Consider the following 72,089-nt stretch of genomic DNA (forward strand, 5'->3'; position numbering starts at 1 on the left):
AGTTAAAGTCTTTCCTAAATCTAAACTTATCCAGTATTAACCAGTAGAGTCACCCAGAGGTGACTCGAACCCATACTCCCAGAAGCAACGCAACTGGTAACTACAGGGCGCCTTAATCCGCAAATCTGTAAATCTTAATCTTAATCTGTAAATGGGGATTTCGATGTGGATATTTCTCGGTAATGAAGTTCGAATTCTTGTTTAAATTTCGTCTGAACATTTGCCATTCAGAGAGGACTCTTCTCTCCCCAAGACTCTTCTACTCCCCAAGCCCGGCCCGAGGCCAGACTTGACTTGTGAGAGTTTGGTCCACCAGGCTGTTGCTTGGAGCGGCCCGCAGGCCCACATACCCACCACAGCCCGGTGGGTCCGGCACTCCTTGAATAAAACAATCTAATTTTCTCTTGAAGATGTCCACGGTTGTTCCTGCAATATTTCTGATGCTCGCTGGGAGGACGTTGAACAACCGCGGACCTCTGATGTTCATCCAGTGTTCTCTGATTGTGCCCATGACACCTCTGCTCTTCACTGGTTCTATACTGCATTTTCTTCCATATCGTTTACTCCAGTACGTTGTTATTTTACCGTGTAGATTTGGGACCTGTCCCTCCAGTATTTTCCAGTGTATATTATTTGATATCTCTCTCGTCTCCTTTCTAGTGAGTACATTTGGAGAGCTTTGAGACGATCCCAATAATTTAGGTGCTTTATTGCGTCTATGCGTGCCATATATGTTCTCTGTATTCCCTCTATTTCAGCAATCTCTCCTGCTCTGAAGGGTGAAGTGAGTACTGAGCAGTACTCAAGACGGGACAACACAAGTGATTTGAAGAGTACAACCATTGTGATGGGATCTCTGGACTTGAAGGTTCTCGTAATCCATCCTATCATTTTTCTGGCTGACGCAATACTTGCTTGGTTATGCTCCCTAAACGTTAGGTCGTCGGACATCATTATTCCCAAATCCTTGACATGCTGTTTTCCTACTATGGGCAGATTCGATTGTGTTTTGTACCCTATATTATGTTTAAGATCCTCATTTTTGCCGTATCTAAGTACCTGGAATTTATCACCGTTAAACATCATGTTATTTTCTGCTGCCCAATCGAAAACTTTGTTAATATCTGTTTGTAGTTTATCAATGTCTTCAGCAGAGGTAATTTTCATGCTGATTTTTGTATCATCTGCAAAGGATGACACGAAGCTGTGACTTGTGTTTTTGTCTATATCTGATATGAGAATAAGGAACAGCAGGTTATCTTGAGGTTATCTTGAGATGATTTCGGGGATTTTAGTGTCCCCGCGGCCCGGTCCTTGACCAGGCCTCCACTCCCAGGAAGCAGCCCGTGACAGCTGACTAACACCCAGGTACTTATTTTACTGCTAGGTAACAGGGGCAAAGGGTGAAAGAAACTCAGCCCATTGTTTCTCGCCGGCGCCTGGGATCGAACCCAGGACCACATGATCACAAGTCCAGCGTGCTATCCGCTCGGCCGACCGGCTCCCTAGGGTTACCTGGTTGATACCTGGTTGATGGGGTTCTGGAAAATTTTGAAAATTTCAAATTTTGAAAATTTCAAAGCAATCGGTGAAGAACTTTCGGAGATTATCGATTATTAACAAACGAACATTTCCATTTTGATTTATATATATATATATATATATATATATATATATATATATATATATATATATATATATATATATATATATATATATATATATATATATATATATATATATATATAAAACAGAAAACTCACACCCCAGAAGTGACTCGAACCCAAACTGCCAGGAGCAACGCAACTGGTATGTACAGGGCGTTGCTCCTGGCAGTATGGGTCACTTCTTGAGTCGTCCGTGTTTCTAACCTTTTATGTTTTGTGGGTAATTATATCAGGTTCGAATGGTAAGATTTATAGTCCCTGACTCCATGGTGGTGGGGGATTATAAAGTTTCCTCTATTTAGATGTGTATGGTGTGTGTGTGTGTGTGACTGTGTGTGCGTGTGTGTGTGTGTGTGTGTGTGTGTGTGTGTGTGTGTGTGTGTGTGTGTGTGTGTGTGTGTGTGTGTGTGTGTGTGTGTGTGTGTGTGTGTGTGTGTGTGTGAGTCGTGACTGCCAAGGTTTGCGTGTTTATGGCATCTCTATATACATATTTGTGAGTACCCTTAAATAGCAAAAGTCTGCCAATAACGCGCGTCCTCTCAAAATAAAATTGTAAACAGCAAAAAATAAAATCCGTGACAGGCAATAAAACAAAAACCAATCAGATTCGCCTGACTTTATAAACCAGCTTAATGATGATACGGAAGCAAATGACTCCAGTTAACGAGCACAGTAATTGCTTCTGACTGCCTTGAGCGGGTCGTTAAGAACCACAAGTGTACCGTGATCATTGATTTCTTGGTCCCTGACTCAACTGGTCAATCTGGGTGGAGTCGCCCGCAAGCCATAAATAAAAGGATACCGGTATAGCAAATCAACACTCAGAAAAACCTTTCATTTACATGTAATAAGTGATAAAATGCTTCTAGTGTAATTTTATTTTACAAATCATGAAATGAAAATATTATTTGTGAATTCGAACAATATGTGAGGTTGTTAAGTTCTTTTCCTATATCTTATAATTCGATGTATTTCTGAAGTTACTCAATTGATTTTATTATAAATCTTGAAGTTTATATGAACTAAGGTAAACTCTCAGTGTAGGTACACTGAGAAGTGGGAGTGGGGGGGGGGGAAGGGGTAGGCTTCTCGGTGTATATATCGTCCATAGGTCAGTTAAGGTTCCCATGATAATACTTGAGAAGATAACTGAAGTGACTTTATTACAGTGGCTGATTTTTAGATCATTTGTCACATCTGATTTGTCATTATTAACTTTAAGTAATAGAGAAGGGATTACAGGAGTCATAGACAGAGAAGTATACCTCGCGCCTCTGTGGGGTATTAACAGGGAGATTACATTAATTCTGAATTATGTCCAGAATAAAGGTGTACATGTTGGTTGGCCAGTAAGCTATTGTGATTGCCTTAGCCCAACTACTTGGGCTCGACGGTGGAGTGACGGACTCGCTTCTTGTGGGGCGGCGTTCAATTCCCGACCATCAAAGTGGTTGGGCGCCATTCCTTCCCTCCGTCCTGATCTAAATCCATATCCTTATTACCCTTTCAAGTCCTATATAGTCTTAATGGATAAGTCTTCTCTTCACATAATTACCTACAAGGTAAGGCAATCTCCTTATTATCAACCTCCTTATTATCAGCCTCCTTATTATCAACCTCCTTATTATCAATCTCCTTATTATCAACCTCCTTATTATCAACCTCCTTATTATCAACCTCCTTATTATCAACCTCCTTATTATCAATATCCTTATTATCAACCTCCTTATTATCAATCTCCTCATTATCAACCTCCTTATTATCAACCTCCTTATTAATAACCCTCCGAAGGTCAATAGGTATTCAGCCCAACAGCAAGAGAAGGCTCGTTTAGTGTAAACTAGTGACCTCAGTGAGAGAGGTCACAGCTGTCCTGGCCTCACTGAACCCACATAACGAGTTCTCCTGAACTTGACCATCCAGCTCTATTACAGGTACTCACCTACTTATGCTTTAGGGGGCTGGGCTTCGGCTCTTTGGTCCCGCCTCTCACCTGTCGAGGCACCAGTTGTGATGAGGTGTGATAATGGGAAGAGTGTGATGAGGCGGGCAGCGTCGAGGTGTGATGAGCTCGATGAAAGCAGTCATTGTACTATGTTAGCATAAGGAAAAACCACTCGCCTTTGTTAGGGCAAGATTCTGTAATGTTTCGCAAGAACTTAAGATTGAGTGAACCCAATCGTGGACTTGTAGTCTCGTAGACTTGTTCTAGAACTGTAAGAAACATCTCTGGTTTTATTAATACATTTCAATCCCAAATAAAAATATATAAACATTAGTATTAAGGAAATTGCTTGAGGCCTATTAGCCCAAACGATATATATATTAATGTATATGGGTGGATAGAAATAGTAGCTATGACTAACCTACGCTTGAAAAAATCAAGTGATTCCAAAACTATTGTTACCTGGCAATTTCTTTTATAGATTATCCACCAGTATTTATCAAAATCTTTCATGAGTCTAAACTTACAAAATTTCTATCCATTATTTCGGATTTATTTTGTGTTGATATAAATACCTTAATATTTCCTTTGTCGTTCCCTTTCATCAATTTGTACACCTGAATCACGTCACCCCTTACTACTCGCTGGCTCTATAGAGAATGTAAACTAAGCTATTTCATTCTCTACATTTGAAGGGTTTCTAATTCCTGGGATTAATGTTGTCATCCTTCTCTGATCTCGTTCAGAGAAACTGATGCCAATTCTATTCTATTGTGACAAATTAATGTGATTGTCTCTAATTATATGTGGATATTCTGGTCCGTCGTTGGTGCGGTTATTAATAGCATTTTCACAATTAACATCGATTTTTTTGTCAATTATCAGGGGAAATCGCCAAGCCATTACCACTTTATAGCACTTGGAAAGGGTCAGAATAAGGATTTGGGATGGGACAGGGGAAAGGAATGGAATAATGTGTTCAATGGAAATTAATATACCACTTTGAATTGTTTTAGTTTTATTAGAAGTAATGTATTCCATAGCCAGGCGCTAAATTGACACTTATCTAGGGTTTTCAAATATATCAAATTTCATAATTTTTTTTTTACAGATATAATGTTTGACTATAAAGATACAAGTTTGAGAGTTTCAGGTTATTTACAGTTTCTGCTTCAATTTAAACACAAAATGACGTTATATATCTACAGGAAACTTTAATCTAAATGCTAATGCTGAGCGTTTATCATCAAAAGAATTAAAGTGAATATTCTGGCAGGATCTTACACCAGCTTTCATTAAATACATGACTCCGGTGGCGACGCTAAACCGGCCGGCGACGCTAAACCGGCCGGCGACGCTAAACCGGCCGGCGACGCTAAACCGGCCGGCGACGCTAAACCGGCGACGCTAAACCGGCGACGCTAAACCGGCGACACTCAACCGGCGACACTCAACCGGCGACACTCAACCGGCGACACTCAACCGGCGACACTCAACCGGCGACACTCAACCGGCGACACTCAACCGGCGACACTCAACCGGCGACACTCAACCGGCGACACTCAACCGGCGACACTCAACCGGCGACACTCAACCGGCGACACTCAACCGGCGACACTCAACCGGCGACACTCAACCGGCGACACTCAACCGGCGACACTCAACCGGCGACACTCAACCGGCGACACTCAACCGGCGACACTCAACCGGCGACACTCAACCGGCGACACTCAACCGGCGACACTCAACCGGCGACACTCAACCGGCGACACTCAACCGGCGACACTCAACCGGCGACACTCAACCGGCGACACTCAACCGGCGACACTCAACCGGCGACACTCAACCGGCGACACTCAACCGGCGACGCTCAACCGGCGACACTCAACCGGCGACACTCAACCGGCGACGCTCAACCGGCGACACTCAACCGGCGACGCTCAACCGGCGACACTCAACCGGCGACGCTCAACCGGCGACACTCAACCGGCGACGCTCAACCGGCGACGCTCAACCGGCGAAGCTCAACCAGCGACGCTCAACCGGCGAAGCTCAACCAGCGACGCTCAACCGGCGACACTCAACCGGCGACGCTCAACCGGCGACACTCAACCGGCGACACTCAACCGGCGACACTCAACCGGCGACACTCAACCGGCGACACTCAACCGGCGACACTCAACCGGCGACGCTCAACCGGCGAAGCTCAACCAGCGACGCTCAACCGGCGAAGCTCAACCAGCGACGCTCAACCGGCGACACTCAACCGGCGACGCTCAACCGGCGACACTCAACCGGCGACACTCAACCGGCGACACTCAACCAGCGACGCTCAACCGGCGACGCTCAACCGGCGACACTCAACCGGCGACACTCAACCGGCGACGCTCAACCGGCGACACTCAACCGGCGACGCTCAACCGGCGACGCTCAACCAGCGACGCTCAACCAGCGACGCTCAACCAGCGACGCTCAACCGGCGACACTCAACCGGCGACACTCAACCGGCGACACTCAACCGGCGACACTCAACCGGCGACGCTCAACCGGCGACGCTCAACCAGCGACGCTCAACCAGCGACGCTCAACCAGCGACGCTCAACCGGCGACGCTCAACCGGCGGCGCTTAACCATTGATGCTCTCTAGGTTTAGAAGTCACGAGTCACAAGTGAACTACTAATATTGGTGGTAGTGCTCACTTAATTGTCCTTGCCGGGGTTGAGCTCTGGCTCTTTGGTCCCGTCTCTAAACTGTCAATTAACTGGTGTACAGATTCCTGAGCCTACTGGGCTCTATAAAATCGTGAAGATGCATATATCTGAAACTGTGTATGGGGGCTGCGTCCACTACATCACTGCTTAATGCATTCCATTTGTTAACTACTCTGACACTGAAGAAATTTGTTCTAATGTCTCCGAGGTTCATTTGGTTACTAAGTTTCCACCTGTGTCCCTTTGTTCATGTTCCACCAGTGCTAAAGAGTTTGTCTTTGTCCACCCTGTCAATTTCCCTGAGAATTTTGTAGGTGGTTATCATGTCTCCCCCTTACTCTTCTGTCTTCTATGGACGTGAGGTTTAGCTCCCTTAGCCTTTCCTCGTAGCTCAGAGCTTTCAGTTCTGGGACTACTCTGGTGGCATACCGCTGAATCTTCTCTAACTTTGTCTTGCGTTTAACTAGGTATGGATTCCAGGCTTGAGCTGCATATTCCAGGATTGGTCTGACATAAGTGGTATACAGGGTCCTGAATGATTCCTTGCACAAGTTTCTTAAGGCAGTTCTTATGTTGGCCAATCTTGCATTTGCCGCTGATGATATCCTTTTAAGTTGACCACTGGGGACAGGTACGGTGATATCAACCCACAGATCTTTCTCTCTGTTTTACTTTTGTAGGTTTTTCACCTCATATATGGTACCTTGTCTTCAGCCCCCTGCTCCCCTTCGCCAAAATTCATTACTTTACACTTTTCTAAGTTAAACTTTAGTTGCCATTTTCTAGACCATTCCTCCAAGTAAGTAATTATCAAATGAAGGAGCCAAGCTGGAAAGGCTATGTAACACCATCAAATATGCAGAATAATCAGAGGGTGCTAAAAATCACTAAGTATGCCAATATGAGAACAAAAACGCATAAGGCGAACGATATCAAAAGTATCTGATTCACCAAGAATTCTATCGAGGGAAAAGTGACCGCGAGGGACGGTCGGAAAGCAAGACACACGCTCGTCCTGGAAGTCAGGACATTCAACAAGAATATGCACGACTGTAAGAGGGACAATGCAGTTTGGACAATAAGGATTAGGGCAACACTCCATTAAGAGTCCGTGAGTAAAGAGTGCATGGTCAATATGCAACCTTGCCAGAGCCGTTTCCCACCACCGGCTGTGGTGGTAGGAGGAAGGCCACAGGAACTCACTACTCTTAAGAGTACACAGTTTGTTACCAGTAACAAAAGACCAACAACCCTGCCAACGGGCAAGGATGGAGGAATGAATAACTGGTAAAAGTCGGAGTAAGGAATAACTTTATGGGAGATGGGACAGGTGCGGATAGCTTCCTTAGTGGCAGCGTCTGCACACTCATTTAAAAAGACACCAATATGGCTGGGAACCCAGCAAAACTCTACTGTCTTAAATCTACTGAAGATAAGAAACAGCCAATGTTGAATCTTGACTACCACAGGATAGAATGGAATAAAGGATTCCAGAGACACGAGGGCACTGCGAGAGTTAACTATAATCACAAAGGAGGATTGACAGCAAGAAAGCAGTAGACAAAGAGCATAGAGAATAGCATAAAGTTCTGCCGTGAAGATGTTAGTCTCCGGAGGCAGACGACACATATAGGTGTGGTCAGGAAAATCAACAGAGTAGACTACATCGTCTGGAGACTTAGACCAATCGGTGAAGATGGAGTATTATAGAGTATAGAGTATGCAGCGGGAGTATTAAGAAAAGTGTTCAAGGAAAAGGCGTTTCAGAACTGTAGGAGAGGTAAGGGCTTTAGTGATGTGGGTCAGGGATTTACAAAATTTAGGAAGGGGGACCCTTCACGGGGGCAAGAATGGAACAACACGAGGAGAAATATCGGTAATACTAACAAAAAAAAATTGTAGGCGAGACAACCGGGACAGAAAGAGGGAGGTGGTGAAGGGAACAGGACCTACAGGAGAAGTAAAAGTCAATGTATGACATAGGCAAGAGTGAGGGTGTTGTAAGAACTGCGCAAGGAAGAGAAGACAGTAGCGATCACGGCGGTCCTGGAGAGACAGGAAGCCAGTGTCAACATACAAGCTGAAGGCGGGAGTCGAACGAAAGGCACCAGAGCTGAGGCGTAACCCAGTATGGTGCAAAACATTAAGACGGCGAAGAGTAGTAGGAGAAGCTCACGAATAAGCAGGGCAACCATAATCGAGTTTAGATAGTATGAGAGAGGAATGTAAAGAGAATTGCATGCGCCTATCCGCTCCCCAAGAAGTATGCGACAAATCTTTAAGGAGGTTAAGGGCTTTAGAGGATTCAACTCAGAGGTAAGAGATATGAGGTGACCAAGACAAACGAGTGTCAAAGATTATCCCCAAAAGCTTAGCGAAATCCTTGAACACAAGGGAATGACCGTAAAGTGTCAAAGATAGACGAAGAACGACATGCTTCCAAGTAAAACTCATAGCACAAGTCTTACTTGTAGAGAACTTGAGGCCATTATCGATGGCCCAAGACGACACGGCATCAATCGCAAGTTGAAGCCACCGTTGAAGGAGAGGCGAATCATCACCCCGACAACAAAGCGTAAGATCGTCTACACGGAGAGCGGAGAAGATACCAGAAGGAAGGGAGGAAAGAAGACCATTGAGGGCAACCAGAAAATGTGTAGTGCTCAGAACACTACCTTGGGGTGCACCTTCCTATTGCCGAAAAGAGGCAGAGAGGGTGGCAACGACGACAACGAGCATGAAAGGGAGGATGTAGACTGTTCCTCTAGTTTGTCCAGGTCGTCCTGTAGTCTCTGTCTATCTTCGTCTGTCTTAAGTCATCTCATAATTTTTGCATCATCAGCAAACATTGAGAGGAATGATGACCAGACCACACACTAGAAGGTGAAGGGACGACGACGTTTCGGTCCGTCCTGGACCATTCTCAAGTCGATTGTTCTTACAATCAACTTGAGAATGGTCCAGGACGGACCGAAACGTCGTCATCCCTTCACTTTCTAGTGTGTGGTCTGGTCAACATACCTCAGCCACGTTATTGTGACTCATCGTCTGCACTGAGAGGAATGAGTGTATACACTCTTGATGATCGTTTACATGTATTGAAAATAGGATGGATCCAAGTAAAAAGCTGTGCTGGTCTCCACTGGTGACATCTCGCCACTCTGATGTCTCCCTCCGTCTCAGTTACTCGCTTTTTCCCTGTTGCTTAGATGTTCTCCTATCCACTAGAGAACCTTACCTTTTACTCCTGCCAGTTGCTCCAACTTTTGTAGCAGCCTTTTATAGGGGACTGTGTCTGAGGCTTTTTGACAGTCCAAGAAAATGCAGTCTGCCAATTCTTCTATTTCTTGTCTAATTTTTGCTGCCTGGTCATACAATATTATTAAGCCTGTGAGGCCCGATTTACCATCTCTTAAACCCATGCTGGTAGTGTGTTACAAAGCTATTTCCATCCAGATGCTCTATGAGCCTCTTCCTCACGATCTTCTCCATCACCTTGCATGGTATACAATTTAGGGAAACTAGTCTGTAGTTCACTGCCTCTTGCCTGTCACCCTTTTTGTATATTGGGACTATATTAGCTGTCTTCCAACTTTCTGGCTTGTCTCCTGTTTCCAGTGACCTGTTATAAACCATAGACAGCAACACACGTAGTGGCTCTGCACCCATTTTTAGTATCCGTAGTGAGATTCTGTCAGGCCCAACAGCCTTTGTCAATCAGATCCAACACATTCCTTTTGACCTCATCACTGGTGAGGTCAAACTTCTCCAAGGTTGCCTGGTTTGCCGCCTCCTCATTTAGTGTAGGGGCTTCTCCTTGTTTCATTGTGAAGATCTCCTGGAATATCTTGTTGAGTTCTTCACACACCTCTATGTCATTTTCTGTGTATCTGTTCTCCCCCCTCCCTTTTCTGAGTTTCATCACTTGTTCCCTCTCTGTTGTTTTCCTCCTAATGTGGCTGTGGAGATGTTTTTGCTCCGTCTCTCTTTTGTTTTGTGTCTCAGCTTCTCTTCTCACTCTGAGGTATTTATTTCTGGCCCTAAGGTATTTCTCCCTGTTATCCGGTGTTCTGCTGTCCCTGTATTTTCTCCATGTTCTTGTACTCAATTGCTTCGCTACTTTACATTCAGATTCAGATTCAGATTCAGATGTTTATTCAGGTAAGGTATATACATACAAGTGATGTTACATTAATGGATTGATATATAGATAGAGCTAGTACATACAATGCCTAAAGCCACTATTACGCAATGCGTTTCGGGCAATTCCTGATTGAACCATGGATTCTTTTGTTATTTTTCATTTACTCCTTTTGGGCTGGGATAATCCTGTCTGCAGCTTCCTGGCACTTGTGGGTGAAGTAGTCCATCATATTCTGTTCAGTCCTTTCTTCGAATTCTGTTTCCCATGGTATTCCCATTAGGAAGTTCCTCGCTTCGTCATATTTTCCTCTCTGGTATTTTAGCCTTTTCCCTCCCGATCCCATATTTGGATAGGTTATCCCTGCCTCCACCAGATACTCAAATATCAATACACTGTGGTCACTCATTTTCCTGGGAGGTTCAAATTTGACTTCCCTTTTTTTCTGACTCATTCAAGGTGAATATCAGGTCGAATCTAGCTTGTACGTCATTGCCTCTCATTCTTGTGGGTCCCTTGACATGTTGGCTCAGATAGTTTCTTGTTGACACTTCCAAGAGTTTAGTTCTCCATGTATCTGTACCTCAATGTGGGTCCCAATTCTCCCAGTCTATCTTTTCATTGTTGAACTCGTTCATGATTAAGTTTCTGGATTCATTCTTGCAGGCAGCTGATGCAGCTCTCTCTACTATATTATTGGTTGCCATGTTTTTCTTATCGATCTCCTGTCTGGGTCTTCTGTCATTCAGTGGAGGGTTGTAAATTACTGCTATTATTATCTTAGGGCCACCTATAGTCGCAGATCCTATTATGCAGTCTCTGAATCCTTCACATCCCAGAATTTCCATCTCTTCAAAACTCCAGTCTTTCATTATCAGCAAAGCCACTCCTTTTCTTCCTCTTCCTTCCCACTATTTCCTTACTGTATAGTAGTTCTGTGGAAACACTGCGTTTGTTATGACACCTGACAAATTTGTTTCTGTGAGTCCTGTTACTTCTGGGTTTTCTTCCTGCAGCCTTTCCACTTGCTTTGTTAGTAAACCCATCAATGTTTGAGTACATAACCTTGAAGCTAACTTTCCTCTATCTATCTATTTTCTCATACCCTCTGCACTGGTGTAGGAATCCGTTTCATGGCCAGGGAAACTTGGGTTGGCTCTTCCTGCTGAGAGGTAGTTACCAGGGGTTTGGAGGGAGGTGGGGTGGGGGATGGAGGGCTTAGATCTTGCCCGGCCTGTGTGGGAGAGGAAGAAGAATAAGGGGTGGGGGAGGGGAGGATCAGGGAGTTCTCAGGGTTTGGGTGGGGGCAGGGACTGCTCGGGGTGGGGGAGAAAGGGAGTGCTCAGGGTGAGGGTTCGTCCTCCTGTGGAGTAGTTAACAGGGGTTTGAGGGGAGGTGTGGTGGGGGATGCATGGTTTAATGGTTTAAATATTGCCTGGGCCTGCTTGAGGCAGGAAGAAGACCAGGGGATAGGGAGGCAGAGGGTACTCTAGGTAAGAGGGGAGGGTGGATTTGGATGGTATGGTGGGCTTTGTGTAGGGGGAAGGGAGAGTTTGTGCTTGAGGTGGGGGAGGGGGGGGGGGCTCATATGGGGTGACATGTTGGGGTGTTGCGGTCCTCTCTGGGGTTCCTGAATTGCTGGATTGGGGCTTCCCACTTCACTCTGGGATTGTTGGGTTTGAGTCTGAGGTTCCCTGGCTCCCTCTCCTTGCACCTTTCTCTTGCATCTGCTGCCTGTATTATCTCGTCCCTGGACATGTCCCTCTGAAGGAATACCTGTATGTAATTTCCTTACATATTTCAGTTTGCTCTTCTTTACTAGGATGTCTTCTTTGGTGGCCTCGTTCCTGAATACTACCTTGATTAATCGATTTTTTATCTTCGTTGTCCTGGCCAATCCAGAAAAACTTTTATATGCATTGTTCAACCCGTTCCATTTGTATTTCCTTCAGTATCCCTAACACTGTAGCTTTGTCCTTAGCCCTCCACTTTTCCTTCCTGGAACCTTCTTGTTCCATAATACCTGCCACGACTATAACTCTTTTCCTTTCCATTAATGGGCTCGTGCATCTAGCTGCCTCCCGTGAAGTTGCTGCTTTCATTGCAACTTCCTTGACTGTGGACATGGATTCTGGGCTCTTCCTTAGCATTTCAGCAAAGGTGGCACCCATTGTATGGGTCCCTGCCATTGCTATATCTCCTGCTTCCTAGGGGGTTGGTTGCCTGGGCCTAAGTCTGAGAAGGGCTTGTTTTATTTTGTATTCTTCCTGTGCTGCACCTAGTTCCATCTGTAGTTTAGTTATGGTTTCCCTCATGTTTTTCAATTCCCATCTGATTTCCCTCTATGCCTGAGCAATCATCTCCATGTATGACTCACCCTACCCCTTTCCCCCACCTGTGTTCTATTATCCTTCCATCATACTTGGACCTTTTTGTTTCATAGTGTTAGTGTTAGACAACAAGGATCAGAAAAATGACGAGAGAGAGGAAGGAGATAGAGAGTGAGATGGTAAAGGGGGAGACAGAAGGTGAGGAGGCTAAAGGGGGGAGGTGGAGGGAGATGAGATGAGAGATATTAGGGAAAGGGGGATTGTGGGTGTACTTACCTAGTTGTGTTTGTGGGGGTTGAGCTCTTGCTCTTTGGTCCCGCCTCTCAACGGTCAGTCAACTAATGTACAGGTTCCTAAGCCTACTAGGCTCTATCGTATCTACACTTGAAACTGTGTATGGAGTCAGCCTCCAACACATCACTTCCTAATGCATTCCATTTGTCTAGTACTCTGACACTGAAAAAATTCTTTCTAACTTCTCTATGGCTCATTTGGGCCCTCAATTTCCACCTGTCCCCTAGTGCATGTGCCCCCTTGTGGTAAATAGCCTGTCTTTATCTACCCTATCAATTCCTCTGAGAATATTGTATGTGGTGATCATGTCCCTTCTAACTCTTCTGTCTCCCAGTGACGTGAGGTTTAACTCCCGTAGTCTCTCCTCGTAGCTCATACCCCTCAGTTCGGGTACTAGTCTGGTGGCAAACCTTTGAATCTTTTCCAGTTTAGTCTTATGTTTGACTAGATATGGACTCCATACTGGAGCCGCATACTCCAGGATTGGTCTGACATATGTGGTATACAAAGTTCTGAAAGATTCCTTACATAGGTTTTTAAAGGCCGTTCTTATGTTAGCCAACCTGGCATATGCCGCTGATGTTATCCTCTTGATATGAGCTTCAGGGGACAGATCTGGCGTGATATCAACCCCCAGGTCTTTCTCTCTCTCAGTCTCTTGAAGGATTTCATCTTCCAAATGATACCTTGTATCATCATACACCAGATACACCAATCTTCATTACATTGCATTTGCTTGGGTTAAACTCTAACAACCATTTGTTCGACCATTGTTCGAGTGTGTGTGTGATGGTTGTGTGCTAGTAGTGATGCTACTGATGGTGGGGGCCTGGTGATGATGCTGGACATGATGTTTCTGATGGTACTTCTGGTGTGGTTTACAGCTGACATTAATACTTATCAACATCTGGAGGGTTATTAAGGCAACCACAAATACTGATTGACTCAGCAGCAACCAAAGTAAGCTCTCAGGGTACACACACCATGAAGCGAGGTACACATCTCTGTGTACATGTTGATACACATCCCTGTGTACATGTGGATACACATCTCTGTGTACATATGGTTACACATCTCTGTGTACATGTTGATACACATCTCTGTGTACATGTAGATACACATCTCTGTGTACATATGGTTACACATCTCTGTGTACATGTTGATACACATCTCTGTGTACATGTAGATACACATCTCTGTGTACATATGGTTACACATCTGTGTGTACATGTTCTACTAGTCGGCCGCAAGGTCACCCTTGTAGCAGCATGTTGGATGGTTTGAAGAATGACACTTGATCCTGTTGATAGGTGATCTCTCCGGACATATATCATTATTCAGCCAACTCATCAACATTCGCCCAAGACGGTGAGTCTTGGGCGAATGCTGATGAGTTAATAATGAGTAACTTGAGAGTTACGAACACAACTAAAGGCGGATCTGGATAAAGGATGAATCCGGATTCACGCCTTTAACTCCGGTTAGTTATGTTAACGTGGAGATTATTGACCGGATTAATAACCCACAATATGACATACTTGAAGACCTTGTGAGCGACATACCGAAAGGTTTGGTGACCTTAACAATCACACATAATGATTCCTGGGACTTTGTCGCCACATTATTGATAGTAATATCTAGAGACCATTACAGATTCACATAGTAAGACATGATGGTTCATATTATAATGAGATCTGATTGCTTTCAATACACCATAGTCTTAACTGGTGACCTTGAAGACATCGTAGTGATCTTGATGACCCCATATTGTGGAAACTGGTGACCTTAAAGAACTTCAGTAGTACAGTGACCTTGAGCATCTCCCTCCCACCCCCTCTCTCCACCAGGGGCGGAGAACTGGAGACTCACAGTAACCTGGTGACCTTAAAGTTCACTTATAGTAAGACCTGGTAACCTTGAACATCTCCCCCCCCCCACCCAGAGGCGCAGACCTGGAGACTCACAGTAACCTGGTGACCTTTGCAGGAGGAGAGAGTGAGGAGAACGCCCCGGAGATCACGTGGGGTCAGGCCAACACCCACACGGCCTACTTCGGCGACCTCTCCTCCACCAACGTGACGGCCGTGGTGGGTCACAAGGCCTCGCTGCCCTGTCGCGTCCTCAACCTTGGCAACAAGGATGTGAGTTCCTCCTTCGTCGTGTGTTTTAACGTTGTATCTGACTGGATCCTGGTGGACCATCCCCTTGGGCTCATCGGTAGAGTGCAACGGCTGAGCTTTTTGCAGGGGTCGATGTTCGACACCCGATGGCCCCCCTAGGGATTGGGCACTATTAATCCAGAAGGTCCTCATATCCCAGCTCCTTGTCCTTATATCGCAGCTCCTTGTCCTCATATCCCAGTTCCTTGTCCTCATATCCCAGCTCCCTGTTCTCATATGCCAGCTCCTTCTCATATCCCAGCTTCTTGTCCACATATCCCTCCCAATTGCTCTCAAATCATTGGGATTTTTTTACATAATTACTTATCTAATCTTGATAATTAGGCTTGTGATCTCTCTGTACACATCATCTACATATTTGTGTTAACCTATATGTAATTTAATTGGTTTCCATGTAATACAAAAATGAATAATTTGCCAAACAAGGCGAGATAAAATGTATTATTTTCGTCTTGCTTTCTTGTGTGTGTGGCGGCGCCAGGTGTCCTGGATCAGGCAGCGAGACCTGCACATCCTGACGGTGGGAATCTTCACTTACACCACAGACGACAGGTTCAAGGTACTTATACCCCATCACTGTCTTATAGGTACCCATCACTGTCTTATAGGTACCCCATCACTGTCTTAAAAGGTTCCCATCACTGTCTTATATGGTACCCCATCACTGTCTTATAAGGTACCCCATCATTGTCTTATAAGGTACCCATCACTGTCTTATAAGATACCCATCACTGTCTTAAAAGGTTCCCATCACTGTCTTATATGGTACCCCATCACTGTCGTATAGGTGCCCATCACTGTCTTATAGTTACCCCATCACTGTCTTAAAAGGTTCCCATCACTGTCTTATATGGTACCCCATCACTGTCTTATAAGGTACCCCATCATTGTCTTATAAGGTACCCATCACTGTCTTAAAAGGTTCCCATCACTGTCTTATATGGTACCCCATCACTGTCGTATAGGTGCCCATCACTGTCTTATAGGTACCCATCACTGTTTTATAAGGTACTCATCACTGTCTTATAGGTACCCATCACTGTTTTATAAGGTACCCCATCACTGTCTTATAGGTACCCCATCACTGTCTTATAGGTACCCCATCACTGTCTTATAGGTACCCCATCACTGTCTTATAAGGTACCCCATCACTGTCTTATAAGGTACCCATCACTGTCTTATAAGGTACCCATCACTGTCTTATAAGGTACCCATCATTGTCTTATAAGGTACCCCCATCACTGTCTTATAAGGTACCCATCACTGGCTTATAAGGTACCCATCACTGGCTTATAAGGTACCCATCACTGGTTTATAACGTACCCCATCATTGTCTTATAAGGTACCCATCATTGTCTTATAAGGTACCCATCACTGGCTTATAAGGTACCCCATCATTGTCTTATAAGGTACCCATCACTGTCTTATAAGGTACCCATCACTGTCTTATAAGGTACCCATCACTGTCTTAAAAGGTTCCCATCACTGTCTTATATGGTACCCCATCACTGTCGTATAGGTGCCCATCACTGTCTTATAAGGTACCCATCACTGTCTTATAAGGTACCCATCACTGTCTTAAAAGGTTCCCATCACTGTCTTATATGGTACCCCATCATTGTCTTATAAGGTACCCATCACTGGCTTATAAGGTACCCCATCATTGTCTTATAAGGTACCCATCATTGTCTTATAAGGTACCCATCACTGGCTTATAAGGTACCCATCACTGTCTTATAAGGTACCCATCACTGGCTTATAAGGTACCCCATCATTGTCTTATAAGGTACCCATCACTGTCTTATAAGGTGCCCATCACTGTCTTATAGGTACACCATCACTGTCTTATAAGGTACCCATCACTGTCTTATAGGTACCCCATCACTGTCTTATAAGGTACCCATCACTGTCTTATAAGGTACCCATCACTGTCTTATAGGTACACCATCACTGTCTTATAGGTACCATATCACTGTCTTATAAGGTGCCCATCATTGTCTTATAGGTACACCATCACTGTCTTATAAGGTACCCATCACTGTCTTATAAGGTTCCCATCATTGTCTCATAAGGTACCCCCATCACTGTCTTATAAGGTACCCATCACTGGCTTATAAGGTACCCATCACTGGCTTATAAGGTACCCCATCATTGTCTTATAAGGTACCCATCATTGTCTTATAAGGTACCCCATCACTGTCTTATAAGGTACCCATCATTGTCTTATAAGGTACCCCCATCACTGTCTTATAAGGTACCCATCACTGGCTTATAAGGTACCCATCGCTGGCTTATAAGGTACCTATCATTGTCTTATAAGGTACCCATCACTGTCTTATAAGGTACCCATCATTGTCTTATAAGGTACCCATCACTGGCATATAAGGTACCCATCACTGTCTTATAAGATACCCATCACTGGCTTATAAGGTACCCATCACTGTCTTATAAGGTACCCATCACTGGCTTATAAGGTACCCATCACTGTCTTATAAGGTACCCATCACTGGCTTATAAGGTACCCCATCATTGTCTTATAAGGTACCCATCACTGTCTTATAAGGTACCCCATCACTGTCTTATAAGGTACCCCATCACTGTCTTATAAGGTACCCCATCACTGTCTTATAAGGTACCCCATCACTGTCTTATAAGGTACCCCATCACTGTCTTATAAGGTACCCATCATTGTCTTATAAGGTACCCCATCACTGTCTTATAAGGTACCCATCACTGGCTTATAAGGTACCCATCACTGGCTTATAAGGTACCCATCACTGGCTTATAAGGTACCCATCATTGTCTTATAAGGTACCCCATCACTGTCTTATAAGGTACCCATCACTGGTGCCTTCTGTAAGCGGCTCTCCCGCTTAATACAACATTTGATGATACAATACGTGTATGCTGTTTGTAAATTGCTGTTAGGTTAATTTCTTTTGCGTATTGTCTGTTTACAGTGATGACAGGGTCATGTGGTGAAGGTATTGTCCGCTATGTCTTGAGAAGTTTTGTGACCTGCTGAGTAAATAACATTGAATTTAGAAGTTCTTGACTATCGTTTTGGTTTAATATATTATCCTCCAATACAACCGTGACCTCCCACGCCCACCTCCCACATAACCGTGACCTCCCACACAACCGTGACCTCCCACACAACAGTGACCTCCTACGCCCACCTCACACACTCCGTGACATCCTACGCCCACCTCCCACACAACCATGACCTCCCACGCTAATCTCCCACACAGTCTTCCCTAATCTCAGTACTTTACCCTGGGCCCATCTCAGGCGTTCCACCCACCAGAGAGCGAGCAGTGGTACTTGGAGATCAACCCCGTCACCTTCAGAGACGCGGGCGTGTACGAGTGCCAGGTCTCCACCAGCCCCAAGATCTCCCTGCCCATCATGCTGGGTGTTGAAGGTAAGTGGGCAAGCTATGCAGTGGTAGGTAAATCAATTAGATCTTTGCCTATTGTGATGCCAGTGTAACGTATGAAGGAGAGCCCTAGACCCTTCTGCTACCTTGGAACTGTGAGGAGAGAAGTGCGTGTCTGTGCCACATTGCCGTGTGTGGACAGTACAGTGAAGCTGCCACTTCTGTGGCTTTGTGGGATGCGGCCGTCCCCGTCCATGTATTAGCTTTAAACAAGCTAGACAGTTTTTTCATCATATGAAGTGCTACCGATTTTAGATTCGTAAGTGCATATATGAAGGACATTCAATAGATTTAACACGCACATGCTCCACAAACCATATATTTTTCCTGTCTCGATCTATTAGGGTCTATAATCTTTTTTTGTCCTTAGCTTGATAGCAATTTCATTATCAGTCAATAAACATCCTCGTTGGCATTTAGACATTGACATTTTTCAGTGGATTGGACCCACATTAGTAATATATAAATTCAATTTTTGTTTTGAGTCATGCGATATTTACAGGTCTGTGGAACAAGTCTCTGACAGTATTATTGCTCATATCGGAACCTTCATTCTATGTTTGTCTCAAAATCTACCTCTTTCAAAGTCTTACTCAATGTCAATTCTGGGAAGGAATCCATCCAAAATTCCTTAATGAAAAACTTCTTAAACACTAACTGTGTTGCAGATTTCACTCTGATCATCAGTATGGTTTACGTAATAAAAATTCTACTGGTGATCCTCACTCGTGATAAAAGTAAACTTTTAGTAAATGTCCTAATCTCTAAAATTTCCTCAAGTTTTCCTAAAATTGTTTACTACCCGCGTCAGAGAGATTTGTGGCTGCTTCTGCAGACATCCAACTCATGCTTTATCTTACGGAAACTGGTCGAATAAGGCTCTGTTTTATTGCTTACTATTTTCTTATTATTTCTTAAGAATCCCCACAACATATCAATTTCGTTCCGTTCTAAGGATGATGAATCAACATTGCATTGTTGCTCAAACTTCAGGTGCTGTTATTCTCTGCAGTTTAATCAACTTCAATTTCAGTCAAATATGCTCAGTGGCCACTCGAATACAAACATTGTCCTCCGCTAATATTCTTGGAAACACAGGCACATGTGTCGTGTTTTAATACTGGGAAGCACAGGCACATGTGTCGTGTTTTAATACTGGGAAGCACAGGCACATGTGTCGTGTTTTTAAACTGGGAAGCACGGGCACATGTGTCGTGTTTTAATACTGGGAAACACAGGCACATGTGTCGTGTTTTAATACTGGGAAACACAGGCATATGTGTCGTGTTTTAATACTGGGAAACACAGGCACATGTGTCGTGTTTTAATACTGGGAAACACAGGCACATGTGTCGTGTTTTAATACTGGGAAGCACGGGCACATGTGTCGGGTTTTAATACTGGGAAGCACAGGCACATGTGTCGTGTTTTAATACTGGGAAGCACGGGCACATGTGGCGGGTTTTAATACTGGGAAGCACAGGCACATGTGTCGTGTTTTAATACTGGGAAGCACGGGCACATGTGTCGTGTTTTAATACTGGGAAGCACGGGCACATGTGTCGTGTTTTAATACTGGGAAGCACGGGCACATGTGTCGGGTTTTAATACTGGGAAGCACAGGCACATGTGTCGTGTTTTAATACTGGGAAGCACGGGCACATGTGTCGTGTTTTAATACTGGGAAGCACGGGCACATGTGTCGTGTTTTAATACTGGGAAGCACGGGCACATGTGTCGGGTTTTAATACTGGGAAGCACAGGCACATGTGTCGTGTTTTAATACTGGGAAGCACGGGCACATGTGTCGTGTTTTAATACTGGGAAGCACGGGCACATGTGTCGTGTTTTAATACTGGGAAGCACAGGCACATGTGTCGTGTTTTAATACTGGGAAGCACGGGCACATGTGTCGTGTTTTAATACTGGGAAGCACGGGCACATGTGTCGGGTTTTAATACTGGGAAGCACAGGCACATGTGTCGTGTTTTAATACTGGGAAGCACGGGCACATGTGTCGTGTTTTAATACTGGGAAGCACGGGCACATGTGTCGGGTTTTAATACTGGGAAGCACAGGCACATGTGTCGTGTTTTAATACTGGGAAGCACGGGCACCTGTGTCGTGTTTTAATACTGGGAAGCACGGGCACATGTGTCGGGTTTTAATACTGGGAAGCACAGGCACATGTGTCGTGTTTTAATACTGGGAAACACAGGCACATGTGTCGTGTTTTAATACTGGGAAGCACGGGCACATGTGGCGGGTTTTAATACTGGGAAGCACAGGCACATGTGTCGTGTTTTAATACTGGGAAACACAGGCACATGTGTCGTGTTTTAATACTGGGAAGCACAGGCACATGTGTCGTGTTTTAATACTGGGAAGCACGGGCACATGTGTCGTGTTTTAATACTGGGAAACACAGGCACATGTGTCGTGTTTTTAAACTGGGAAGCACGGGCACATGTGTCGTGTTTTAATACTGGGAAGCACAGGCACATGTGTCGTGTTTTTAAACTGGGAAGCACGGGCACATGTGGCGGGTTTTAATACTGGGAAGCACGGGCATGTGTCGTGTTTTAATACTGGGAAGCACAGGCACATGTGGCGGGTTTTAATACTGGGAAGCACGGGCATATGTGTCGGGTTTTAATACTGGGAAGCACGGGCACATGTGGCGGGTTTTAATACTGGGAAGCACAGGCACATGTGGCGGGTTTTAATACTGGGAAGCACGGGCACATGTGGCGGGTTTTAATACTGGGAAGCTCGGGCACATGTGGCGGGTTTTAATACTGGGAAGCACGGGCACATGTGGCGGGTTTTAATACTGGGAAGCACAGGCACATGTGGCGGGTTTTTAAACACCTCAGTGTAGGCCTTGAGTGCTTCCCAAAATAACATGGAACGCCTTTTGTGGAGTGAAAACATATTTCACTCATCTACGAGAGTCCGTATTCTACAAAAAGTCTACAAAAGTCATATTCACCCTCGAATGGGCCACTGCTCTCGTATCTGGAAAGCATCCATACTACTAAATTTCTTAATACAATTCATAAGAAAGCTGTTTGTTTAATCATTGAACGTTCAATTACGTTCAAAGCTTTAGTCATTAGTCTAGGCGAAAAGTTGCGTTTCTTGTTCGTTTCGCTTATTCCGTCGATCGTTCTTTCAGGAAAAAATCCATTTTTTTTTTCTTCAAAACAATTGATTTAAAAGGATTTTAGTTTTAAAACAACATACGAAATTGACGGTAATGATTATTTAAAACAAGCAACGAACCTAGCAGTAAAATAGGTACCTGGGTGTTAGACAGCTGTCACGGGCTGCTTCCTGGGGGTGGAGGCCTGGTCGAGGACCGGGCCGCGGGGACACTAAAAAAAAAAAAGCCCCGAAATCATCTCAAGATAACCTTGAATGTTATAGATTCTGTCTCGACAATTTCTTGACTTAACGTTTAAGTTGTCTCCTCTTATCCTCGTTAAAACACGGATAATAATTTTGTCCAACTGCTGGGCTTTGTGATGAGTTCAGTCTCATTAAGGCGAAAAGTGAAGCAGAGTTTAAGAGCCTCTTAAAAACCACTAATTCTTTTGCAGAGTTCTTGCTCATTATTTCAGTGATCAGCGTACACAGTTGCCATCATTATGCACAGTTACCACCAGCATGTACAGTAACCACTTTGACGTGCACAGTTGGGGAGTGGCCACCAGCATGCACAGTAACCACTTTGACGTGCACAGTTGGGGAGTGGCCACCAGCATGTACAGTAACCACTTTGACGTGCACAGTTGGGGAGTGGCCACCAGCATGCACAGTAACCACTTTGACGTGCACAGTTGGGGAGTGGCCACCAGCATGCACAGTAACCACTTTGACGTGCACAGTGGGCGAGTGGCCACCAGCATGCACAGTAACCACTTTGACGTGCACAGTTGGGGAGTGGCCACCAGCATGCACAGTTGCCCAACCATCAGATCTTGATGATGCATAATGCTGAGCTGAATATTGTTTTGTTTCCTAATAATATCCATAATTAGCAGAGGTGTACAACTTGCATATATTACGAGGTAATGATCTGTTACAGTGAAAGTCGCGATGTTACAGTGTAGAACATGTTATAGGGAGGTTTATGATGTTACAGTGTAGGAAATGACGTTACAGTGAGGCTTATGATGTTACAGTGTAAGAAATTATGTTACAGTGAAACTTATGACGTTACAGTGAGGCTTATGATGTTACAGTATAAGACATGAAGTTACAGTCAGGCTTAGGATGTTACAGTGAAGGACATGACGATACAGTGAGGCTTTTGATATTAAGAACATAAGGACACAAGTAGCTGTAGAAGGCCTATTGGTCCATACGAGGCAGCTCCTATTTATAACCACCCAATCCCTCTCATATACATGTCCAACGTACGTTTGAAACAATCGAGGGACCCCACTTCCACCACGTTATGCGGTAATTGGTTCCACAAATCAACACCCATGTTACCGAACCAGTATTTACCCAAGTCTTTCCTAAATCTAAACTTATCCAACTTATACCCATTGCTTTGTGTTCTGCTCTGTCTTATGTAGATAATTTTAATAACCTATTAATATCCCCTTTGGTTATGCCCATTCATCCACTTGTAAAAAATCTATCATGTCATCCCTAGTTCTTCGTCTTTCTGGAGAATGTAATTAAAGCTTTGTCAATCTTTTTTCATAGACAGGTTTCTAATTTGGGAAATTAACTTCGTCATCCTACGCTGGACGCGTTCTAGTGAATTTATATCCATTCTATAGTACGGCGACCAAAACTGAACTGCATAATCTAAATGGGGCCTAACCAGATCAAGCACCAGGTTTCTTATTAGTAACGCTTCGATAAATTTATCCCAGTGTCCTATTTGTCTTATTACGAACATTTATGCATTGATTTTTTGGTTTTAAATTCTTACTAATCATAACTCTCAGATCCCTTTCACAATCCGACTTTGCAATCTCAACACCATCTAGCTCGTATCTTGTAACTCTGTTATCATAACCTAGCCTCAAAACCTTACATTTACTCAAACCTGAATCTAAATCATTTACATATATTATGAATAACAGAGGTCCCAGGACTGAGCCTTGAGGCAATCCACTTACAACATTTTCCAAATCTGACTTAACCCCATTTATACTAACTCTTTGTTTCCTTTGGTATAGCCTATAACCTAATCCCACTTTATATAGCACCCCCAATACCATGAGCCTCTATCCTTTTAATCAGTCTTTCATGTGGCACTGTATCAAAAGCTTTGCTTAAGTAAAGGTACACAACATCACAATCCTTACCACTATCAACTGCCTCAACTACGCTAGAACAAAATGAGAGCAAATTTGTTAAACGTGAACGGCCATTTGTAAAACCATGTTGTGAATCATTTATTAATTTATGTTTTACAAGACGAAGATGAATGGTATTTCCAATTATCGATTCAAGTAACTTTCCCAAAATAGACATTAAGCTAATTGGCAGATTTTTTTTAGAAAAGTGATCTGTTTCCTTTCTTGAAAATTAGAACCACATTAGCAACCTTCTACGACTCTGGCACTCTGCCTGACTCTAATGATTTATTAAATATGGTAGACAGTGGCTCGCAAAGCTTCTCATTGCATTCGTGAAGCAACCTGGCAAACACTTCGTCTGGCCCTGGGGATTTGTTTGGTTTGAGTTTCACTATTTGTTTAACAACATCCTCCTTGGTAAATGCTAAACTAGTTAACCAGTCCTCTTCCCTACCCTCGTAGACTTGTTCGGCTGAAGGCATAAAATTAAGATCTCTTCGTCGTTATCAGTTATCTGACCTGTCTCAGTTTTTTATGGACCTATCCCTTCCCTAATTTTTGTTTGATGTAACAAAAAAAACCTTTAGGAATTGTCTTTGCTTGCTCTGCTATGCTAACTTCATAGTCTCCTTTTGTCCCTCCTTATCTCTTTATTTAACATTTCTTACCAGTTGGACGAATTCTTGTTCTAAACTGACTTCCCTATTCTTTCTCTCTTTGTACCAAGCTCTCTGTCTACCTATAAGGTTTTTCAGATCATTTGTTATCCATTTCTGGTCATTAGTATTCAATCTATTCAATTTGTATGGTATACTATGTTCCTGTGTTTTGCTTAGAATATTTTTATATAAGTTATATTTTGAATCCACATCGAAATCCCTTTTTACGTCACCTGTCACTGGGTTCATGTCTTGCTCCAAGACCGGTCAACCCCCCCTCCCCCCTGCCCAAGACTTTCCAATCTATTTCATTCCAAAAAATTCTTAGGCTATTAAAATCAGCTTTTCGAAAATCTGGCACTTAACAGAATTTTAATCTTCAAATCTATTCCATTATATACTAAATATGATTTCTTTGTGATCCCTGTTCCTTAGCTCACTCCCTATTTCGATGTCATTAATTTGTGTTTCCCTGTTAGTTAATACTAAGTCTAAAATATTATTTTCCCGCATTGGTCCCTTAATGTGTTGCTTAAGAAAGCAATCGTCAATTAATTCTAGAAAATCTTCTGCTTCATTATTCCCTGTTCTGTTAAACCAATTTATTCCACTAAAATAAAGGTCACCCATCACACAAATACTATTAGACTTAGATACTCTAGATATTTCTTCCCATAGATGCTTTGCTTCCATTCTGCCTAATTTTGGTGGCCTGTATATAACTTCAATTATAAGATTATTTCTTTTTTTCGTTTAATTCTATCCATATAGTTTATGTGTGTATCTCAGTTTTCATTCCGTTTGAAACTACATTTCAAATTTTCCCTAACATATACGGCTACTCTGTTACAGTGTAAGACATGACGTTAGAGTAAGGCTTATGATATTACAGTGCATGACGTGACGCTACAATGAGGCCTATGATATTACAGTGTTAGATAAAACGTTAGAGGGAGGCTTATGATGCTAGAGTGTAAGACATAACGTTACAGTGAGACATATGATGTTACCGTGGAGTTTTGGACGTCACAGTGACGGTTGGGTCGCTACAACGAAGGTTACGGTGTATTACAGTGCAGCAGGCGCGGGTGGAGGGGCCAACGGAGGTGTACATCCAGAAGGGGTCGACAATCCGTCTCACGTGTGTCGTCAACACCCACTCCGACAACGTCGGCGCTGTCGCCTGGTTCCGCGACACCCAACCACTCGACTACGACTCCCCCAGGTGAGTGTGTCCCCAGGTGGGTGTCTCTCAAGGTGAGTGTGTCCCCAGGTGGGTGTCTCCCAAGGTGGGTGTGTCCCCAGGTGGGTATGTCCCCAGGTGGGTGTGTCCCCAGGTGGGTGTGTCCCCAGGTGGGTATGTCCCCAGGTGGGTGTGTCCCCAGGTGGGTATGTCCCCAGGTGGGTGTGTCCCCAGGTGGGTGTGTCCCCAGGTGGGTATGTCCCCAGGTGGGTGTGTCCCCAGGTGGGTATGTCCCCAGGTGGGTGTGTCCCCAGGTGGGTGTGTCCCCAGGTGGGTATGTCCCCAGGTGGGTGTGTCCCCAGGTGGGTGTGTCCCCAGGTGGGTGTGTCCCCAGGTGGGTATGTCCCCAGGTGGGTGTGTCCCCAGGTGGGTGTGTCCCCAGGTGGGTGTGTCCCCAGGTGGGTGTGTCTCCAGGTGGGTGTGTCTCCAGGTGGGTGTGTCCTCAGGTGGGTGTGTCCCCAGGTGGGTGTGTCCTCAGGTGGGTGTGTCCCCAGGTGGGTGTGTCCCTAGGTGGGTGTGTCCCCAGGTGGGTGTGTCCCCAGGTGGGTGTGTCCCCAGGTGGGTGTGTCCCCAGGTGAGTGTGTCCCCAGGTGAGTGTGTCCCCAGGTGGGTGTGTCTCCAGGTGGGTGTGTCCCCAGGTGGGTGTGTCCCCAGGTGGGTGTGTCCCCAGGTGGGTGTGTCTCCAGGTGGGTGTGTCTCCAGGTGGGTGTGTCCTCAGGTGGGTGTGTCCCCAGGTGGGTGTGCCCCCAGGTGGGTGTGTCCCCAGGTGGGTGTGTCCCCAGGTGGGTGTGTCCCCAGGTGGGTGTGTCCCCGGTGGGTGTGTCCCCAGGTGGGTGTGTCCCCAGGTGGGTGTGTCCCCAGGTGGGTGTGTCCCCGGTGGGTGTGTCTCCAGGTGGGTGTGTCCCCAGGTGGGTGTGTCCCCAGGTGGGTGTGTCCCCGGTGGGTGTGTCCCCAGGTGGGTGTGTCCCCAGGTGGGTGTGTCCCCAGGTGGGTGTGTCCCCGGTGGGTGTGTCCCCAGGTGGGTGTGTCCCCAGGTGGGTGTGTCCCCAGGTGGGTGTGTCCCCAGGTGAGTGAGTCCCCAGGTGGGTGTGTCCCCAGGTGAGTGTGTCCCCAGGTGAGTGTGTCCCCAGGTGGGTGTGTACCCAGGTGGGTGTGTCCCCAGGTGGGTGTGTCCCCAGGTGGGTGTGTCCCCAGGTGAGTGAGTCCCCAGGTGGGTGTGTCCCCAGGTGAGTGTGTCCCCAGGTGAGTGTGTCCCCAGGTGGGTGTGTCCCCAGGTGGGTGTGTCCCCAGGTGGGTGTGTCCCCAGGTGGGTGTGTCCCAGGTGAGTGTGTCCCCAGGTGGGTGTGTCCCCAGGTGAGTGAGTCCCCAGGTGAGTGTGTCTCCAGGTGAGTGTGTCCCCAGGTGAGTGAGTCCCCAGGTGGGTGTGTCCCCAGGTGAGTGTGTCCCCAGGTGAGTGAGTCCCCAGGTAAGTGTGTCCCCAGGAGAGTGTGTTCCCAGGTGAGTGAGTCCCCAGGTGGGTGTGTCTCCAGGTGAGTGTGTCCCCAGGTGAGTGAGTCCCCAGGTGGGTGTGTCCCCAGGTGAGTGTGTCCCCAGGTGAGTGAGTCCCCAGGTGAGTGTGTCCCCAGGAGAGTGTGTTCCCAGGTGAGTGAGTCCCCAGGTGGGTGTGTCCCCAGGAGAGTGTGTCCCCAGGTGAGTGAGTCCCCAGGTGAGTGTGTCCCCAGGTGAGTGTGTCCCCAGGTGAGTGAGTCCCCAGGTGAGTGTGTCCCCAGGTGAGTGAGTCCCCAGGTGAGTGTGTCCCCAGGAGAGTGTGTCCCCAGGTGAGTGAGTCCCCAGGTGGGTGTGTCCCCAGGAGAGTGTGTCCCCAGGAGAGTGTGTCCCCAGGTGAGTGAGTCCCCAGGTGGGTGTGTCCCCAGGTGAGTGAGTCCCCAGGTGGGTGTGTCCCCAGGTGGGTGTGTCCCCAGGTGAGTGAGTCCCCAGGTGAGTGTGTCCCCAGGTGGGTGTGTCCCCAGGTGAGTGTGTCCCCAGGAGAGTGTCCCCAGGTGAGTGAGTCCCCAGGTGAGTGTGTCCCCAGGTGGGTGTGTCCCCAGGTGGGTGTGTCCCCAGGTGAGTGAGTCCCCAGGTGGGTGTGTCCCCAGGTGAGTGTGTCCCCAGGTGGGTGTGTCCCCAGGTGGGTGTGTCCCCAGGTGGGTGTGTCCCCAGGTGGGTGTGTCCCAGGTGAGTGTGTCCCCAGGTGGGTGTGTCCCCAGGTGAGTGAGTCCCCAGGTGAGTGTGTCTCCAGGTGAGTGTGTCCCCAGGTGAGTGAGTCCCCAGGTGGGTGTGTCCCCAGGTGAGTGTGTCCCCAGGTGAGTGAGTCCCCATGTGAGTGTGTCCCCAGGAGAGTGTGTCCCCAGGTGAGTGAGTCCCCAGGTGGGTGTGTCCCCAGGAGAGGGTGTCCCCAGGTGAGTGAGTCCCCAGGTGAGTGTGTCCCCAGGTGAGTGAGTCCCCAGGTGGGTGTGTCCCCAGGAGAGGGTGTCCCCAGGTGAGTGAGTCCCCAGGTGAGTGTGTCCCCAGGAGAGTGTGTCCCCAGGTGAGTGAGTCCCCAGGTGGGTGTGTCCCCAGGAGAGTGTGTCCCCAGGAGAGTGTGTCCCCAGGTGAGTGAGTCCCCAGGTGGGTGTGTCCCCAGGTGGGTGTGTCCCCAGGTGGGTGTGTCCCCAGGTGAGTGTGTCCCCAGGTGAGTGAATCCCCAGGTGAGTGTGTCCCCAGGAGAGTGTGTCCCCAGGTGGGTGTGTCCCCAGGTGAATGTGTCCCCAGGTGAGTGAGTCCCCAGGTGGGTGTGTCCCAGGTGGGTGTGTCCCCAGGTGAGTGTGTCCCCAGGTGGGTGTGTCCCCAGGTGAGTGTGTCCCCAGGTGAGTGAGTCCCCAGGTGGGTGTGTCCCCAGGTGAATGTGTCCCCAGGTGAGTGTGTCCCCAGGTGAGTGAGTCCCCAGGTGGGTGTGTCCCCATGTGGGTGTCCCCCCAGGTGGGTCATACCCCTCCCCCCCCCCTCACTTACCACTTACAGGAGAGGAGTGGGAAATGAACCCTGTCCTGATCTCTCATTCGTAATAGGTCACTTTTCTCTCAATGTCTCTCATCATGTCACTTTATTCTGAAGATGATGGTTGAAAAAGCCAAAGCAACTCCGACTGTTTGAAAGTTTTTTATTTTTTTCATTAATTTACTTATGGATAGCAGTAGTATGTGGTTAGGGATAGGGAACTATCCATAACTCTCAGGAGATAGGGATAGGGAACTATCCATAACTCTCAGGAGATAGGGATAGGGAACTATCCATAACTCTCAGGAGATAGGGATAGGGAACTATCCATAACTCTCAGGAGAAGCGTCTTTGTGGGCATCAACAATATACCTTAAAACTTAATATTCCATTTAAATTTCTAAGGTCTAATAAAAATGTAAATTTGTTGATAATAATGAGATTAAATGTTCATTTTCAAAATATGAGAATAATGTAAAATCTAATTATGTTCGAAGTAAATTAGCCCAACCACTTGTGCTGGACGGTAGAGCGACAGTTTTGCTTTATGCAGGTCGGCGTTCAATCCCCGATCGCCCATGAATGGTTGGGCACTATTCCTTTTCCCCGTCCCATTCCAAATTCTTATCCTGACCCCTTCCAAGTGCAATATAGTCGTAATGGCTTTGAGCTTTCCCTTATTAACTCCCTCCCTTCCATGAGGTAAATTATCTAAGGTGTAGCAGTGTCAGAGTTCCATGAAATTTTATCCCAAAAAACGGAGATGGATGCAAAGTCATAATATTAAGGATTCTTCTTGACTTGATTCTTCATTGATCAACTTTACCATGGTACTATAATAAAATAGTATAATTAAATAGAAGATATCGACGAAATTTTTAGGAGTTTATTTCAGTCTTAACTTGAGAATTTGATATTTTGGAATAAATTAAAGAAACAAATATTTGAAGAAATATCGACAACAATTAAACTAAATATAAAATTTATAAACACAAACTTTTACCTGGTCTGAAATGTTCATTAAATCATACAACTTGGGGGGGGGGGAACTCCCAGCTTTTCAGTGTATGCCCTGAGAGTATTATTTACTCCTGGACAATGTTCATACGTAAAGTATACTTTCTAGTTGGTCAGTAAACTTTTGTGGTGGCCATATTGAACTTTTCAGCAGGTGGCAAGCCTTAAGCCCGACACCACACAAAACACCTCACCAGACAACAATACAGGAAGGAATTCAGTTCAACGTGTTAAGTGAAAGTTTAAGCACATGAGAGGAAGAGGTCGCTTACAGACAGAAGCCGCCTCGCATGATAATATATAGAAGCTGCGAGACAGAATATAGAAGCCGCATATAGACAGAAGCCGCCTCGCATGATAATATATAGAAGCCGCATATAGATAGAAGCCGCTTATAGACAGAAGCCGCCTCGCATGATAACAGTGACCGCCCCCTGACCTCTTCGTTGCCATAAATATCTTTAATTCACCACATTAGAGTCGATTCCCACTTTTCTTCATACTTTTTATATTAACATATTTTCTCTCACTCTCACCCTAGGTGATGAAATGGGAGAAGTACGTCTCTCATTGTTTCTCACTCTCTCTCTATCTCATCGTCTGTCGACAGTGTCTTATAATCTCTCATTTTCTCTAACTTTAACTAACACAGTCTCTCACTTTACTTAATTATATCTTTACTGTGTCTCTGTTTCTATCGTCTCTCACTGTCACCTACCCCTCACCGCCCCTCACCTACGCCTCACCGTCCCTCACCGTCCCTCACCGTCCCTCACCTACGCCTCACCGTCCCTCACCGTCCCTCACCTACGCCTCACCGTCCCTCACCGTCCCTCACCTACGCCTCACCGTCCCTCACCGTCCTTCACCGTCCCTCACCTACGCCTCACCGTCCCTCACCTACGCCTCACCGTCCCTCACCGTCTCTCACCGTGCCTCACCGTGCCTCCGACAGGGGTGGCGTGAGTGTAGAGATAGAGAAGACACCTTCGAGGACGACGTCCAAGCTGTTCCTCACGCGGGCTGGCAAGGCCGACGTTGGCAACTACACCTGTGTCCCTCAGTACGCTGACGCCGCCTCTGTCCTGGTGCACGTGGTCAATGGTGAGTCCTGGTGCACGTGGTGAGTTCTGGTGCACGTGGTGAGTCCTGGTGCACGTGGTGAGTCCTGGTGCACGTGGCCAATGGTGAGTCCTGGTGCACGTGGTGAGTCCTGGTGCACGTGGTGAGTCCTGGTGCACGTGGTGAGTCCTGGTGCACGTGGTGAGTCCTGGTGCACGTGGTGAGTCCTGGTGCACGTGGTGAGTCCTGGTGCACGCGGTGAGTCCTGGTGCTCGTGGTGAATGGTGAGTCCTGAAGTATTTGGTGCTAAGCGAGTCGGGGGCGTATTTCGTTTTTTTTAAATGTTGTTTAATGTCAACCTAACTTTTGTTTTTGCTGGTTGTATATACGAAGGGTTACAACTGTTCTGTGTTTCAGTATCGCACCCTATATAGAAAGGAAGATATATTTTTTTAATGTTTTTCCGACGAAATTTACACATTTTCAATAATTAACTACAACCACAAGTTTCAAATGACATCATTTCTAAGACACTCATATATCATATTAGCATATAATAAAGGATTTTTAAAATGGATTATCCAAAATATGTTTAGTTTTACTAATACAAGTAGTCAAAGTTCCCCCCAAAAAATACATGCCAATATTTCATGTTTGCAAATATTTATAAAATCAATAAATGAACTTACGAATAAATTGTTTTATAAATGTTATAGAGAGCCGGTCGGCCGAGCGGACAGCACTCGGGACTTGTGATCCTGTGGTCCTGGGTTCGATCCCAGGCGCCGGCGAGAAACAATGGGCACAGTTTCTTTCACCCTATGCCCCTATTTCCTAGCAGTAAAATAGGCACCTGGGTGCTAGTCAGCTGTCACGGGCTGCTTCCTGAAGGGGTGGTGGCCTGGTTGAGGACCGGGCCGCAAGGACACTAAAAGCCCCGAAATCATCTCAAGATAACCTCAAGAAGAAGAGGAGTGACGTCATCTCTACATATAAGATGTAAATTTCATGTAAATTGAGAAAATGAAAGAGGAGATGTAATTTTTTGTTTCTTGAAAATAAATAAGATCAAAAACACTCTGCCACCTGTGATTGAAGTTGACTTCAATCAATTTCCTCGAAAATTTGCATCTTTACAGATAGGCATACGTTCTGTAAGGTGTATAAGTTTCTTGCAAATCAGCTGATAAAAAATATGAACAAAAATTGAGAAAAAATCTATTTTTTTTATTTTTTTTTTTGCCATAAAACTGAATATTAAAATATTTTATTATATGCTATTGTGATAGCTTAGAGTCATAGACATGATATCAGTTGACATTTTGTTTAATGTTAATTTTTTACCATTTTGGAATTTTTTTAAACATAATTAAAAAAAAACTCTCCCTATTTATTCTAATCATCGTAATTCTCTACGATGCTGAGACTTGGGCCAGTTGAACCAAATTTTATATACAACTAGTCAAAAAAGTTTGGTTGACATTAAAACATTTAAAAAAACGCAATATGTCCCCCTTAAGAGCGTGGTGACTAGCAGTTTAATGTCAACCTTTGACTACTGGTGGTGATCGTAAACAAATCCACGGGAGCCCTGTTGAGGGTTCGAACCTATGCGCTGGGTGTTCCCAGGCAGGCTCTAGTCACTCAGCACATCGGTTCGATCCCACATCACGGCTGCTGTTCATTGATATCTCACGATAATGGGATTTCTCGGAGTAAGAACCGGTAAATATAGTGAGTCTTGGTGCATATTGTGATCCCTAATGTTCCTGGTGAGTGATGATCAGCCTGGTGAGTGGTGATCAGCCTGGTGAGTGGTGATCAGCCTGGTGAGTGGTGATCAGCCTGGTGAGTGGTGATCAGCCTGGTGAATTGTGATCAGCCTGGTGAGTGGTGATCAGCCTGGTGAGTGGTGATCAGCCTGGTGAGTGGTGATCAGCCTGGTGAGTGGTGATCAGCCTGGTGAATTGTGATCAGCCTGGTGAGTGGTGATCAGCCTGGTGAGTGGTGATCAGCCTGGTGAGTGGTGATCAGCCTGGTGAGTGGTGATCAGCCTGGTGAATTGTGATCAGCCTGGTGAGTGGTGATCAGCCTGGTGAGTGGTGATCAGCCTGGTGAATTGTGATCAGCCTGATGAGTGGTGATCAGCCTGGTGAGTGGTGATGAGCCTGGTGAAGCATGTCTTGTATTACAGTACCAATAACACCGACAATAATCATTAATACTCCTCTTGTCATCCTCTCAGGGGAAGAGTCCGCGGCCGTCCAAACTGCAGGTGCCGTCACAGCACACATGAACAGGCACATGCTGGTGTGGTGTGTGTTGTTGGTGGTGTGTCGGGCGTGGCGGTGACCCCGTGACCTGGTGGGCGAGAGTGTGGCTGTTGCTGCTGGTGACGTCCTCGTGCCCTGGTGGTGGGCGCTGGTGACCTGGGTGTATAGCGTCGCTGTCCCAGGGTTGGCGAGGTCCACTTGTCCTGGTGAGTGTGGGGGAGGCGGGAGAGGCGGGGTCTGGGGTGTTCCTGAGGGTGATAAGTTGGTGGAAGGCTGATGTCTCAGGCGGGGCCTCCGGAATATACGTAAATAACAATGTCCTTTAGGCTAACCTGTAGTGTTGCTACTGTCCTCAGAGCGAGATCATGGAGGTTTTAAAGGATTAATTAGGGTATGTATAACTGTATGTGTGTACTTACCTAGTTTTACTTACCTAGTTGTGCTTGCAGGGGTTGATCTCTGGCTCTTTGGTCCCGCCTCTCAACTGTCAATCAACTGGTGTACAGATTCCTGAGCCTACTAGGATCTATCATATGTACACTTGAAGCTGTGTATGGAGTCAGCCTCCACCACATTACTACTTAATACATTCCATCTGTTAACTACTATGGCACGGAAAAAGTTCTTTCTGATGTCTCTGTGACTCATTTGGGTACTCAGCTTCCACCTGTGTCCCCTTCTTCGTTTTCCGCCCGTGCTAAAGAGTTTGTCTTTGTCCACCCAGTCAATTCCCCTGAGAATTTTGTAGGTGGTTATCAAGTCTCCCCTTACTCTTCTGTCTTCCAGGGACGTGAGTTTCAGCTCCTTTAGCCTTTCCTCGCAGGTCATACCTCTCAGTTCCGGGACAAGTCTGGTGGCATACCGCTGAATCGCCTCTAACTTTGTCTTGTGTTTAGCTTGGTATGGACTCCAAGCTGGAACTGCATATTTTAGGATAGGGCTGACATAAGTGGTATACAAGGTCCTGAACGATTCCTTCCTTAAGTTTCTAAAGGCAGTTCTTATATTGGCCAGTCTAGCATATGCCGCTAAGAATATCCTTTTCACGTGAGCCTCTGAGGACAGGTTCGGTGTGATATCAACCCCCAGATCCTTCTCTCTATTTGTCTCTTTTAGAATTTCACCTCCCAGATGGTAACTTGTGTTCAGCCTTCTGCTCCCTTTGCCTAATTTCATTACTTTGAACTTTCCTGAGTTGAACTTAGCAGCCATTTTCTAGACCACTCCTCCAGCTTGTCCAGGTCATCCTGTAGTCTCTGTCTATCATCATCTGTCTTGATTCTTCTCACAATTTTTGCATCATCGGTAAACATTTATAGGAACGAGTCTATACCCTCTGGAAGATTGTTTGCATATATTAGAAACAGGATGGGTCCAAGTACAGAGCCCTGTTGGACTCCGCTGTTTACATCTCGCCACTCTGATGTCTTCCCCTCACAGTTACTAACTAGCTGTTTCCTGTTGCTTAGATACTTTCTTTTCCACTGAGCACCTTACCTTTCACTCATGCCTGTTGTTCCAACTTTCGTAACAGCCTTTTAGTGGGTACTGTGTCAAAAGCTTTCTGACAGTCCAAGAAAATGCAGTGTGCGCAACCTTCTCTTACTTGCCTAATTTTTGTTGCTTGGTCGTAGAATTCTATTAACCCTGTGAGGCACGATTTACCATCTCTGAACCCATGCTGGTGGTGTGTTACAAAGCTATTTCCCTCCAGATGCTCTACGAGCCTTTTCCTCACGATCTTCTCCATTAACTTGCATGGTATACAAGTTAGGGAAACTGGCCTGTAGTTCAGTGCCTCTTGCCTGTCACCCCTTTTTGTATATTGGGATTACATTAGCTTCTGGTAGATCTCCTGTTTCCAGTGACCTGTTATACACCATAGAGAGTGGCACGCTTAGGGCTTCTGAACCTTCTTTTAGTATCCACGGTGAGATTCTGTCACGCCCAACAGCCTTTGACACATTCAGCTCCAATAGATTCTTTTTGACCTCATCACTGGTGAGGTCAAAATCCTCCAAGGTTGCTTGGTTTGCCTCCTCGACATTTAGCACAGGGGCTTCTCTTTGTTCTTTTGTGAAGACCTCCTGGAATCTCCTGATGAGTTCTTCAAACACCTCCTTGTCATTCTCTATGTATCTGTTCTCCCCTTTTCTCAGTTTCATCACTTGTTCCTTCACTGTTGTTTTCCTCCTGATGTGACCGTGGAGCAGTTTTGGTTGGGTCTTAGCTTTACTCACAATGTCATTTTTGCATGTCTCTCTGCTTCTCTCCTCACTCTGAGGTACTCATTTCTGGCCCTCTGGTATCTCTCCCTGCTCTCTGGTGTTCTGTTATTCCTGTAGTTTCATCTTGTTCTTTTACTCACTTGCTTTGCTACGCTACATTTCTGGTTGAACCATGGATTCTTCTGTTGCTGTTCGCTTTTCTCCTTTTAGACCAGAATAAATCTATCTGCAGCTTTCTGGCATTTCTGGGTAACATAGTCCATCATATCCTGTACATTCTTTTCTCTGAGTTCTGTTTCCCATGATATTTCCCTTAGGAAGTTCCTCATCTCATCATATTTTCCTCTTCGGTAATTCATTCTTTTTCCTTCCGATCCCATCCTTGGATAGGTTATCCCTACCTCCACCAGATACTCAAATACCAATACACTGTGGTCACTCATTCTTATGGGGGCTTCAAATTTGACTTCTCTAATTTCTGACTCATTCAGGGTGAATATCAGGTCGAGTCTAGCTGGTTTATTATTGCCTCTCATTCTTGTGGGTTCCCTGACATGTTGACTCAGAACGTTTCTTGTTGCCACTTCCAAGAGTTTAGCTCTCCATGTATCTACACCTCCATGTATCTACACCCCCATTCTTCCAGTCTATCTTTCCATGGTTGAAAGAGTCCATGATTGGACGCCCATGATTAAGAGTCTTGAGCCACTCCTGCAGGCAAATGATGCTGCTCTCTCTATTATATTAATGGTTGCCATGTTGTTCCTATCAAACTCCTATCTGGGTCTTCTGTCAATTTGCGGAGGGTTGTAAATGACTGCCACTATTATCTTTGGTCCACCCACTGTCATAGTTCCTGTTATGTAATCTATGAATCCGTCACAGCCCGAAATTTCCATCTCATCAAAGCTCCAGTCCTTCCTTATCAGCAGGGCCACTCCTCCACCTCCTCTCCTTTCCCATTTTTTCCTTTCTATATAGTAGTCCTTTGGAAACACAGCGTCTGTTATGCTGTGTGTACTCACCCAATTGTACTCACCTAATTGTGCTTGCGGGGGTTGAGCTCTGGCTCTTTGGTCCCGCCTCTCAACTGTCAATTAACTGGTGTACAGATTCCTGAGCCTACTGGGCTCTATCATATCTACATTTGAAACTGTGTATGGAGTCAGCCTCCACCACATCACTTCCTAGTGCATTCCATTTATTAACTACTCTGACACTGAACAAATTCTTTCTAACGTCTCTGTGGCTCATCTGGGTACTAAGTTTCCACCTGTGTACCCTTGTTCGTGTCCCACCCGTGCTGAAGAGTTTGTCTTTGTCCACCCTGTCAATTCCCCTGAGAATTTTGTAGGTGGTTATCATGTCTCCCCTTACTCTTCTGTTTTCCAGGGATGTGAGGTACAGCTCCTTTAGCCTTTCCTCGTAGCTCAATCCTCTCAGTTCCGGGACGAGCCTGGTGGCATACCGCTGAATCTTCTATAACTTTGTCTTGTGTTTAACTAGGTATGGACTCCAGGCTGGAGCTGCATACTCCAGGATTGGTCTTACATAAGTGGTATACAGGGTTCTGAAAGATTCCTTACACAAGTTTCTGAAGGCAGTTCTTATGTTGGCCAGTCTAGCATATGCCGCTGATGATATTCTTTTGATGTGGGCCTCTGGGGACAGGTTCGGTGTGATATCAACCCCCAGATCCTTCTCTCTATTTGATTCTTGCAGGATTTCCCCTCCCAGATGTGTGTGTGTGTGTGTGTGTGTGTGTGTGTGTGTGTGTGTGTGTGTGTGTGTGTGTGTGTGTGTGTGTGTGTGTGTGTGTGTGTGTGTGTGTGTGTGTGTGTGTGTGTGTGTGTTTGTGTGTGCGTGCGTGTGTGTGTGTGTGTACTCACCTAATTGTGCTTGCGGGGGTTGAGCTCTGGCTCTTTGGTCCCGCCTCTCAACTGTCAATCAACAGGTGTACAGATTCCTGAGCCTACTGGGCTCTATCATATCTACATTTTGAAACTGTGTATGGAGTCAACCTCCACCACATCACTTCCTAGTGCATTCCATTTACTAATTACCCTGATACTGTAAAAGTTCTTTCTAATGTCTCTGTGGCTCATTTGGGTACTCAGCTTCCACCTGTGTCCCCTTGTTCGCGTCCCTCCAGTGTTGAATAATTCATCCTTGTTTACCCGGTCGATTCCCCTGAGGATTTTGTAGGTTGTGATCATGTCCCCCCTTACTCTTCTGTCTTCCAGTATCGTAAGGTGCATTTCCCGCAGCCTTTCCTCATAACTCATGCCTCTTAGTTCTGGGACTAGTCTAGTAGCATACCTTTGTTCTTTTTTAAGCTTCGTCTTGTGCTTGACAAGGTACGGGCTCCATGCTGGGGCCGCATACTCCAGGATTGGTCTTACATATGTGGTGTACAAGATTCTGAATGATTCCTTACACAGGTTCCTGAACGCCGTTCTGATGTTAGCCAGCCTTGCATATGCCGCAGACGTTATTCTCTTTATGTGGGCTTCAGGAGACAGGTTTGGTGTGATATCAACTCCTAGATCTTTCTCTCTGTCTGTTTCATTAAGTACTTCATCTCCTATTCTGTATCCTGTGTCTGGCCTCCTGTTTCCACTGCCTAGTTTCATTACTTTGCATTTACTCGGGTTGAACTTCAACAGCCATTTGTTGGACCATTCACTCAGTCTATCTAGGTCATCTTGTAGCCTCGTACTATCATCCTCTGTTTCAATCCTCCTCATAATTTTTGCATCGTCGGCAAACATTGAGAGGAACGAATCTATACCCTCTGGGAGATCATTTACATATACCAGAAACAGTATAGGTCCAAGGACTGACCCCTGCGGGACTCCACTTGTGACGTCTCTCCAATCTGAGACCTCACACCTCACACAGACTCGTTGTCTCCTGTTGCTTAGGTACTCCTCTATCCATCGGAGTACCTTCCCTTTCACTCCAGCCTGCATCTCCAACTTTCGCACTAGCCTCTTGTGTGGCACTGTATCAAAGGCTTTCTGACAATCCAGAAATATGCAGTCTGCCCACCCTCCTCTTTCTTGCCTTATTTTTGTTGCCTGGTCGTAGAATTCAAGTAACCCTGTGAGGCGGGACCTGCCATACCTGAACCCATGTTGATGCTGTGTTACAAAGTTCCTTCGCTCCAGATGTTCCACTAGTTTTTTTCGCACAATCTTCTCCATCAGTTTGCATGGTATGCAGGTTAGGGACACTGGCCTGAAGTTCAGTGCCTCCTGTCTATCCCCTTTCTTGTATATCGGGACTACGTTAGCTGCTTTCCAAATATCTGGCAGTTCCCCTGTTGCCAGTGATTTGTTATACACTATGGAGAGTGGTAGGCACAGTTCTCTTGCTCCTTCCTATAGAACCCAAGGGGAGATTCCATGTGGGCCTATAGCCTTTGTCACATCCAACTCTAGTGAACACTTCCTTACTTCCTCGCTGGTAATCTCAAACTCTTCCAGTGGTTCCTGGTTAGCTATTCCCTCACTTACCTCTGGAATTTCTCCTTGCTCTAAGGTGAAGACCTCCTGGAATTTCTTATTCAATTCCTCACACACTTCCTTGTCATTTGCAGTGAATCCTTCCGCCCTTATCCTTAATTTCATAACCTGTTCCTTTACTGTTGTTTTTCTCCTGATGTGGCTATGCAACAATTTAGGCTGAGTCTTTGCCTTGCTTGCGATGTCATTTTCGTATTGTCTTTCTGCCTCTCTTCTCATCCTGACATATTCATTCCTGGCATTCTGGTATCTTTCTCTGCTCTCCAGTGTCCTGTTATTCCTATAGTTTCTCCATGCCTTTTTACTTTGCTGCTTAGCTAGCCTACATCTCTGATTAAACCATGGGTTTCTCATTTTCATTTCTCTGTTTTCCTTTTGGTCTGGGACAAACTTGTTTGCTGCGTCCTTGCACTTCTGTGTGATGTAATCCATCATATCTTGGGCCGTCTTTCCCCTGAGCTCTGTTTCCCATGCTATATCTGTTAGGAATTTTCTTATCCCCTCATAGTTTCCCTTTCGGTATGCTAACCTTTTGGTTTCGGTATCCCTCCTCGAGTTCAATAACCCTTCTTCAATCAAGTACTCAAACGCCAGTACACTGTGGTCGCTCATTCCTACTGGGTCCTCAAAACCTATTTTTCTTATGTTGAAGTCGTTCAGAGTGAAGACTAGGTCGAGTCTCGCTGGTTCGTCATTGCCTCTCATCCCTGTGGGTTCTCCGACATGCTGGGTTAAAACGTTTATTGTCACCACCTCCAATAGTTTGGCTCTCCACGTATCCGCGCTTCAATGCGGTTCCTTGTTCTCCCAGTCAATCCTTCCGTTATTGAAGTCGCCCATGATGAGCAGGTGGGATCTATTTCTACAGGCAGCAGAGGCTACCCTCTCAATTATAGTGTTAACTGCCATGTTGTTGTTTTCATACTCTTGACTGGGTCTTCTGTCATTTGGTGGAGGGTTGTATATTACTGCTACTACTATTCTTGGTCCTCCCATTGTTATGGTGCCTGCTATGTAGTCTCTGAACTCCTCACAGCCCGGGATGGCCATCTCCTTAAAACTCCATTCCTTTCTCATGAGTAGGGCCACTCCGCCTCCTCCCCTACCTTCCCTCTCTTTCCTTATTACTGTGTACTCCTGGGGAAACACGACATTCGTTATGATTCCAGAGAGTTTTGTTTCAGTGAGTCTGATTACATCTGGGTTAACTTCTTGTGCTCTTTCCCTTAGTTCACTTGCCTTGCTTGTGATCCCATCTATGTTCGAGTACATCACCCTGAAACTGACTCTCTTCTGCTTCTTCTCTGGGGGGGGGGACCTTTGGGATCTGGGGTGACTGGGAGCTGGGGGGACCTGGCACGGGGAGATTGGTGGAGGAGGGAGGGCTTGCGGGGTGGGGGAGAAGGGGGTGGTGGGGGAGAGGGGGAGGGTACGGGGGGTGGGTAAGAGGAGGAGGGTAGGGGGAGAGAGGGAGAGGGTTGGGGGGGAGAGTGAGAGGGGGAGGGTTGGTGGGGGTGAGAGAGGGAGGGTTGGGGAAGCATGGGGGGAGGAGAGGTTTTGGGGGATAGGGGAGATGGGGGGGCTTGGGGGGCGTGGGGGGAAAAAGGAGGGCTGAGGTGGGTGTGTGTGTGTGTGTGTGTATTCCCCTAGTTGTGCTTGTGGGGGGGTTGAGCTCTGCTCTTTAGGCCCACCTCTCAACTGTCAATCAACTAACTACTTTTTTTTCCCACACCACACAAACACACACTCCACAGGAAGCAGACCGTGACAGCTGACTAATTCCCAGGTACCGATTTACTGCTAGGTAACAGGGGCATTCAGGGTGAAAGAAACTTTGGCATTTGTTTCTGCCTGGTGCGGGAATCGAACCCGCGCCACAGAATTACGAGTCCTGCGCGCTATCCAGATGTGTGTATGTGTGTGTGTGAGTGTGTGTGTATGTGCGTGTGTGCTTGTGCGTACTCACCTAATTGTGCTTGCGGGGGTTGAGCTCTGGCTCTTTGGTCCCGCTTCTCAACTGTCAATCAACAGGTGTACAGGTTCCTGAGCCTATTGGGCTCTATCATATCTACACTTTAAACTGTGTATGGAGTCAGCCTCCACCACATCACTTCCTAATGCATTACATATGTGTGTGTGTGTGTGTGTGTGTACTCACCTAGTTGTGTCTGCAGGATCGAGCATTGACTCTTGGATCCCGCCTTTCGAGCATCGGTTGTTTACAGCAATGACTCCTGTCCCATTTCCCTATCATACCTGGTTTTAAAATTAAGAATAGTACTTGCTTCCACAACCTGTTCTTGAAGTGCATTCCATTTTCCCACTTCTCTCACGCTAAAAGAAACTTCCTAACATCTCTGTGACTCATCTGAGTTTCAAGCTTCCATCCATGTCCCCTCGTTCTGTTACTATTCCGTGTGAACATTTCGTCTATGTCCACTCTGTCAATCCCTCTGAGTATCTTATACGTTCCTATCATGTCCCCCGTCTCCCTTCTTCTTTCTAGTGTCGTAAGGCACAGTTCCCTCAGGCGCTCCTCATACCCCATCCCTCGTAGCTCTGGGACGAGTCTCGTTGCAAACCTCTGAACCTTTTCCAGTTTCATTATATGCTTCTTCAGATGGGGATTCCATGATGATGCGGCATACTCAAAGACTGGCCTTACGTAGGCAGTGTAAAGCGCCCTAAATGCCTCCTTACTTAGGTTTCTGAATGATGTTCTAACTTTTGCCAGTGTAGAGTATGCTGCTGTCGTTATCCTATTTATATGTGCCTCAGGAGATAGATTAGGTGTTACGTCCACCCCCAGGTCTCTTTCACGCGTCGTCACAGGTAGGCTGTTCCCTTTCATTGTGTACTGTCCCTTTGGTCTCCTATCTCCTAGTCCCATTTCCATAACTTTACTTGTGCGTGTGTGTGCGTGTGTGTGTGTGTGTGTGTGTGTGTGTGTGTGTGTGTGTGTGTGTGTGTGTGTGTGTGTGTGTGTGTGTGTGTGTGTGTACTCACCTATTTGTACTCACCTATTTGTGCTTGCAGGATCGAGCATTGGCTCTTGGATCCCGCCTTTCCAGCTATCGGTTGTTTACAGCAATGACTCCTGTCCCATTTCCCTATCATACCTAGTTTTAAAAGTATGCATAGAGTTTGCTTCCACAACGTGTTCCCCAAGTGCATTCCATTTTTCCACTACTCTCACGCTAAAAGAAAACTTCCTAACATCTCTGTGACTCATCTGAGTTTCCAATTTCCACCCATGTCCCCTCGTTCTGTTATTGTTACGTGTGAACATTTCATCTATTTCCACTTTGTCAATTGTGTGTGTATGCGGGTGAGTACTCACCTATTTGTGCTTCCGGGGATTGAGCTCTGGCTCTTTGGTCCCGCCTCTCAACTGTCAATCAACTGGTGTACAGATTCCTGAGCCTATTAGGCTCTATCATATCTACACTTGAAACTGTGTATGGAGTCAGCCTCCAACACATTACTGCCTAATGCATTCCATTTGTCAACCACTCTGACACTAACAAAATTCTTTCTAATATTTGTGTGGCTCATTTGGGCACTCAATTTCCACCTGTGTCCTCCCCTAGTGCGTGTGCCCCTTGTGTTAAACAGCCTGTCTTTATTTACCCTGTCAATTCCTCTGAGAATCTTGTACGTGGTGTTCATGTCTCCCCTAACTCTTCTGTCTTCCAGCGACGTGAGATTTAATTCCCGTAGTCTCTCCTCGTAGGTCATACCTCTCAGCCCGGGTAATAGTCTGGTGGCAAAGATTTAATCCTTTTCCAGTTTAATCTTATGCTTGACTAAATATGGACTCCATGCTGGGGTTGCATACTCCAGGATTGGTCTGACATAGATGGTATACAAAGTTCTGTAGAATTTCTTACACAAGTGTCTAAATGCCTTTCTTATGTTAGCCAACCTGGCATTTGCTGCTGATATTATCCTCTTGATATGAGGTTCAGGGGACAGGTCTGGTGTGATATCAACCCCCAGATCCTTCTCTCTCTTTGACCCTTGAGGAATTTTATCTCCTAAATGATACCTTGTAACTGGCCTCCTCCCTACACGTATCTTCATTACATTACAATTGCATGGGTTAAACTGTAACATCCATTTGTTCGACCATTCATTCAGTTTGTCTAGGTTTACTTGAAGTCTCAAGCAGTCCTCCTCTGTCTTAATCCTTCTCATAATTTTGGCATCGTCAGTAAACATAGAGAGGAATGAGTCTATACAATCCGGGTGATCGTTTACGTATATCAGAAACAGGATGGGACCGAGTACAGAGCCCTGTGGGATTCCACTGGTGACTTCACGCCAATCTGAGGTCTCACCCCTCACTGTAACTCATTCATTCCTATTGTTTAGGTATTCCCTTATCCACTGGAGCACTTTACAAGTTACTTCTGCCTGTCTCTCAAGCTAATATACCAGCCTCTTATGGGGGACTGTCTCAAAGGCTTTCTGACAGCGCAAAAAAATGCAGTCCGCCCAGCCTTCTCTTTCTTGCTTAATTTTTGTCACCTGTTCGTAGAATTCTATTAAGCCAGTAAGGCAAGATTTACCCTCCCTGAACCCATGTTGACGATTTGTAACGAAGTCCTTTCTCTCCAGATGTGTTACTAGATTTTTTCTCACGATCTTCTCCATCACCTTGCATGGTATACAAGTTAAGGACTCTGGCCTGTAGTTCAGTGCCTCTTGTCACCCTTTTTGTATATTGGGACCAAATTAGCCGTCTTCCATATTTCTGGTAGATCTTCTTTCTCTAGTGATCTACTATACACTATGGAGAGTGGCAAGCAGAGTGCCTCTGAACACGCTTTCAATACCCATGGTGAGATCCCATCTGGACCAACAGCCTTTCTCACATCCCGATCCAACAGGTATCTCTTAATCTCATCTCTCGTAATTTCGAACCCTCCCAAAGCCGCCTGGTTTACTGCCCCCCTCTCCTACCACAGTGACCTCACCTTGTTCTATTGTGAAGACTTCCTGGAACCTCTTGTTGAGTTTTTCACACACCTCTCTGCCATTCTCTGTATACCTGTCCTCGCCTGTTCTAAGTTTCATTAACTGTTCTTCCACTGTTGTTTTCCTCCTGATGTGACTGTGGAGTAGCTTTGGTTCGGTCTTGACTTTGCTTGCTATATCATTTTCATAGTTTTTCTCTGCTTCCCCTCTCACATTAAGATACTCATTCCTGTTTCTCTGGTATCTCTCTATGCTTTCTGGTGTTCTTTTATTTCGGAAGTTCCTCCACGCTTTTTTGTTCAGTTCCTTTGCTTCCATACATTCCCTATAAAACCATGGATTCTTCTTTTGCTTCTCGGATTTTTTCTTTTGGGCCGGGATAAACCTGTTTACTATCTCCTGACACTTTTGGGTAACATAGTCCATCATACCTTGTACAGACTTAGCTCTGAGGTCTGTGTCCCATGAAATATCCCTTACGAAACTTCTCCCCTCATAATTCCCCTTTCGGTATGCCAGCCTCTTCTTTCCTAGTTCTATTTGTGGGGAGATAATTCCTAGCTCTACCAAGTACTCAAAGATTAATACACTGTGATCACTCATTCCCAAGGGTGCTTCCATCTTAACTTCCCTTATATCCCACTCATTGAGGGTAAATATCAGATCAAGCATGGCTGGTTAATCTTCCCCTCTCATTCTTGTAGGTCCCTTGATGTGTTTGCTTGGAAAGTTTCTTGTTGCCACGTCCAGCAGCTTAGCTCTTTATGTCTCTGGTCCTCCATGTGGGTCTTTGTTCTCTCAATCTCCAGTAGTCCAGATCCATTCCTGTTAGCGAGAGATGGTGCTCTCTATTATGTTAATGGTGGCCATGTTGTTTCTATCATATTCCTGCCTGGGTCTTCTGTCATTTGGTGGTTGGTTATATATGGCTGCAACTATAATTTTTTATCCACCAGTTGCTATAGTACCTGTTATGTAGTCACTGAAACCTTCACAGCCCTGAATAACCATTTCCTCAAAATCCCAGCCTTTTCTTACCAGCAGAGCTACACCACCACCTCCTCTTCCCTTTCTCTCTTTCCTCACAACACAGTAGTCCTGTGGAAACATTGCATTTGTTATGGTTTTCATTAGCTTTGTTTCTGTGAGTGGTATTATGTCTGGATTTTCTTCAAGTTCATTTGTTTCATTTGTAATCAAAGCTATGTTAGTGTACATTGCCTTGAGACTCACGTTCTTCTGTCCAATCTCATGTTCCCCTCTTGGTGAGCGTTCTGTTGATGGGGGAAGCTGTTCCATGGGCGTTAGGATTTTTGGGGAGGATAATGAGGTCTAAGAGGATACTGGAGTGAGGGGTGGGGGGGTCAAGTGAAGTGGGGACAGGAAGGGTATGGGATGAAGGGGAAGGGAGGACAGTGGGGGAAAGGGGAGAGGGCAGACATGGCAGGAGTAGGGGAGAGGTAGCAGGGTGGGAATGGGGTGAGGGGGAGGGATAGTTGGCTGAGCATTTGAGTAGGGGCAGGGAGGGTTCGGGGTAGGGGTGGTTTCTATGCAGAGGAGGGTGGTGGAGTTTCCCTCACCTCTGGTGTTACTGGGTTGCTGGTTGTGGGCTCCCCCCTCACCCCTGGGGATATTGTGTTGGGAGCTGTATTTTCCTGGTTTTCTTCTCTCCTCCTGTGCTTGTTCCTTGCTTTTGCAGCCCTGGCTCTCTCCTCCCTTGTCATGTCATTCTGGAGGAATACTTTGTTTAATTCTCCCACATATTGCAGGTGGCTCTTCCTTGTTAGAATCTTCTCCTTTGTGGTCTCGTTTGCAAACACTATCTTTAACATGCGGTCTTTGTTCTTGCTATACCACCTAACCTGAAAAACGTCTCAATGCTATGTTCAGCCCCTTCCATCTCTAGCCTCCATAGTATTTCATTCACTGCCGCTTTGTCCTTATCATTCCATTCTGTCCTATTGGAGCCTTCCTGTTCTTCAATACCCACAGATACCACTGATCTTTTTCTTTCCAGCAGCTGACTAGTGACCCTCGCTGCTTCATGTGAGGTGGCTGCTTCCATGGCTACCTCTCTCACTGTGGACATTACTTTCTTGTTCTTTTTTAGCATTTCTACAAATGTTGCCTGTACTATGGCAGTCCCTTCCAATTTACCATTTTCATCTTTTTTTTTGAATGATTATCTGAGCCTCAGTCTCAGTATTGTTCTCTTTAAAGGTTTTAATCTCCTCCTTTGCTGCTGTCAGCTCGCTTTGCAGGTTGCTTTTTGTCTTATTCATTTCCTGCACCTCCCTTTTGATATCCTCCAAAACCTGGGCAAACACTTTCTTAGAAAACAAGCTGTCAAGAACGGGGATAAGGGCCCCTCTAAAGGCAGACAGGTCCGAAAGAGTACTAGAGTTAGAATTGACAGACCTGTCAAAGGAACTAATGAGATCAATGCCACAGCGTGGGCCAGGGGAAGTTGCAAAAGACAGACCAAGACCAAGAAGTTCTTGCTGGTGCTTAGAAAGAGAGTAGGACGAAAGGTTGGTAACACAGTCAGAGAGAGAGTATTTGGCCCAAGGACTGTTGGAGATCAGGCGTTGAAGTTTGTTGTGTAGTGTGGAGGAGTGGTGGGAAGAGGAGACGTGAGCAGTGTCAAATGCAATTGGAAAAATGATATTGCATAGATCACTGGGAAGAGAAGAGGACAGAAAGCGTTGCTGTTGACGAACAGCAAGAAAAGCCTCGTCAACTTGCAAGGAGGTGGCATGAATAAGTTCTTGAAGAAGAAGGCGGGCATATTCAGGGAAAGGAGATCCCGAAGTGTTGAACTGGAGAAAGTGAGATAAAGAATGAGGGAGAACTTGCTCAGCAAGACAGTCTTTAAGAAACCTGAGCTGGTTCTTTCGACGCTTGGCGGCAAGAAGGGAAGATTCAAAGGCGCGAAAAGGCCGTTTGAAGGAAGGTAGAGCATCAAAGAAATTAAACAGAGTAAGACGCGTACGTGTGGTATCCATATGCAGGCGATGAGTCACAATAACGTGGCTGAAGTATGTTGACCAGACCACACACTAGAAATTGAAGGGACGACGACGTTTCGGTCCGTCCTGGACCATTCTCAAGTCGATTGTGATGAGGACAGGTAGGGACAGGCATTAAATAGGCAAGAGAGAGCTGAGGAGGAAAGTCAGGTGTAGGGGATAGTAGTAATGACAACTGCAGCAGGCCTATTGGCCCATACGAGGCAGCTCCTATTAAAACCACCGAAGGAGATAGTAATAGGAATAAGAAGAGGATAGCAAGGGAGCGTAGAAGACAATGAACAGAAAAAGGGAGAAGAGAGAAAGAAAGAAATGGAAGGGGGAAAGCTTATGTTAAGTCACGTTTGTTAGAAAGATTAGAGCATTTGAGTATATACTGTCATATACTCTTCAATTACATTGCATTTACTTGGATTAAACTCTAACAACCATTTGTTCGACCATTCCTGCAGCTTGTCCAGGTCTTCTTGAAGCCTGAAGCTGTCCTCTGTCTTAATCCTTGTCATAATTTTGACAGGTTTGTCAATTCTAACTCTAGTACTCTTTCGGACCTGTCTGCCTTTAAACACTTTCTTCATTTGGCCACATTGTGTGTGTGTACTCACCTAATTGTGGTTGCGGGGGTTGAGCTCTGGCTCTTAGGTCCCGCCTCTCAACGGTCAATCAACTAATGTACAGGTTCCTGAGCCTACTGGGCTCTATCATATCTACACTTAAAGCTGTGTATGGAGTCAGCCTCCACCACATCACTTCCTAATGCATTCCATTTATCTACTACTCTGGCACGGAAAAATTCTTTCTAGCGTCTCTAGGGCTCATTTGGGCACTCAATTTCCACCTGTGTTCCCTAGTGTGTGTGCCCCATGTGTTAAAAAGTCTGTCTTTTTCTACCCTATCAATTCCTCCGAGAATCTTGTATGTGATGATCATGTCCCCTCTGACTCCTCTGTCTCCCAGTGACGTGAGGTTTAATTCCCATAGTCTCTCCTCGAAGCTCATACCCCTCAGTTTGGGTACTTGACTGGTGGCAAATCTTTGAACCTTTTCCAATTTAGTCTTATGCTTAAAAAGATATGGACTCCATGCTGGGGCCGCATACTCCAGGACTGGTCTGACATATGTGGTAAATAATGTTCTGAAAGATTCATTACACAAGTTTCTAAAGGCCGTTCTTATGTTAGCCAACCTGGCATATGCCGCTGATGTTATCCTCTTGATAACATTCAGGGAATAGGTCTGGAATGATATCAACCCCCAGGTCTTTCTCTCTCTCTGACTCTTGAAGTATTTCATCTCCCAAATGATACCGTGTATCTGGTTTCCTGCTCCCTACCCCTATCTTCAATTACATTGCATTTACTTGGATTAAACTCTAACAACCATTTGTTCGACCATTCCTGCAGCTTGTCCAGGTCTTCTTGAAGCCTGAAGCTGTCCTCCTCTGTCTTAATCCTTGTCATAATTTTGACGTCGTCAGCAAACATTGAGAGGAATGAGTCTATACCCTCTGGGAGATCATTTACGTATACTAGAAACAGAATAGGTCCGAGTACAGAGCCCAGTGGGACTCCACTGGTAACTTCACGCCAATCTGAGGTCTCACCCCTCACTGTAATTCTCTGCTTCCTATTGCTGAGGTACTCCCTTATCCACTGGAGCGCCCTACCAGTTACTCCTGCCTGTCTCTCCAGCTTATGCATCAGCCTTTTTTGGGGTACTGTGTCAAAGGCTTTCTGGCAGTCCAAAAAAATGCAGTCCGCCCATCCTTTATTTTTCATGCTTAATCTTTGTCACCTGATCGTAGAATTCTATTAAGCCTGTAAGGCAAGATTTACCTTCCCTGAACCCATGTTGATGGGCTATCACGAAGTCCCTTCTCACCAGATCTGTTACTGGGTTTTTTCTCACAATCTACTCCATCACTTTACATGGTATACAAGTAAAGGACACTGGCCTGTAGTTCAGTGTCTCTTGTCTGTCACCAATTTTGTATATTGGAACTAAATTAGCCATCTTCCATATTTCTGGTAGGTCTCCCGTTTCCAGTGACCTACTATACATTATGGAGAGTGGCAAAAAAAGTTCTCCTGCACACTCTTTCAATACCCATGGTGAGATTCTGTCCGGCCCAACAGCCTTTCTCACGTCCAGCTACAATAGGTGCCTCTTGACCTCATCTCTTATAATTTCGAACCCTTCCAAGGTCACCTGGTTTGCTGCCACCTCTCCTAGCACCGTGACCTCTTTTTGTTCTATTGTAAAGACCTCCTGGACCTTATTGTTGAGTTCTTCACACACCTTTTTGTCATTCTTTGTGTACCTGTCCTCACCCGTTCTAAGTTTCATCGCCTTCACTGTTGTTTTCCTCCTGATGTGACTGTGCAGTAGCTTTGGTTCGGTATTGGCATTATTAGCTATATCATTTTCATACCTTTTCTCAGCTGCTCTTCTCACACTAATATACTCGTTCCTGGTTCTCTAGTATCTCTCTCTACTGTCTGGTGTTCTGTTATTACGGAAGTTCCTCCACGCCCTTTTGTTCAGCTCCTTTGCTTTCATACATTCCCTATTAAACCACGGATTCTTCTTTTGCTTCTCTGTTTTTTCCTGTCGGGCCGGGATAAACCTGTTTACCGCCTCTTGACACTTTTGGGTGACATAGTCCATCATGTCTTGTACAGAGTTAGCTCTGAGTGCTGTGTCCCATGGTATATCCCTTAGGAATTTATTCTTCTCCTCATTGTTTCCCTTTCGGTATGCCAGCCCTTTGTTTCCCAGTTCTTTTTTGGGGGAGATAATTCCTAGCTCAAACTTGTACTCAAAGCTCAATACACTATGATCACTCATTCCCAAGGGGGCTTCCAACTTAACTTCCCTTATATCCAACTCATTTACGGGAAATATCAGATCAAGTAAAGCTGGCGCATCCTCTCCTCTCAATCTTGTTGGTCCCTTGACGTGTTGACTTAGAAAATTTCTTGTTGCCACGTCCAGCAGCTTAGCTCTCCATGTGTCTGGTCCTCTATGTGGGTCTCTGTTCTCCCAATCTATCTTCCCGTGGTTGAAGTCTCCCATCTCTTCAAAACTCCAACCTTTTCTTATCAGCAAAGCTTCACCACCTCCTCTCCCTTCTCTCTCTTTCCTCAATACATAGTAGTCCTGTGGAAACACTGCATTTGTTATGGTTTTCGTTAGCTTTGTTTCTGTGAGTGCTATTATGACTGGGTTTTCTTCTAGTGCCCATTCTCCGAGTTCACTTGTTTTATTTGTAATCCCATCTATGTTAGTGTACATTGCCTTGAAGCTCAATTTCTTCTGTTCATTTTTTTTGTCCCCTTCTTGGTGAGCATTCTGCTGGTGGGGAAAGCTGTTCCGTGGGTGTAAAGATAGGTAAGGTGGTTTGCAGGGTCTCAGAGGATTTTGGGGTGGGGGGTGTGGGGCGGGGGGGTTCCTCTGTGTGTGTGTGTACTCACCTAGTTGTACTCACCTAGTTGTGTTTGCGGGGGTTGAGCTCTGGCTCTTTGGTCCCACCTCTCAACCGTCAATCAACAGGTGTACAGATTCCTGAGCCTATTGGGCTGTGACATATCTACACTTGAAACTGTGTATGGAATCAGCTTCCACCACATCACTTCCTAATGCATTCCATTTGTCAACCACTCTGACACTAAAAAAGTTCTTTCTAATGTCTCTGTGGCTCATTTGGGCACTCAGTTTCCACCTGTGTCCCCTTGTACGTGTGCCCCTTGTGTTAAATAGCCTGTCTTTATCTACCCTACCAATTCCCTAATTGATAGGGTTGTGTGTAGGGTAGTGTGTGTGGGTAGACCTGTGTGTGTGTGTGTGTGTGTGTGTGTGTGTGTGTGTGTGTGTGTGTGTGTGTGTGTGTGTGTGTGTGTGTGTGTCGGTGTGTGTGTTTACTAGTTGTGTTTTTGCGGAGGTTGAGCTTTGCTCTTTCGGCCCGCCTTTCAACTGTCAATCAACTGTTTTACTAACTACTTTTTTTTTTTTTCCCCACACCACACACACACACCTTAGGAAGCAGCCCGTGACAGCTGACTAACTCCCAGGTACCTATTTACTGCCATGTAACAGGGGCACTTAGGGTGAAAGAAACTTTGCCCATTTGTTTCTGCCTCGTGCGGGAATCGAACCCGCGCCACAGAATTACGAGTCCTGCCCGCTATCCACCAGGCTACGAGGCCCCTAACACAGGCAAAACACACAGGCCCTGTGTGTTTGTGTTTCGGTGTGTGTGTGTCGGTGTGTGTGTGTCGGTGTGTGTGTGTGTGTGTGTGTGAGTGAGAGTTCTCCTCACCTTTTTGTGCTTGCGGGGGTTAAGCTTTGGCTCTTTGGTCCCGCCTCTCAACCGTCAATCAACTGATGAACAGATTCCTGAGCCTACTAGGCTCTATCATATCTACATTTGAAACTGTGTATGGAGTCAGCCTCCATCACATCACTGCCTAATACATTCCATTTGTTAACTACTCTGTGTTACGGCCCTATTGGGTCGCAACTGGGGTTCTTCTCTGATGTTATTAGAGTTTGGGTATCCGGTCCCAAGTTAGCAGTGGCTTTCAAGGGGTGTGTTCCGTAACGCAAGTAAATTAAAGGGGAAGGGATACAAATACACTAAATTAAATATATAATTACCACCACCAATAAATATATATCTCACTGTCACACGGGGGGTATAAATATTCAATGTGCAGAACCGTCTTCCTCTGAAGACGCGGAATGTTCCACGGTGCTCAAGATGAGTAGCCCTGGTTCTCTTCTTGTGGCCTCATGATGAATCCTTAGATTCTCTAGGCGAATCTACCCTGGCCACAGGCCAGCCAAATCACAGTCCCACTGGGTGCACCGTCGTGGAGGCCTTCAACCACAAATCCAGCCTGTAGCTGGCAGGTTCCAATCAGCTCCGCTGCGTAGGCCACTCCACGACCGAGACTAGGGTTGCGAGCCCTACGCAGGAGCCTCGTGTGATCCCGCTGATCACTCTCCTCTATATAGCACCACAGTGGCTAGTCTCTTCCACCAGTCAACCCCCGGGTACGACGATTCCTCAACTCTGCCACGTCACATGCAGGCTAACACTCTCAGCAGTGTTCGTCCGGGAGCAACTCACAGCTTCTGCAGCAAACACGTGGAGAGACTATGGCTGCCTTGGGTAGACTGCCCATCATCCGATACAGCAGTCCCAGGTCGACTCTGTAATCAGACACGTCATTAGTGTTGGGGACTCTCTAGGGCACCTCACCTACAGGCTTAGACACAAACGTCCACCTATCCACTCCATAGATGGCGTTGCTGTCTAAGCGCCACCTCACCAGAGGTCAGCAGCGGCTATGTTATGAGCTGATCAAGACGGGAAACCAGCCCCTGTGGCCGGTATTTCCCGTCCTCACTAGATGGCATCGTCCATTTGGAGGGAGTTTCGGGATCTGACCCACAGATGGCGTTGTCGTCACCGCTCCGTGCTCGGACGCTGGACTCGGGTCCGTAACACTCTGACACTGAACAAATTCTTTCTAACGTCCCAGGGGCTCATTTGGGTACTCAATTTTCACCTGTGTCCCATTGTTCGCGTACCACCCTTGTTAAACAGTTTATCTTTATCTACCCTGTCAACTCCTCTGAGAATTTTGTAGGTAATGATCATGTCTCCTCGTACTCTTCTGTCTTCTAGTGTCGTGAGGTGTATTTCTCGCAGCCTTTCTTCGTAACTCATGCCTCTTAGTTCTGGGACTAGCTTAGTGGCATATCTCTGAACTTTACCAAGCTTCGCCTTGTGCTTGACAAGGAACCTGCTCCATGCTGGGGCCGCATACTCCAGAATTGGTCTTACATATGTGGTATACAAGGTTCTGAATGATTCCTTACAGAGGTTTCTGAAGGCAGTTCTGATGTTAGCCAGCCTCGCATGCGCCGCAGACGTTATTCTTTTGATGTGGGCTTCAGGAGACAGGCTTGGTGTGATATCAACTCCTAGATCCTTCTCTTTGTCCGTTTCATGAAGGACTTCATCTCTCATTCTGTTTCCTGTGTGTGGCCTCCTGTTTCCACTGCCTAGTTTCATTACCTTACATTTACTTTGGTTGAACTTCAGTCGCCATTTGTTGGACCATTCATGCAATCTGTCTAGGCCATCTTGTAGTCTCATATTGTCTTCCTCCGTCATAATCCTCCACATAATTTTGGCATCATCAGCAAACAATGAGAGGAATGATTCTATACCATCTGGACGATCATTTACATATAAAAGAAACAGTATGGGTCCAAGGACTCAACCCAGCGGGACCCCACTGGTGACGTCTCGCCAATCTGATACCTCACCCCCTGCACAGTGACTCACTGCCTTCTGTTACTTAGGTACCCCCTTATCCAATGGAGTACCTTCCCTTTCACTCCTGCCTGCATCTCCAGCTTTTGCACTAGTGTCTGGTGTGGCACTGTGTCAATGGCTTTCTGTCAATCCAAAAATATGCAGTCTGCCCACCCCTTTCTTTCTTGCCTGATCGTAGAAGTCAATTTATTCTACGAGGACTACGAATTCTGTGAGGCATGACTTGCCATCCCTGAAACCATGTTGGTGTTGTGACACAAAGTTCCTTCGCTCTAGATGTTCGACTAGCTTTTTTCGCACAATTTTCTCAATTAGATTGCATGGTATACAAGTTAGGGACACTGGCCTGTAGTTCAGTGCCTCATGTCTATCCCTCTTCTTGTATATTGGGACTACGTTTGCCGCCTTCCAAATTTCTTGCAGTTCACCTGTTACCAGTGATTTTATATACACTATGGAGAGTGGCAGGCACAGTGCTTGTGCTCCTTCCTTTAGGTATGGTAAGGTAATTATCAAAAGAAGGCACCAAACCGGGAAGGCTATGTAGCACCATCAAAATGCGAAATAATCAGAGGGCGCTAAAAATCACCAAGAATGCCAATACGAGAACAAAAACGCATAAGGCGAACGATATCAATAGTATCCGATTCATCTAGAATTCTATCGAAGGACAAGTGACCGCAAGGGACGGTCGGAAAGCAGGACACACGCTCGTCTAGGAAGTCAGGACATTCAACAAGGATATGCACAACTGTAATAGAGACAATGCAATTTGGACAATAAGAAGTAGGGCGGCGCTCCATTAAGTGACCGTGGGTTAAGCAAGTATGGCCAATCGCCAAAGCAGTTTCCCACCGCCGGTTACAGTGGTAGGAGGAAGGCCACGGGGACGCACTACGTTTGAGAGTACACAGCTTGTTACTAACTACAGAGGACCAACAACCCTGCTAATGGGCAAGGATGGAGGAATGAATAACAGGATAAAAGTCAGAATAAGGAATACCTTTACGGGAGATGGGACAAGAACGGAGAGCTACCTTAGCGGCAGCATCCGCACGCACATTTAAAGAAACATCAATATTGCTGGGAACCCAGCAAAACTCTACTAATTTAAATTTACTAGAAGTAAGAAACAGGCAATGTGGAATCTCGATAACCACCGAATGGACAGAATTAACGGACCCAAGAGCCATGAGGGCACTACAAGACTCAACTACAATCACAAAGGAGGATTGACAATGAGAAAGCAAGAGACGGAGAGCATAGAGAATAGCATAAAGTTCTGCTGTAAAGACACTAGCCTCCAAAGGGAGACGACACATATATGTGCGGTTAGGAAAAACAACAGAGTAGCCCACACCGTCCGTAGAATTAGAACCATCGGTGAAGATGGAAATAGAGTGGGAGTGCGAAGAAAAGTGCTCAAGGAAGAGACTTTTCAGAATCGTAGGAGGGGTAAAGGCTTTAGTAATACAAGTCAAGGACGTACAAAACTTGGGAAGAAGGACTCTCCACGGAGGCAAGGAAGGAACAATATGAGGAGAAACATTGGAAATATGAAAAGAAAAAGAATCTTGTAAGCGAGATAACCGGACAGAAAGAGAGAGGCGATGAAGAGGAACAGGAGGTACAGGAGGGGTAAAAGTTAAAGCACGACAGAAGTGAGAGGAAGGATGTTGTAAGGACCTCGAAAGATAGCGAAGACAGTACCGATCACGGCGGTCCTGAAGAGAGAGGAAGCCAGTGTCAACATACAAACTAAGGGCGGGAGTTGAACGAAAGGCACCAGAGCTGAGATGCAACCCAGTATGGTGCAAAGCATCAAGACAGTGAAGAGTAGGAAGAGAAGCAGAAGAGTATGCAGGGCAACCATAATCGAGTTTAGACCGGACGAGAGAGGAGTGCAAATAGAGGAGCGTGCACCTATCCGCTCCCCAAGAAGTGTGGGACAAAACCTTAAGTAGGTTAAGGTCCTTAGAGCATTCAACTCGGAGGTAAGAGATTTGGGCTGACCAAGACAAACGAGTGTCAAAGACTAACCCCAAGAGCTTAGCGGAATCCCAGTACACAAGGGGATGACCATAAAGCGACAAAGAGGGACGAAGAACTACATGCTTTCGAGTAAAATTCATAGCACTAGTCTTAGACATAGAGAACTTGAAACCATGATCAGTGGCCCAAGACGGCACGGCATTAATCGCAAGTTGAAACCACCGTTGAAGGAGAGCCATATCACCACCCTGACAGCAAAGGGAAAGATCGTCAACATAGAGAGCAGAGAAGACGCCAGAAGGAAGAGAGGAAAGAAGACCGTTAAGGGCAACTAGAAAAAGAGTAGTGCTCAGAACACTACCTGGGGTTCACCCTCATGCTGCTGAAAAGAGGCAGAGAGAGTGGTACCAAGCCGCACCCGAAAGACACGACAAGAGAGGACACTCTGGAGGAAGAGAAGGAGATTCCCACGAAGGCCAAAAGAATGAAGTTGAGACAGAATATGATACTGCCGTAAGCCTTTTCCAGGTCAAAAAGGACGGCATCAACGGAGGTCTTCGCAGCAAAAGCAGTACGATTATAGACCTCCAAGTTCACCAGGACATCTATTGTGCTGCAGCACTTGCGAAAACCAAATTGAGAAGGGAAAAGGTGGTGATATTGTTCTAAGAACCACATCAAACGAACGTTAACCATACGTTCAAAGAGCTTGCAAACACAACTCGTGAGGGCATTAGGACGGAAGTCCTTGGGGGATGACCCAAGAGACCCTGGTTTCCAAATAGGGAGGACAACAGCATCGAGCCAGTCTTCAGGGACTGACGACGACTCCCAGACCCGATTGTACAGACTCATTAAATACTAAGACGTGCACGGAGGGAGATGGCGAAGCATTTCATAATGAATGCCATTGGATCCCGCCGCCATAGAACCGCAAAGGGCCAGGGCAGACTGAAGCTCAGAGAGAGAGAAGGGATCATTATAGGGAAGGCGAAGATAAGTACAGAAATTTAAAGGACGAGATTCAAGAATAGGCTTACGAAGAAGGAAGGATTGGGGGAAGATGAGAACCAGAACTAACAGATGAAAAATGGGAACCCAGTTCATTCACGACCTGCAACGGGTCCGCCACAAGAGCACTATGGAGGCGAAAGACCGGCGAGACATTGGGAACGAACTTACCCGCAATCTTGTGGATACGATTCCAGACCAGTAGTAGAGGAATTTCGGACGTAATGGTGAGGACATAAAACATCCAGCAAGCACGTTTAGCCGCACGGATAGTCCTACGGGCCACCACACTCGCCTTCCTAAACAAAAGAAAAGACTCAACCATCTGCCGGCGGCGATGTCTCTTCCAGGCCGCACACTTACAGCGGACAGCCCAAGCATTGTCCATATTTCACCAGGGAACGCACTTCCGCGTTTCCCGAGAGGAAGAGCGAGGAATAGAGCGGAGGGCAGCGTCAAAGACAGTGTCATGAAAAAGAAGGAGGGTGCGAGGGAGAGGCAGAACGGAGAGGTCGGAAATAATAGCATGGAGAGTAAAGAGGCGCTAGTCAGCCTCGGCAAACCGCCAACTAGGGAAGGAGAGAGTAAGGTGAAAAGAGAAAAAAGTAACAAAGATAGGAAAATGGTCACTGCCATGAAGGTCATCAAGGACTCACCACCCAAAATCTAAGGAAAGGGATGAGGAGCACAGAGAAAGATCGAGACAGGAAAGGGAGCGAGTCCGAAATTCAAATGAGTGGGCTCACCAGAATTAAGAAGGGACAGGGAAAAAGAGAGGATGAAAGGTTCAAGGAGGCGACCATGGGTGTCTGTCAGCACATCACCCCAAAGGGTATGACGACAATTGAAATCACCCAGCAGGAGCACTGGCTCCGGCAAGGAGTCTAGGAGGTGTTTAAGATCGGGAAGAGAAAGTGGGACAGTGGGGGGGGGGGAGATAAATGGAACAAACCGTGTACCATCTACACACAAAGACACGGGCAGTAAAACAGTGGAGAGGCAAGGAAAAAAAGTAAGGGGACAAAGGAAACATCTGAGCGAATCAAGATAGCAGAAGAATTATGGGTCCCATCAACAGCTGGGAGGGAGGGAGAGAAAAGAATAGCCATGGAAGCGACCAGGATGAGCACCAAGCATCGGCTCCTGGAGGCAGACATAAAGGGGCGAAAACTGTGAAATTAGAAGTTGGGGTCAAGGAAATTGGCGTAATATCCAAGGATGTTCCATTAGAGAATAGACATCGGCAAAAAGAGAGGAGAGCAACAGAGAGCAAAGAAGAAACAAAGGTGAAAAAGGAACACAGCACGTTAAAGAAGCACAGGGTCAGGATCAGGGTCAGCGAAGTCAGGGTTAGGGGGCATGGGTAAACTGAGTAAAGAAGAAGGGAAAGAAGCGGGAGGACAGCCCAGAGGTGGACGAGCAGGGTCTGGAGGAGGAGGAGGGGCAGAAAGAGGGGAGCGCACCTCAGCAAGGGCAGGAACCGAGATGGAACCGGGGGCTAAAGAAACCCCCACAGTAGGAACAGAGGGCATCAGCACCGAAGCGGAAGGGGAAGGAACGATAGAATCAGAGATAGGGGGCAAAAAAGAAAGCGAAGCCTTCTTACCTACCAGGGAAGAGGAAGGAGAGGAGCCAGGTTTCCGCTTCTGACTCAAAGAGACAGGTGTCCCAGCTTCAATGTACTGGGCAATAGACTCCAGTGTCTCGACAGGAAAAGAAGAGCGAGAGCGAACAACACGACCACCAGGAGAGCGATGGACATCGGCCCGCACAGTCAGGCGGCGTGGAGAGCCAAGAGACAGAGGAGAATGATGGGAAGGAGGACCAGAGGGAGAAGAGAAAGAAGACATGACAGACTGGGTAGAAAGAAGGGAAGTCCTAGACAGAGAACCAGGAGGGAGACCCTCCGGGACAGAACGGAGGGAAACAGGGGAGGTGGTGGTGGGCGTGTCTGGGTCTAAGGCTTGGAAACGGTTGTGAGACTGAGGAAGGTGGGAAGACCGAGGAGAGGAAGAGCGCACCATGCGAACATAGGAGACGCCAGCGAAAGAGGGGAGATGATGAACTTGGTGCCGCCTCATGTTTGTAACCTATACACGTGCGGGAGAAGGCAGGGTGGGCCTCACTGCAATTGAGGCAGGGGCCTGGGGAGAAATGCACTCCAACTTAAAGTGACCCTCGTCTCCACACATGGGGCAGAGAGAGAGACAAGACTAGAGCATTTGAGGGCACGTTGCCCAAACCTCCAGCACTTATTGCTGAGCTGAGGAGATGGAACATACTCCTGAACGGATCATCTGGCACCAGCAAGAATGACAGAGGGCGGAAGGGTCCTACTATCAAAGGTAACCTTCATAACTCAAATGGGCAGATGGTGATGACCACGAGGGGGGCGAGTAAACGTATCCACCTGGAGGACAGAATGACCCTGGGCTTCAAGTCTTCAAGTCGTGGCAGTCTTTTAGATTCCTAACACCAGTCGCAACATGGTGCGGGAGGAGAACAGTGCCAACACTGGTATTCAACCGAGTGTTCTTTGAGACCCGAACAGGGGTCTCACCATGGCAGGATAAGGTGGCCAAGTGGGTGTCTGCATCCTGAGAAGGAGCAGCAACGACACGGGTACCAAGACGGGTGGGGTTGAAGGTAACAGAGGCATCTACGGAATCGACAAGGTGAAGGGAAAAATCGTCAGGAGGAGTTGAATCCAAAGGATGGAGGTCAAAGTACTTAGTCCATGTAGGAGGACCAAACAAAGCATGGAACAAATTAGTATGGGAAGGGAGCATACGAGAGCAGCCGTAGCGTGGACGGCGATGAGAACCTTTAGACAGAGACGGGTCAAAAGTCGCAGTAGCCACAATAAGAGATGGAGCCGTGCAAGGGGACGAGGTGGTCACCACAGCAGGCTTGGGGCTCGACCCAACCACAGAGGAGGGAGGGGAGCAGGGAGGAAGAGTCCGGTCTGGGCCTAAACCGGGTCCTGTAGTGGGGGCTACAGATCCTGGTCTTCCAGGACGGTCCGACTCAGGGGCCTGGTCGCCCACCCCATGAGCCTTCTCCCCCTTTTCAACAGAGGAGTCCTACTACATCATCCATTCTCCCACACTGGTGCTAATACCCCCATTCCCCCTATTGCCCCATCCTGGACACCCATCCATCCACTCAGGGCGGCCCCTCATGGGCGACCCCTCCAGTAGGTGGTCCGATGGCTCACAAGGCCCCTACGTGGTGCCCTTCAGCACGTTCACCACCCAAAAAGGGGGCAGGAGAGGGGGGAAAAGGCATCCCACACCGGTCCCAGGGAGATGTACGTGAGCCCCTCACCACGGCAAGGAGGCACCATGGAGGGGTCCTTCCTTTAGTATCCATGGTGATATTCCATCCAGGCCTACAGCCTTTGTCACGTCCAACTCTAGCAAAAGCTTCCTTACATGTCCACTGGTAATCTCAAATTCCTCTAGTGGTGCCTGGTTAATTATTCCTTCTCTTATCTCTAGAACGTCTCCTTGCTGTAATGTGAAGACTTCCTGGAATTTCATATTGAGTTCCTCACACACTTCCTTGTCATTTGTAGTGAATCTGTCTGCCCCTATCCTCAGTTTCATTACCTGTTCCTTCACTGTTGTATTTCTCCTGATGTGGCTGTGCAGCAATTTGGGTTGGGTTGCTGTGTATGTGTATAATTACCTAAGTGTAATTACCTAAGTGTAGTTACAGGATGAGAGCTACGCTCGTGGTGTCCCGTTTTCCCAACACTCTTTGTCATATAACGCTTTGAAACTACTGACGGTCTTGGCCTCCACCACCTTCTCGCCTAACTTGTTCCAACCGTCTACTACTCTGTTTGCGAAAGTGAATTTTCTTATATTTCTCCAGCATCTGTATTTAGCTAGTTTAAATCTATGACCTCTTGTTCTTGAATTTCCAGGTCTCAGGAAATCTTCCCTATCGATTTTATCAATTCCTGTTACTATTTTGTACGTAGTGATCATATCACCTCTTTTTCTTCTGTCTTCTAGTTTTGGCATATTTAATGTCTCTAACCTCTCCTCATAGCTCTTGCCCTTCAGTTCTGGGAGCCACTTAGTAGCACGTCTTTGCAATTTTTCCAGTTTGTTGATGTGCTTCTTAAGATATGGGCACCACACAACCCCTGCATATTCTAGCTTTGGCCTAACAAAAGTCGTGAACAATTTCTTTAGTATATTCCCATCCATGTATAGACTGGCTTTGGCCTAACAAAAGTCGTGAACAATTTCTTTAGTATATTGTCATCCATATATAGGCATAGGCTCCTTGCACAAAGTTCTTTATGTGGTCCTCAGGTGATTTTCTAGTTTTCTATCTAGAACCACCCCTAGATCTCTTTCTTTATCAGAATGCTTTAAAGATTTCTCACATAATATATAGGTTGCGTGGGATCTATGGTCTCCTATTCCACATTCCATAACTTGACATTTATTAACATTAAATTCCACTTGCCAAGTGGTGCTCCATATACTTATTTTTTCCAGGTCATCTTGAAGGGCATGACAATCATCTAAGTTTCTTATCCTCCCTATTATCTTAGCATTATCAGCAAACATGTTCATATAATTTTGTATACCAACTGGTAGATCATTTATGTAGACAATAAACATCACTGGTGCAAGAACTGAACCCTGTGGCACCCTACTTGTGACATTTCTCCAGTCCCATACATTGCCTCTGATTACTGCCCTCAATTTTCTATCAGTCAGGAAATCTTTCATCCATGTTAGAAGCTTACCTGTCACCCCTCCAATATTTTCCAGTTTCCAGAACAACCTCTTATGTGGAACTCTGTCGACGGCCTTGTTTAGGTCCAGATAGATGTGGTCAACCCAACCATCTCTTTCCTGTAAAATCTCTGTGGCGTGTGTGTGTTTGTGTGTGAATACGTACGTACGTTCTCCCTCACCTATACTCACCTAGCTGTAATTACGGTGCTGAGCTTCACCCCTTGAGTCTCGCCTCTCATCCTCTCATCCTTGACTGGACCAGCAGGCAGGTGCTGGAGCCTCAGAGTTGTGTTACATGTAATCTGCCTCTAGAGCGTCCCAGTCGTTGATATTCCATTGCTAATGAGATGCAAACTTTGTCTAACATCCTCTCATTACAATTATTCCGCCTTCGTGATAGCCTGATGGACAGTACGGGTATTACCATAGATAACATTCGTAAATATCACACACCAATGTTATATATGATAACATTCGTATGTGACGGATGAAACATGGTGTGAGGCACATGTTGTTTAATGCTGGGGAAATAAGTTACTAAGTTAGATGATTCCTTCAGCATGAGAGCGTGATGGTGTTGGTGGAGAAGGTCCTTGTGAGGCACCACCGTCCGCTGCCACCTTCACCACCTGCACCACCACCACCACTGACGCTACCACCACCACTGACGCCACCACCACCACTAACGCCACCACCAGCGCTGACGCCACCACTACCACCCCTGCCATCGAACGTCGAGAGGAAATTTGATGTTGGGATCCATCACTCACCACCGCCACCACCACCACCACCACCGCCACCGCGACAACCAACACCACCACCACCTGCACCTCCACCACCACCACCACCATCACCACCACCACCATCACCATCACCACCACCGTCAGGTGTTCACAAACAAAACTGAAGCACTTCCAGCACTGACATCTGGGACATTCAATCACCCGTGACAGTTAAACCATTAACGACACCAAACCCAATTACCACAACTACCATTACCTCTATGGCTATCACACACAAACACTACAACCAGTAACACAAACTACCACCACTCTCATCATTCCCGGCCACCACTACCAGCATCGTCTCCCACCACCCCCACCACCACCAACACCACCACCACCACCACTACCACCAAACCACCAGCATCACCACCACCACCACCACCACCACCAACACCACCACCAATATCCACACCACCACCACCACCCCCACCACCACCACCACCACCACCACCACCACCACCACCACCACCACCACCACCACCATCACCATCCCCGCCACCACCACCACCACCACCACGACCACCCCTGCCACCACCACCACCACCATCATCACCACCACCACCACCACCACCACCACCACCACCACCACCACCACCACCACCACCACCACCACCACCACCATCACCAACACCACCACCACCACCATCACCACCATCACCACCACCACCCTCGCCACCACCACCACCACCACCACCACCTCCTCCACCACCACCACCACCATCACCACCACCACAACCACAACCACAACCACCATCACCACCACCCCCGCCACCACCACCACCACCACCCCCGCCACCCCCCCCCCCCCCACCACCACCACAACTACCAGCATCGTCTCCCACCACAATCATCACCACCACAACCACCACCACCGCCACCAGCCACCAGTTTCTCCACCAATTTACTGCTAATAATCAGCATGAACCACCAGCAACCTGAGCCAACAACTCATCCCCCACCAGGGACCTCAACCACCACCTACTCTGCTCTTAACCAACATTACACACCAGCTACCAGTAACCACAATCAATCATCCACACTCCTCTCACCACTAACCAACAACCAATAACCAACACTCGCTATATATTTACCAGTAAGTACAACGCTTCCTGTATCTCCTATCTGCCATGTAATTATCCCACCGCTAACAACCATATTATAGAGTATCCGACTACCACCACCACTAACATCATCAACCACCACCACTACCATCATCAACCACCACCACTACCATCATCAACCACCACCACTACCATCATCAACCACCACCACTACCATCATCAACCACCACCACTACCATCATCAACCACCACCACTACCATCATCAACCACCACCACTACCATCATCAACCGCCACCACTACCATCATCAACCACCACCACTACCATCATCAACCACCACCACTACCATCATCAACCATCACCACTACCATCATCAACCGCCACCACTACCATCATCAACCACCACCACTACCATCATCAACCACCACCACTACCATCATCAACCACCACCACTACCATCATCAACCGCCACCACTACCATCATCAACCACTACCACTACCATCATCAACCACCACCACTACCATCATCAACCACCACCACTACCATCATCAACCACCACCACTACCATCATCAACCACCACCACTACCATCATCAACCACCACCACTACCATCATCAACCACCACCACTACCATCATCAACCGCCACCACTACCATCATCAACCACCACCACTACCATCATCAACCACCACCACTACCATCATCAAACACCACCACTACCATCATCAACCACCACCACTACCATCATCAACCGCCACCACTACCATCATCAACCACCACCACTACCATCATCAACCACCACCACTACCATCATCAACCATCACCACTACCATCATCAACCGCCACCACTACCATCATCAACCACCACCACTACCATCATCAACCACCACCACTACCATCATCAACCACCACCACTACCATCATCAACCGCCACCACTACCATCATCAACCACTACCACTACCATCATCAACCACCACCACTACCATCATCAACCACCACCACTACCATCATCAACCACCACCACTACCATCATCAACCACCACCACTACCATCATCAACCACCACCACTACCATCATCAACCACCACCACTACCATCATCAACCGCCACCACTACCATCATCAACCACCACCACTACCATCATCAACCACCACCACTACCATCATCAATCACCACCACTACCATCATCAACCACCACCACTACCATCATCAACCGCCACCACTACCATCATCAACCACCACCACTACCATCATCAACCACCACCACTACCATCATCAACCACCACCACTACCATCATCAACCACCACCACTACCATCATCAACCACCACCACTACCATCATCAACCACCACCACTACCATACTCTAACAGCGTCACAATCACCACCCACTATCACATTACGACAAATCACGCAGCAATTACCACTAGCCTAAGAGAGCAGTTTAAGGGCACTAAATCTCGCAACACTAGTAAATAGAAGAAACAGAGGGGATATGATCACTATATTCAACATACTGAGGGAAATAGACAACATAAGATAAGTCATCTTCCTTAAATAGATAAAAAAGAAGAACATGAGGACATAAGCGGACTCTGGAAAGCAATTGATTAGACGCAATGTAAGGATTTTATATGTATATATATATATATATATATATATATATATATATATATATATATATATATATATATATATATATATATATATATATATATATATATATATATATATATATATATACAAGAGTTGTTACATTCTTGTACAGCCACTTCAGCATTTCAAGCAAGTCCTTAATCCCAAGTTCCCCGAAATACGACCCCGGCGAAGAATCGTTTAACAACCAGAAACCCATTTTACTATTGAGTTAAACAGAGGCTACAGTTAAGGATTTGCGCCCAGTAAATCCTCCCCAGCCAGGATACGAACCCAGGACAAAGTGCTCAAGGAACGCCAGGCGAGCGTCTTACCACTACGCCACGGAGACTGCAAGTTGCTTGAGACCAGTACAGGTGGCCGACAAGTGAGATGAACTGAAAGACAAAATGGAAACTGCTAGATCCTTTCCACCACAATCTACAGCACCAGCAGCACCACCACCATCAGCAGCACCACCACCATCAGCTGCACCACCAGCATCAGCAGCACCACAACCATCAGCTGCATCACCACCATCAGCAGCACCACCACCATCAGCAGCACCACCTCCATCAGCAGCACCACCACCATCAGCAGCACCACCACCATCAGCAGCACCACCACCATCAGCTGCATCACCACCATCAGCTGCACCACCACCATCAGCAGCACCACTACCATCAGCAGCACCACCACCATCAGCTGCACCACCACCATCAGCAGCACCACCACTATCAGTAGCACCACCACCATCAGCTGCACCACCACCATCAGCAGCACCACCACTATCAGCAGCACCACCACCATCAGCAGCACCACCACCATCAGCAGCACCACCACCATCAGCTGCATCACCACCATCAGCTGCACCACCACCATCAGCAGCACCACTACCATTAGCAGCAGCACCACCATCAGCTGCACCACCACCATCAGCAGCACCACCACTATCAGCAGCACCACCACCATCAGCAGCACCACCACCATCAGCAGCACCACCACCACCATCAGCTGCACCACCACCATCAGCAGCACCACTACCATCAGCAGCACCACCACCATCAGCTGCACCACCACCATCAGCAGCACCACCACTATCAGCAGCACCACCACCATCAGCAGCACCACCACCATCAGCAGCACCACCACCACCATCAGCTGCACCACCACCATCAGCAGCACCACTACCATCAGCAGCACCACCACCATCAGCTGCACCACCACCATCAGCAGCACCATCACTATCAGCAGCACCACCACCATCAGCAGCACCACCACCACCATCAGCAGCACCACCACCATCATCAGCACCACCACCATCAGCAGCACTACCACCATCAGCAGCACCACCACTATCAGCAGCACCACCACCACCATCAGCAGCACCACTACCATCAGCAGCACCACCACCATCAGCTGCACCACCACCATCAGCAGCACCAGCAGCAGCACCAGCAGCACCAAAAGCACCAGCAGCACTACCAGCAGCACCAGCAGCACCACCACCAGCAGCACCAGCAGCACCATCACCACCATCAGCTGCACCACCACCATCAGCAGCACCACCACCATCAGCAGCACCAGCAGCACCACCACCAGCAGCACCAGCAGCACCACCACCATCAGCTGCACCACCACCATCAGCAGCACCACCACCATCAGCAGCACCACTACCATCAGCAGCAGCACCACCACCATCAGCTGCACCACCACCATCAGCTGCACCACCACCATCAGCAGCACCACTACCATCAGCAGCAGCACCACCACCATCAGCTGCACCACCACCATCAGCAGCACCACTACCATCAGCAGCAGCACCACCACCATCAGCAGCACCACCACCATCAGCAGCACCACCACCATCAGCAGCACTACCACCAACAGCAGCACCACCACCATCAGCAGCACCACCACCAACAGCAGCACCACCACCATCACCAGCACCACCACCGTCAGCAGCAACACCACCAGCACCACCACCATCAGCAGCAACACCACCAACAGCACCACCACCATCAGCAGCACCACCACCACCACCACCATTAGCAGCACCACCACCATCAGCAGCACCACCACCATCAGCTGCACCACCACCATCAGCTGCACCACCACCATCAGCAGCACCACCAGCAGCACCACCATCATTAGCTGCACCACTACCATCAGCAGCACCACCAGCAGCACCACCACCATCAGCTGCACCACCACCATCAGCAGCACCAGCAGCAGCACCATCAGCAGCACCACCACCATCAGCAGCACCACCACCATCAGCAGCACCACCAGCAGCACCACCACCATCAGCAGCACCACCACCATCAGCAGCACCAGCAGCAGCACCATCAGCAGCACCACCACCATCAGCTGCACCACCACCATCAGCAGCACCACCAGCAGCACCACCATCATTAGCTGCACCACCACCATCAGCAGCACCACCACCATCAGCAGCACCACCACCATCAGCTGCACCACCACCATCAGCAGCACCACCAGCAGCACCACCACCATCAGCTGCACCACCACCATCAGCTGCACCACCACCATCAGCAGCACCACCATCATTAGCAGCACCACCATCAACAGCAGCACCACCACCACCAACAGCAGCACCACCACCAACAGCAGCACCACCACCATCAGCAGCACCACCACCATCAGCAGCACCAGCAGCAGCACCATCAGCAGCACCACCACCAACAGCAGCACCACCACCAGCAGCAGCAGCAGCACCACCACCATCAGCAGCACCAGCAGCACCACCACCATCAGCAGCACCAGCAGCACCACCACCATCAGCAGCACCACCATCAGCAGCACCAGCAGCACCACCACCATCAGCAGCACCACCACCATCAGCAGCACCACCACCATCAGCAGCACCAGCAGCACCACCACCATCAGCAGCACCACCACCATCAGCAGCACCACCACCATCAGCAGCACCAGCAGCACCACCATCAGCAGCACCACCACCAACAGCAGCACCACCACCATCAGCAGCACCAGCAGCACCACCATCAGCAGCACCACCACCAACAGCAGCACCACCACCATCAGCAGCACCAACACCACCACCACCATCAGCAGGACCACCACCATCAGCACCACCACCATCAGTAGCACCAACACCACCACCATTAGCTACACCACCACCATCAGCACCACCACCATCAGCAGCACCAACACCACCACCATTAGCTACACCACCACCATCAACAGCACCACCACCATACCTGGTTGATACCTGGTTGATGGGGTTCTGGGAGTTCTTCTACTCCCCAAGTCCGGCCCGAGGCCAGGCTTGACTTGTGAGAGTCCACCAGGCTGCTGCATGGAGCGGCCCGCAGGCTCACATACCCACCACAGCCCGGTTGGTCCGGCACTCCTTGGAGAAAACAATCTAGTTTTTTCTGAAAATGTCACCACCACCAGCACCACCACCACCATCAACAGCACCACCACCACCATCAACAGCACCACCACCACCATCAACAGCACCACCACCACCACCATCAGCCTCACCACCACCATCAGCAGCACCATCACCACCATCAGCAGCACCACCACCACCATCAACAGCACCACCACCACCATCAACAGCACCACCACCACCATCAGCAGCACCATCACCACCATCAGCAGCACCATCACCACCATCAGCAGCACCACATGTGGGAAAATTTGGCTCCAGAAATAAATTGAATATATAAATTGTAATAAATTAAGAGAACCAGTGCCTCTGGATCTCAAGAATAATTAATACTATAATGCGAGAGCATTAAGTGAACTGTAGAATAATAATTAAATTAAAGAGCCAAATCCGTCCACACTCTTTGGGGTGTTATAATAGTTTAAAATAACTAATGCGTTAATTGCACAATGAAATGTATTCTAATACGCATCTAAAAATGCCATTAAGATATCAAGAATATCAATAATAATTATGTGGCAAAATCTAAATGGTTAGTAAAATGTGATCTTGCATTGACGATCAGGAATTAACTAAATGTTAGTAAATGCTACTAAGGAGTTAACAGCGGCTTAGCTGCATGGCAGAAATAGGTGTACGCGTAAGGGCAGTCACGTCAACATACTTGTCGAAACATGCTGTCCTAGAACAGCGTGGATTGGAAGATTATCTCCATCTTGTCACTATAGCACAAGCTGAAAACACAGTTAGTATGTAAGAAATGTCTATACCAAGGTGAATATACAACTACAGTATTTCTGAATGAAAGGTGGGGACATGTTCGAGCATAGGACTAACTTTTTGTGATCAGAATGCATTTGTCGCATCGTAATCACAAATGAACAAATATCTGTAGGACTTAGCTAAATTACGCTCGCCGGGACGAGTGTCTGATGGTTGACGGAGTCACTCCTGAACCCTGGCATCCACTGCTGCAAGAATGAAGTAAATACGGGTCTGTGAATGCGTGAGCTCCTAGACGCTGCCTGTGATCAGCAATATGGCTGTTGTCGCTCTCCTCCTCCTTCACTCACCAGTCTCGCCTGCGCAATAGCACGGAGAGTTGATATGGATAATTCTTCTCCTAATAATTTCTCAACCACGTTACAGAACAAGGCTAGTGTTTATTATAGAGGAACTAATATTATTTGCATTCTCGTCGAATAATAATTAATATGGTATAGAGTTCATATAGACGAAAGGCGAAAGGAGAAATTCTGTTCTCCGTGATTCTCTGTCATAACAGTGGGTACTGTTATATAGTGATCTTCAGTTAATAACGCGGTATTATTTGATCACTGGTTGACACAGTATCAGTTAATAATTCTTAGAAAAGAATACTGATATGAAGGGAGTACTAATCTCTGAAATGTAGATGTTACCTTTCTTTCTACTGAGTTATCTGACGCAACATCGCCATGAGGTAGGAAAGATTTGGCAAAATAATTACGAAGTAGGAATGGAATTAATATTGTTAATCTACAAATTAATAATATTAGTAAATTGCTGTTGTTAATACAAGGATGATTTATTGAAGTACTAAAAATGATGAGTAAGTGTTGAATATTTCCAACATAACTCGCCGTTCAGGTCCTAGTACTGACGTACCTGTCTCTCTGCCCTAAAGTTATATTCATTGGGTTAGTATGTTAGTACGTACAGAACGGATGTCCCGTATCTGTGTAACTGATGTGACTAAGTCTTTATGTGAACATAAATTAATGTTAAAATTATTAAATAATTAACTCATCTAAAATCAAGAAATCTCAAAAATCAATGACTAGTGTCGCTATGACGTGTAATGGTTGAATTACTTAGTCACTTAAGTGTTCTGCAGACTCAAAAAATATTCTCAATAACATCGCTATGATCTGCAATAAGGCAGAAGAAAATATTATATAAGTTGTAATCTACATTGTAATCTACATTGTTATACATTAATTATAGAATGTAAAGAATTAATCATTGTATCATTCAAGATCAAGGAGACTTCGAAACTACAGTGAGGTCACTGTCTAGGGTCACCGTGACTTGAAACTGTTGAGTTACTAGACAATAATTCGTCACTGAAGCATCATGATCATCTCAAACTCAAATGAGGAATTGTCTGCACTTAAGCAGAATTAAATATGGTTTAAATTTGCACTATAGTGCAGTAGTCATTTTAGACTAATAATATAACTAAGTTGCTAACCTAGCTAAGTGTTATTTAATATTAGAGGACTAAATGTGATTATTCATTAAAATCAAGAAAGACTCTTGAGTCGACAGTGAGATAAGTAGCTTAGTCATAGTGACTTGTAGCTAACTGAATTACAGCTTACAGGCTTTTCACTGAAAACTCATTAATTCATCCTCAAATTAAATGAGAAATTAAATTTATTTAATCAGTCTCTATTAATAGTCAACTGTATATAATTGTGAGTACAGACTCAGCTGATACTCAATTAACACTAACTAATGTCCCTAATACCTACCTAAATAGATGGTTTATTTTTCCCAAACCTACCTAAGTATAGGGTAATGCTAATTGTGACAACTTACTAATTGTTGCTAGTGTCACTCTAGCTCAATGGTGGGCAGTTGAGCCGCTCGTGTTACGTTAGGCTACAGTGCTACAGCCCTTTAGAGACTTAACAAACACCTAGTCTAACTATATTATTTATGAGTAGTAGGTCCTACTCGGTTTATAGGTATTATACTACAATACTACAGTATAGTCCTCCTGAGACTTAATGAAGCATGTAACTTGAAATTCATGGTGAGCAATACTAGTTGCACAGGTTATCATGGTGAGCAATACTAGTTGCACAGGTTATCATGGTGAGCAATACTAGTTGCACAGGTTATCATGGTGAGCAATGATAGTTGCACAGGTTATCATGGTGAGCAATACTAGTTGCACAGGTTATCATGGTGAGCAATACTAGTTGCACAGGTTATCATGGTGAGCAATGATAGTTGCACAGGTTATCATGGTGAGCAATGATAGTTGCACAGGTTATCATGGTGAGCAATACTAGTTGCACAGGTTATCATGGTGAGCAATACTAGTTGCACAGGTTATCATGGTGAGCAATGATAGTTGCACAGGTTATCATGGTGAGCAATACTAGTTGCACAGGTTATCATGGTGAGCAATGATAGTTGCACAGGTTATCATGGTGAGCAATGATAGTTGCACAGGTTATCATGGTGAGCAATGATAGTTGCACAGGTTATCATGGTGAGCAATACTAGTTGCACAGGTTATCATGGTGAGCAATAATAGTTGCACAGGTTATCATGGTGAGCAATGATAGTTGCACAGGTTATCATGGTGAGCAATACTAGTTGCACAGGTTATCATGGTGAGCAATAATAGTTGCACAGGTTATCATGGTGAGCAATAATAGTTGCACAGGTTATCATGGTGAGCAATGATAGTTGCACAGGTTACCATGGTGAGCAATAATAGTTGCAAGTTATCAGGGTGAGCATTAATAGTTGCAAGTTATCAGGGTGAGCATTAATAGTTGCAAGTTATCAGGGTGAGCATTAATAGTTGCAAGTTATCAGGGTGAGCATTAATAGTTGCAAGTTATCAGGGTGAGCATTAATAGTTGCAAGTTATCAGGGTGAGCATTAATAGTTGCAAGTTATCAGGGTGAGCATTACTAGGCTCGAGTCAGCGTAGAGAGCAATAAGGCGTTCAAATATCATGGGGAGCATTAAGCGTTTTAATTATCATGGGGAACAATAATAGGCTCAATTATCATGGTGAACAATAATACATTCAAATTATCATGGGGGAACAATAAGGTGCTCGAATAATGCTAGTGAGCAATAATATGCTCAAGTGATCATAGTGAACAACAACAGGCTCGGATGATAGTGAGCAACAAGGGGCTCGGATGATAGTGAGCAACAAGAGGCTTGGATGATAGTGAGCAACAAGGGGTTCGTATGATGA

The 72,089-nt window shown here is 46.4% G+C and overlaps 1 protein-coding gene across 1 annotated transcript; it reads left to right on the forward strand.

Moving 5' to 3' along the window:
• Positions 1-8,757: 8,757 nt before the first annotated feature.
• Positions 8,758-33,380, forward strand: LOC123765661 (protein sidekick). The gene is made up of 7 exons (XM_069333748.1): positions 8,758-9,091; positions 15,076-15,230; positions 15,751-15,828; positions 18,561-18,693; positions 25,766-25,916; positions 30,922-31,070; positions 33,274-33,380. The coding sequence occupies exons 1-7, from the start codon at positions 8,758-8,760 to the stop codon at positions 33,378-33,380; spliced, it is 1,107 nt and encodes a 368-aa protein (XP_069189849.1).
• Positions 33,381-72,089: the final 38,709 nt, after the last annotated feature.

This window comes from Procambarus clarkii, chromosome 30, assembly GCF_040958095.1.
Source record: "Procambarus clarkii isolate CNS0578487 chromosome 30, FALCON_Pclarkii_2.0, whole genome shotgun sequence".
Taxonomy (NCBI): domain Eukaryota; kingdom Metazoa; phylum Arthropoda; class Malacostraca; order Decapoda; family Cambaridae; genus Procambarus; species Procambarus clarkii.

Coding starts and splice junctions, on each gene's coding strand:
- LOC123765661 (XM_069333748.1), top strand. CDS start 8,758: ATGCTTCCAAGTAAAACTCATAGCACAAGTCTTACTTGTAGAGAACTT. Junction 9,092..15,075: donor GGATGTAGACTGTTCCTCTA/GTTTGTCCAGGT, acceptor TGACCTTTGCAG/GAGGAGAGAGTGAGGAGAAC. Junction 15,231..15,750: donor TCAACCTTGGCAACAAGGAT/GTGAGTTCCTCC, acceptor TGGCGGCGCCAG/GTGTCCTGGATCAGGCAGCG.